This window comes from Sciurus vulgaris (genome assembly GCF_902686455.1).
Source record: "Sciurus vulgaris genome assembly, chromosome: 12".
NCBI lineage: Eukaryota > Metazoa > Chordata > Mammalia > Rodentia > Sciuridae > Sciurus > Sciurus vulgaris.
In genome coordinates, this window is record NC_136473.1 from 84,138,998 (window position 1) to 84,211,086 (window position 72,089).

Consider the following 72,089-nt stretch of genomic DNA (forward strand, 5'->3'; position numbering starts at 1 on the left):
TGATTGGCACAATCTCAAAGCACTACTGAGCCAGCTCACAAAAATGATAATAATAAATATTTGTGGCTTAAATTTGAAAAGCTAACAAATACAAACTCCTTATAAAACATACAGCTCAAACTTGTGATTTTGCTTTCCATCTGATGTTTTTAAAACTCATACTGGCACATTGTGGAAAGGTTTGATGAATTATATTGTTAAAAATATGAATTTTATATATTAATACTGATTAATAAAATGAAAATTTGTGAGTCAGAGTTACATCAATGATGTAGGACAAATGAAACTAGGAACTTTTTTAAAAAAATCAGTATTTGACTCTTTAGTGGCATTCTCCAAATAAATTTGGGAAATGATAGGCTGAAAAAAAAAAACCTTTATTACAGAATTTACTGGTGGTTTTACATGCTTATGTGCATTGATAATGTCTTTTACAGAAATGTATCATGAAATATTTCTAAATAAGCTGAACTCTATGTCTTGGTTGTCTATGGACATCCATAAACCAGTTTCAGGGATCACACTCTGATACCAGGGATACCTGGGATAACACTCTCTCATACTCTTTATTCATATTGTTGTGGTGATAGTCTTTCTATCAAAGGCCCCAGGATGGAGCATGAAATTCAGGCTTACTGCCTTATGACTTGGGAAATTTTCCTAGCCATAGCAATTGATTTGCAGATGGACACATGAATCAATCAGAAAAAATATACCATAAGTATATTTTATTGGAACTTATAGATTAAACTCTTACTTAGTTGTGGGGAGGGCTGAGAAGCTATGAAGTGCTGGCTACATCTTTTTTACTGCTTAGAGCCCAAAGAGCCAGGACAATTAAATCATAATGATATAAATTGAGTCAACATTTCTAAAGCTAAGTCACTCCTCTCTTCCCCCAACATTTTGATTTATTGAGTTAATAAATTTCATTTTTGTAAATAGGTTTGGATTAATATTTTCTTGTCATTTAAAATGGAAACACTCATCATCAAGAGATCAATAAGTCCCTTTTTTCTCCCCACAATAATTTTGGAAAACTAGTATTTCGTGAAACATCTTGGAAAAGTATACAGGATGTTAGTACAGTAGTCAAATGCACAGACTCAATTACCTGGATCCAAATTCAACTTGTGATTTCTGGTGTGACACTTAAACCTCTTTGTACTTTATATAGTTTATAAAATGAATACCGTATGGCATACCTGATAAGGATTTTTTACGAATCTATTTAGTACCTGTGAAATATTTAGAAATGTGTCTAACACATAATAAGTACTCAAAATTTTATGTAGAGTGCAAATTGAATAATAACTTTTATAATCATAGACTTTAGCTAACAATAATGTGTCAATATGGCTTCTCAATTGTAACAGATGTATCACACAGATATAAGATGTTAATAATAGGGGAAAGTAGGAAGGAGGGGTGAAGGAAGTGTATGGGGACTCTGCACTTTATGTAAACCTAAAACTTGTCTAAAAATAGGGTGTTTTTTTGGAAAAGTAATTCCAAACACCTGCATTAGTACTTAGGCAATAGAAATTAGCATAAAATAGCTGTGTTGCTGTCTTTTGTTAAGAATATTACATATAACCAGTATTTATCTCTGATACATTTTCTACAGCAAAGAAAATTTTAAGCAACAAGAAAAATTTTGTTGCTGTAATTATCAGAGTCCCATTGAAATAAATTAAACTTGAAGACATTAGAAAAATTAGGTAGAATAAATTGAACAATGCTTTTAGAATCATGGATTTCTATACTTTTTAATAAGTAAAAACTAATGATGATTTTCTAGCTGAAAAAATTGGGAAAGATGAAGACAAATGATTTGCTCAAGGTCAAGTTGCCAGTAAATGAATTAGGAAATAATTCTCATTATTATTATCCATAGTGGTTTTTTTTTCCCTGTAGAGGTTTCAAATAAGGAGTGATTATTGTTCAGAATCTTTAAGGACTGCACTTACTAGCATTTAGTTTTCAGCTTCCATCTGCATAAGAGCAACACTTTAGGAAAAAGAGCCCTTTCTACTTGGGAGTAGAATCCACAGGAATCAAGTAAAAAAGAACTCAGCTCACAATGTTTATAATCTTACAATGTGAGTATTTTAGCAACTTCTTTAGAGTTTATAAGGGGTTTGAGATGTCCCTAAATGAGTGCATTATGTTCTTCATTTTAATGTAAGTTTTCATAGTTTTTGGTTTTAGTGGTTTGTATTTTACCATAGTGTTTATTTTCTATGTATGAACATTATGGATTTTTTTTCTGACTGGTTAATGAATTTAAAATAATAGAACATATTTGTTTCAGTGCCTTTGAAAGATGTTCTCAAATTACTAACCAAACAACCACAGTGAAGAGTTTTCATCCATTAAAAAGTATTGATTTCTGAGAAGGCTGCCAATGAGTTAAAAAAGAGGGGTGAGCAGGTGTCTGTCTGTTGCATAGGCGAGAGCAAGGAACCCAAATCATTTTTTGGTGTCATAGCAAAAATTATCTTTCATACTCTTTTTGCTTTTCAAATAGAAGTTTGGATTAAAGATTTTCTACAGTCATACAGTCAGAAAATCCCTCCTGCCATTCAAGAATGCTTGCAAACTACTCACAAATAGTAAAGGCTCCCATGGCATTTGAGAGCCTGGTTTCTAAAGTGGTTGGCTTATTTCCAAATAGAGTATTACATTTGCTCTCTCAAAGCCACTTTGAACATAACACAGATAATAAATCTAATTGTGAGAAGTAAAGTAAAGGCAACTTAGAAAACACCAGAGTGTAACTTAAGAATAATTATATTACTTTAACAATTTTTAGAAGACATGAGCTTCAGATCATTAACATGTTGATGAGCAAAGTGATATTTTTTGAAACATCTTAAATATTATAAAAACTAATAAATATTAAAGAAAACTAATCAGAAACTCATGTTCTTTTTAGTCTGATATGTAATTGAGTTATTTAAAAAATGGAGCTGTTCTGAGCTAAGGGTAGGTTTTGCTTTCTAGTACTGCTCACATGTGTCTTAACACTTTCTTAGGGACATTTTTGAATTAGTAAATGGTCATGATTTATCTGATGAGTGACATTTTAAAACATGAAATCCATGTGTTAAAGTTTTTAAACTTTAAAAATGATAATTATTAATGTGAATTTCTCCATCAATGCCAATTTTCAGCTACCACTGTATGACTTTACTTATCTATGCTTAATACAAGAATCAAGATTTCTATTAATTGTTAAAAAGAAATCACTTAATAGATCAAAATCATAGGAGTTTGGACAATTGCATGGAATTTTGCAGAACAATAGGATCTTTCAATAACATTTTATCATAGTCATTGCTTTCTAACTACCCTTTACATTTGAACTATGGAGAGTCATTAAATTAATATTTGTACTGCATTAATATTTATCACAATGACTGCTTTTGTTCTGACCTATTGTTCAGTAGATCCAGGTCACAAACAAAAAGAAAAGAAAAAGGTTAGTGTTGGTATCCCACTAGGATGCCCTTAGCATTTATTAGCATCTGTACTGAGAGGCAGAGAAGGCAATTTAGAAAAGGAAAGAACATAGTTTCATTCCAGTATCTTAAGTTTGGAACCCATTTGCAAAATTTTAGCAGTATTACCACTGAAAACTCAGGTCCGTAGACTCTAGGTACCAATTAGCCAGTAAAGTCAAGCCTCCCCCTTTAATTTCCTTTACTTAACCCGTGATTTAATCCCTTTCCATGTCAGTATTAGCAACATATTGCCTTTGATCCTCTCCTGTAATAAAAATAGATGGTTTATTTAAACGAAGTAAAAGCCTATGTATTTTTTTACATACAAATAATACATGTAAAAATTCCTAGCTGCTATTTGTGCAGAAAAGCAATTTTTAGGTGGACTGAGAAGAACACACTTCTACTTTTTTGCCTGTGAACATTCTGAATATTTTGTGAATACTTTGGAAAGAATGATTTCTTTGAATGATAACTTAAATCAGGAGCATATAATAAAGATAAATTGTGTAATGGGAGGCATTTGGAACTCACATGAGGAACAGTATAAAGACCAACAAAGTAAGCTATAATGCTTCAATCATTGTTTTTCAAAAGAATAAAGAAATATGACATTTATTTTCTTTTTAGAATGTGTAAGTTACTTTCAAGTACCTCACTGAAGATGGAACTTAGTGAAAGGAGCATCGATTGTATAGTTAGACACACCAGATTAGAATTCTGCCTCTGTTCCTTAGCTGACTGGTGACCTCATCTCCTTTTTATGTCTATATATGAATTTGAATGTGTGACAGATGTAGTTAATGGGTTAATCAAATGAAACTTGATTGCAATCTTAAAGGAAAGGAAAATAATGAGTATTGTCATCAAATTGATAATTTAAAAATCATTAGTATTTGTTTATTATAACAACTAGATAATATGCGTTCTTCAGAGTAATAGGATGCGATGTTGATTTCCCATTGTGTCATCATATGTCTTGTGAAATAATCATCCTTATGAAATGGATGTGGGAAATTAAGAAAAATAATGGAGTTAACCTGGCCACCCCTCCACACCCAGAGAAGTATTGTTACTCACCTGGGCTTTGGAAATGATTGTCATTTGGCATAACTTGACTCATCTCTGGGTCTGGCATAGGCATCAGTTTCTAGTGCTACTAAAGCTACCAATATGTGGATAGCACCTTTTGGGAAATAATGAAGGTATTTCCCAAACCTTCGAACTGTCAAGCTACAGGTCTCTTTGATACCTGTGCCATCTGTAGCATCTAACACTAGAGACATAATTCTATCTCCTGCTGTGGGCTTATCACTATTTTTTCTTTTCTTTTTTAATTCATTCCAATTAGTTACACATGACAGCAGAATGCATTTAACTTATTGTACACAAATGGAGCACAACTTTTCATTTCTCTGGTTGTACATGATGTAGAGTCACACCATTCATGCAATCATACATGTACATAGAGTAATAATGTCAAATGCCCATCTCATTTCACCATCCTTCAAACCTCCATACCTCCTCCCCTCCTTTAACTCCCCTCTGCCCAATCCAAAGTTCCTCCATTCTTCCCTTTCCCCCCACCCAAAGTTCCTCCATTCTTCCCTCGCCCCCCCATCCCATTGTGGATCAGTATCTACATATTGGAGAAAATATTTTGCTTTGATCTTTTGGGATTAGCTTATTTTACTCAGCATAATATTCTCCAACTCCATCCATTATCAGCAAACACCATATTTTCATTCTTCTTTAAGGCTGAGTAATATTCCATTGTATATGTATACCACAGTTTATTTATCCATTCATCTATTGAGGGCATCTAGGTTGGTTCCACAATTTAGCTATTGTGAATTGAGCTGCTATAAACATTGATGTGGTTGCATCACTACAGTATGCTGATTTTAAGTCTTTTGGGTATAGACCGAGGAGTGGGATAGCAGGGTCAAATGGTGGTTCCATTCCAAGTTTTCTAAGGAACCTCCATATTGCTTTCAAAAGTGGTTGCACCAATTTGTAGTCCCACAAGCAATATATGATTGTACCCTTTCCCCCCACATCCTCACCAACACCTATTGTTGCTAGTATTCTTGATAATTGTCATTCTGACTAGAGTGAGATTAAATTTTAGAGTAGTTTTGATTTGCCTTTCTCTAATTGCTCGTGATGTTGAACAATGTTCATGTTTGTTGATTGATTGTGCGATGAATCATCAGTATTTTTGAATATTTTTGTTACATGTTGTTTAGTTGACTTCTTATTATTGCAGCAAAACCTTAGGTACAACCTGCGGGGATAACAAGAGTCTAACTGTATAGAAATAACTGTAGAACACCAAGATAAGATCAACTTTGGAACAATGGAGCCTTTTTTGTAGAGGAACACCACAACCTGGTGTTTGGTTTGATCTCCTTGGATGTTAGCTCTGGTATTTCTTCTAAAGGGTGGTTTTGTCACTGGCTTTGCAATAACAAAGAACAAAAAAGAAAGGGATCATGGGTGAAGCTCTTGTTACTAAGAACAAAAGCTTTCAAATGTTTATTTTGAAGTTTTTATTAATTTAAGAGAAGTGAACCATGGTTTAAAATTATACCCCCCAAAAAATTACACACATAAACACACAAAACTTTTACTAAACAGGTAAGTACATGTGTCTGTTTCATAAGGAAATAAATAAACACACTAAGAGGTTATGTACTTTACTCAAAGCTATTTACTCAAAAATTCTACAGGAAGAAAAGGTTCCAGGAACAGAAATGGAAACTCCTAACATTGAAAATCTTGCCTTGATTACTCAACAACACTTTCCTTATGGTAACACATTGCTATTGACACTAAAACAAAATAAAACCAACTGTTTTATGGTACCTGGAGGTTAAATTTATAATACAAATGACTTGCACAGTCCTTTGCACACAGAAGATACTTAAAGAATAACTTGTGAAGAAACTACACTGGTGGTTCTCAGCATATACAGATCATTTAGGGAGTTTTTAAAAAATGCCAAATGCTGTTGCTCATCCCAGATCAATTAAAATACAGTCTTTGGATGGGGGAGTAAATGATCCTGCTTAACACATCCAATCTATACCCTTGATCTCTTTCTCAGTTTCTTTTGCCTCACAGTTGTAAATGATGTCAATTCTTATTCAGGTAAAACAAAATGTTGTTCAGCATCCAACTTTAGTTATTGCTATCTCTCATATGTTTCAAACGAGTTTATTGTTAAAGCAGTCCCTATTTCTATCAGTATGTTTTCCCTATTCTAATGACGATTGCCTCTGTTGTTATAAAATGTATTTTTTCATTGGTGAGGCCCTGGGCTGAAGTACTCCTATCTGGAATGTGGGTGCTTGAACATTCCACTTTTCAAGTGGATATCCACTTGGATTATTGTGTATATTAGTTTTTGGTCATATGGTATTATAAAGAGACTGAACCACTGAGAGGCAATTTTGGGCCTAGAATTTAATATATTAATATATTTTAAGTCAAGGAGCTTATGGGTGCACAGCAAGCAAAGGTGATATTAGCATCTGTGATGCTGTTGTCATGTACCAACGTGAACCAGTAATGCCCCAGTTAGCACACAGCTGAGAGAAGCTTTATTTAAATGGGTATGAAGTTCAACTTTATTTGTGCCAGTCTTTTCCCCAAAGAGGTCCCATTCCATTAATTTCCCCTTAGGGGAAAGATGAGATTGACATGCATCCAACATTCTAATTTGATAGAATCCTGTCTGAGGGAATGGTTTCTATCTCACTTAACTCTTTATTAAGAATATTGGAAGAAATGACATAGTTTGGAGGTTTGGGGCATCTGTGATTAGCAGAAGGTGACTGGTAGCTTTGCAATGAGTGGTAAAGCTTTGCATGGTGGAGAAGGCACTCAGCTTGAGAATTTTCCTCTGGCAACGAGAGAGAGAGAGAGAGAGAGAGAAAAGAAGAAGAAGAAGGAGAAGGAGAAGAAGGAGGGAAGAGGAGGGGAGAGAGGGGAAGAGGAGGGGAGAGGAGAGGAGGGAGAGAGGGGAAGAGGAGGTAAAGAGTTTCACCTTCTCTGAGAATTCTCTATGGTATTGTTTTCTGTGTCACCTCACACCTCACTTGGAGTACAGTGGACACTGGCAGTTTGGAGGCCTGGGGGCAGTAGAGAACAATAGAAAGAAATGGAGAAATGGATAGCTTGCAGAAGCTAGCATGACTTTGCATGATTGGGAGAAAATATTCAACCTGAGACATTTCTCTTGGAATAAAAAGAGGCAAATCATGTCCCTCCCATGTCCTGGAATTTCTGAGAACAGTGTGATGGATTTTGTTTGTTTGTTTGTTTCAACTCACTTCTTAATCAAAATGAGAGAGAAGGAGAGGAGAACAGTGTGCATCCTGCAATCCAGCTTTTTGGAAGACTGCCCAAAGGACTGCTAGCTGTTCTAGAAATGACTAAGGGTATGGACAGGGAGTTGCATGTCAGTCACTGAGAACCAGAGAGCATGGGACAGCTTTCTTCTATAGAACCAGAGAATTGTCAGAGCCTCAGAAACCAGAGCAAGAGGGTTCCTAAAACCCAGGATATTCCTCTACTGATCCCTAAAATTCCTCTATGTATACAAGTACACAGAAAACATATTCATCAGGAAGGTCTAAGAGTTCCCCAGATCTCTGACTGGGCTAACTTATGAATATGTTTCTCTGTACAGAGCTAGTCTATAAACAATGGGAGAGGTAGCTGTTGTTTTCAAATGAGCAGATACCGACAAAATTTTCAAGGAACATGAAGAAACTGATAAACATGGTCAAACCAAAGGAACAAAAAAAGTCTCTAGAAACCAGCTTCAAAAAAAAGAAAGTATGTCATATGACTGGCAAGGAATTGAAAATAACTGAACAAACATGCTTGACAATTTCAGGAAACTAATTCATGAAAAAGAATCAGTCTTCTGACAAAGAGATAGATGCAGAAATTTTGGATCTGAAGAATACAATAACCAATCTGAAAAAAAAAAAAAAAATCAAAGAGGCTCACCAGCCAATTTGATCAAGGAGAAGAAAGAAATAGTGAGCTAGAAGCTAGATCATTAGAAATTATCCAGGTAGAGGAGGAAAAATAAGTGAAAGAATGAAGAAAGACTAAGGAAATTAAGAACTATTGATGAAACCAGTGGCCTGGGTGACCCAGAAGCAGAATAAAGGAGGAAATAGAACAGGAGCTTACTTTTAAAAATAATGACCCCAAACTTCTAAAGTCTGGGTAGTAAGATGAACATCCTTATTCAAAAAGCCTAACAGGTTCCAAATAGAATGAACTCATATAAGTCCACACTGAGACACATTAAAATTAAATCATCAAAAGTCAAAGACAAGAGATAATATTGAAGGCACCAAGGGAAAAACACATTGTCACATATCCTAGTGTCTCTGTAGGGCTATCAGCAGATTTCTTTGAAGAACCTTACAGAGTACAAAGAAGTTGAATAATATACTTTAAAAGCCAAAATAAATGACTTGCCAACTACAAATTAAATATCCAGAAAATGAAGGAGTGATAAAGCCTTCAGGTAAAAAAAAAAAAAATGTTGCAGGGAGTTCATTACTACTAAGCCTGTCAAATGGAATGGTAAAGGAAGTCTTCAACCTGCAATGAAGAATGGATTAACTTGAATACTTAGAAGTGTAAAGCTCGCCATTAGATGTAACTATGTAGGCACAGACAGAACACTGTGATAACAGTGGTGCATAGATCATCTCTAAGTTTTAGAAATTATGAGAGAAAAATGAAAAAACATAACTATAACGACAATAATTTGCTAAAGGACATACAATGTGAAAAGATATAATTTGTGACATCGGTAACATACAATGATGGGAGAGGTAAATTTTAGAGTTTTGTAATTGAGGTTTAATGAATTTATTATTGTAAAAGAGAGTCTTACAACCTTAAAATGTTTCATGTGAGCCTGATAATAACCATGAAAGAAATGACTACCAAACAACAACAACAACAAACAAACAAAAAACAGAACAAAAGCAAAATGGAATCAGATCATCACACTTTGTGCTAGCTTTCTGTTGCTGAGATAAAAAAACTTAAATGGAAGAAGGATTTATTTCAGCTCCCAGTTTCATAGGTTTCAGTCCATGATGACGCGGTTGCTCCCATCATGGTAGCTGGGAAGCAAAAGAGATTCAAAGGGTCCAGTGTCTCACTGTCTCCTACAAGGTTGTACTCGCAAGGATTTAATTTCCTTCCACTAGGTACCACTTCCTGAAGTGGTTTTTCCACCCCTTCTCAATAGTTTTACAGGCTGGTGACCAAACTTTAACAATGAGACTGGGGCACCCCAGATCCAAACTGTCACATTCCATTACAACCCACAAAGGCACACGTCCATCTCACCAAGAAAAATGTATTTAATCCAAGAGTCCCCAAAGTCTTAATGGCTCCAACATTGCTCAAAAGTACAAGTCCAAAGTCTTATCTGAGATTCAAGGCAAACTAATAGCTCTGAGCCTCTGAAACTAAAAACAAGTCACGTACTTCCGTAATACAAGGGTACAGGCTAAACAATCCTGTTTCAAAGAATGCATAGGGGAATAGAAAGGCTATGTACAGACCACTCCATTTCTAGCATCTTGGGCACATGCTGGCAGGAGGAATGTCCCCAGGGACTTGGGCAGTGACACCCCTATGGTTTTTCTGGCTGCAGTCCACATTGCTTCTCTCTTACGCTCACTGTCTGTGGTTTTTCTTGGCAGATGGTCCATGTTCATGACATCTCTAACTTCCTGAGGTGCCCATTCTGGCTTCAACTTTATTCTTCAACATCACCTTCTCATGGTCTCCTTGTTGGGACTCTGTCTGACCTCCAAAGTTTTCCTTTGAAATCTTGGTCGAAGCCTCTTACACCCATAGTGCTTGCCTTCTGCATGCCAGCATAAATCAGCATTGTGTGGATTATGCCAGTTTCTTCCACCTGCTTAAGCAGTAGCCAGGCCTGCTTAGGTCATGGCTATTGGTCTCTGAATTCTTAAATGACTGGATATGAGAAAATGAATCCCAGGTAAATAAAACCCTAGGTAGACCTACATGAATAGAGTGCCCCAGGGATCTCTTCTCTAATAAAATTTTGAAAAAAATTAATATTCTAATGTTCTTGACACTGTGATGGGTAGTTGGGGTATTGCCAATTCCTGAAATGCCCTCAAGGAATTTTTCCTGTTGTTGCAGTGCAAAATATATGGTTTCTTTTGAACGGAGCTGATCTCTTTAGCAACTGTGTCCTCTTTGACTGTGCCTTTAAATGCATTTCTTTCATGGCAAAATGGCAAGTTTTTTTTAAATCTTTCTGCTCTACTCTTTGCTCCTAGTTTTCACTGTACATCTGGCTAAAAGCATCCAGCAATCCCCATGTCAATGCCTGAATGCTGTGATGCCTTCAAATTTCCTCTACCAGATTAATTAATCTGTCACCTTTAAATTCAGCATCCTACAAAGTCTCAGGACATGGGTATATATAACATGAATCGCCTCTTGTCCAATTCCCAACAGTCCTTGTTGCCACCCAAAATCTCATCAGCACAACCTTTACTGTCTGGATTCCTATCAGCATTCTGGTCTTCTGAATTTCTGACATAATTGCTCATGAGCTCTGCTTATAGCATTCTAGGCTTTTTCTAACTTATTTATATAAATGTTTCCAAATTCCATCCTTAAACTAATTCCAAAGACTTCTGAACCACATGGCATCTACAATCACAGCAATGACCCCACTTCTTGGTAGCAAATTTCTGTGCTATCAACTTACCATTACTGTGACAAAATACTGAGATAAACAACTTAAAGGAGGAAAGATTTATTTTGGCTCATCGTTTCAGGAGTGTTCAGTTGGTCCTGTTGCTTTGGGGCTGGAGTAAGGCTGAAAATCATTGTGGGAAGCATGTGATGAAGCAAAGTAGCTCACATCACAGTGGCTGGGAAGTGAATGAAAGAATAGGAACCAGGATCCAAGTATCCCTTTCAAGGGCATACAGTCAATGATCTTATTTCCTTCCCTTGGGCCTTATTTCCTAAAGTTTCCTCCACCACCTATAGTGCCACAGACTGGTGACCAAGCCTTTAACATATGAGATTATGGTGATACCCCAGATGCAAACTATAACACACTACAAAGCATCAGTTACTCACAATGAAAGAGAGCAAAAGTGGAAATGAGTGACAGAAGAGTTAGGAGACAGACATAAAATATATAATAAAATGCTAATAGTAAGCCCTTCCTTATCAATAGTTACTTTAAAAGTGAACTGATTATATTCCCAAATCAAAAGACATAAAATGGCTGAACAACAAGATTTAACTCTAGAGAGACACTCATTTTAAACATAAAGACAGATACTAAAAGTGAACACATAGAATAAGATAGTCCATGAAAATGATACCCCAAAGAGAGCAAGGTGACCATATTTGTATCAGACACAAATAAATTTTAAGTGAAAACTCTAGTGAGAGACAAAGCATGGCATTTTATGATACAAGGGTCACTTGAGTATGCAATTACACCAATTACAAATACACACCCACATAATACCAAAACTCTGATATATGTGAAGTAAACATCCATAGACAATGGGAAAAAAATAGCAACATAATAACAGTAGGAGATGTCAATGCTTCACTTTCAATAATGGATAGAACATCCAAAAAGAAAACTAACAAAGAAATAGAGAGCTTGACTAGTACTATAGACCAAATTGTCCTACCACATATCTATAGGACATTGTACCCAAGAAAATACATTCTTCTGAAGCACATGTAAGACATTCTCCAGGGAGTATCACACTTTAGGTCACAAAATAAGTCTTGAATTTTAGATTAAAATCATACCAAGTATCATTTTCTGACCACCACGGAATAAAACTAGAAGTCAATAGAAGAAAGAAAACTTGAAAATTCACAAACATGTTGGAATTAACACAGTCTTGAACAGCAAATGGTTCATAGAAGAAATAAAAAACGACATCCTGAAATAGACAAAAAATGAAAATATATCAAAAAATACACCATATTAGTACTACAAGGGAAATTTACAGCAATAAACACCTCCATTTAAAAAGAAAGATTTCAAGTGAACAACCTAACTTTACAGTTCAAGAGACAAGAACAAACTAAGTCTTTAGCTACCAAAAGGAAGGAAATAATAAAGATTACAGCAGAGATAAGCAATAGAAAACTGAAACACGATAGAAAAACATCAATGAAGTTGACAGTCGGAGTTTTAAAGGATCAACAAATTGAAAAACCTTTAGATAGACTAAGAAAAAAGAAGAGATCCAAATTCAATTGTGTACAACAAAATGATGTTTCAGTCAATGATAAACTGTATTTGTAACAGTGATCCCAGAATATTATGATGCAGCTGCTAAATTTCATTTGTGTAGTGACATCATAGACAATGTAGCCACTGCTCATTGTAGCAAAATTCATTGTTCATTTTTATGGTGATTCTGGTGTACACAAACTTGTAGTGCTGTTAGTCATATAAAAGTGTAGCTCATACAGTTATTTATAGAACATAACAAGTGATAATGACAATAAATCACTATGGTACTGGTTTATGTAGTTATTATACTACATTTTTATTATTAATTAAGAACTTACTCTTGCTTGTAAAGAGGATAACTATAAAACAGCCTCAGGCAGTCCTTCAGGAGAGATTATAGGAGATAGAATTATTATCATAGGAGATGACAGCTACATGCATGTTATTGCCCCTAAAGACCTTCAAATGGTATAAGATTTAGAGGTAGAAAACAGTGATATTCATGATCCTGACTTTGTGGAGGCCTAACTATTTTAAGGGCCTTATGATTGGATAACCCCAAAAAGGTCCTTGTTAATGCAAGAATATTCAGAGGCTAAATAATTAGCTTATGAGAGCTGTAACCTAGTCAGTCCATTCTAGTTTGGACTAGGAAACTGTGTGTGGGGGTGTGTGGCTAGAGGAGGTGGGTCTCTGGGGCCTGCTCTGGAAGGGTGCATGTACCATGTCCCTCTCTTCCTGCTTCCTTGTCATGAAGTGAGCTGCTTTCCTGTATTGGACTTTCTCCCATGATGTAAGGGAGCAACGGAGTTGGCCCTCTATGGACAGAAACCTCTGAAACCACAAACCGTGTTTTAGTCAGGTTCTTTGGGTGCTGTGAGCAAAAGACCCAGCCAGAACAAATGTAGAGGAGGAAAAGTTTATTTAGGGGGTCATGGTTCCAGAGGTCTCAGTCCACAGAGGTCTGACTTTATTCCTCAAGGCTCAAGGTGAGACAGAATATCATGGTGGAAGAGTGTGGCAGAGGGAAGTGGCTCACATAATGATAAGAAAGCAGAGAGAGACTCCACTCTCCATATAAAATATATATTCCAAAACCATTCCCCAAGGCCCACCTCCTCCAGCCACACCCTACTCACCTTCAGTTACTACTCAGTTAATCCTATCAGGGGATTCATTCACTGTAAGTTAAGGCTTTCATAACCCAATCACTCACCTCTGGGCCTTCTTGCATTGTCTCACACATAAGTGTTTGGGGACCCCTCACATCCAAACCATAACATTCTCCCCTTGCCCCCAAAATCTTGTGGCAATCTCACAATGCAAAATACATTTACTCCATTTCCAAGAGTCCGCATAGTCTCATCAGTTCCAAGATTGCCTAAAAGTTCAAGTTCAAAGTCTTCTCTGAGGCTCAAGGCAATCTCACAGTATGAGCTCCTATAAAATTAAAAACAATTTATAAATATCTAATATGTAAAGGTACAGAGTAAACATTTCACATTCAGAAAAATAGGGGCATACAAAGTAGGGATAGGACCAAGCAAGACTGAAATCCAGCAAGGGAAACATATCCTGTATTTCCCATCCAGTGTCTAGGACGCATGGCATGGTGATGCTCTGTCCAAAGCACCTGAGTAGATCCATCCTGTGGCCTTGTTAGTCGCAGTGCAAATGGTCTTTCTGTTGGCTTGTCTCTGCTCAGTACTTACAGCTTTCCTCAGGGAACATTCCTTGGTACTGGCATTTCTTTATCTCAGGGGTTTCCAGTATAGCTTTGGCATCCTCCTTACATCTCCACACTTTGTCCCCTCAGGGGTGCCTGAAGGAACTCTAACCCTCCTTCACTTTGCCTGGCCTCCCAGGCCTTCCTTTGAAGTCTTGGTGGAAGCCTTCGTGAACTCCTAACTCCAGCATCCTCCATTGCTGCAGAACCAGCACCACATGGTTGATGCCAAGGTCTGCCACCATCTCAAGTAATAGTCAAGCCTCCAAGGACTCTGGCTGCAGTGGTCTCTGAGTGCCTGAGTGACTGAGCACAATGAAACAACTTCCTAGGTCCCCTTGTGCATGAAGGGTACCCCATTGGTCTCTTCTCAAGAGAATTTTTACTTTTACTCCCTAGAGCCTGAGATGGGTATAGTCTTGCCAATTCCTGAATGCCCTCAAGTCATCTTTCTTATAGTCTCTGGGCAAAGTCTTTAGCATTCCTTTCTTGGTGTCAATGTCTTTAACAATAGCAACTTCCTTTAACCCCAGTTTTACTCCCACCTTTCAAGTCCAAGTTTTTCAAATCTTTTTGCTCTGCTTTCTGCTCCTGATTATCACAATAAATTTAGCTAAAATTTGCCAGAAATATCCTTGCCACTACCTGAATACTATGATGTCTGGAAAATTCTTCCTGATTAAGAAGCTCTTTGCTTTTTAAATCAACCTCTTGGAAAGTTTCAGGACGTGGGCAAAGTGCAGACAATTTCTCAGCCAGACCATAACATGAATGGCCTCTAGTCCACCTACTAATAATGTCCTCCTTTTTCTCTAGAACTTCATTAGCCCTGTCTTCATTATCCACAGGCCTAGTGGCATTCTGGTCTTCTGAGCTTCCACAATAATCAGTATTTAAGATTTTTTTTTATAATAGTCTAAAGCATTTCCAGTTTGCACTGCTACATATCTCAAAATTCCTCCAACAAATTCCAAAAAAAAAAAAAAAAAAAATCCAGTCTTCTGAACCACATGATCAGGCTAGTTATGACCCCACTCCTGATACAATTTCTGTTTTAGTCAGTTTTGTTTTGTTTTGTTTTGTTTTGTTTGTTTGTTTGTTTGTTTTGCTTCTGTGACTAAGGACCCGACCATAACAACAGTAGAGGAAAACAAGTCTACTTAGGGGCTCATGGTTTCAGAGGTCTCAGTCCATACAAAGCTGGCTCCATTCTTCAGGGCTACCAGAGAGGCATAATATCATGGCAGAAGAGTGTGGCAGAGGGAAGTGGCTCACATGGCGATCAGGAAGCAGAGAGATTCCACTCTCCTGATACAAATTATATACCACAAAGCCGCACCCTACCACCTTCACAATTTACCAAACTTATCCCTCTTTTAAATTTAATTAACATGACTAAGAATGATATCAGAAAGGAAAGAAGAGTCATTACAGCTAATAACACAGGAATTAGATGGATTCTGAGACTATTGTGAAAATTTTACAGTAGCAAATTGGATCATACACAAGAAATGGAAAATTTCTGGAAACCTACAATCTACTAAGAGCCAATAACCCATTTACCACTCTGCTTATCTCATCAGTGGACTAATTAACTTAATAATTATAAGGCTCTCATAACCCAATCATTTCATCTCTGAGTCTTCTTTCATTGCCTCACACATGAGCATTTGGGGGATACCTCAGATCCAAACCATAACACACCCTAAATAAGTCTTTCCTCTTCTAAGTTGTTCTTGTCAGGATTTACACACACACAAAAAAAAAAAAAAAACTGACCAAAACAGTGCATTTGCTTCTTACAGTTTAACCAAAAAACAAAACAGAGTAAAAACAATTTTAAAAAAAATTAAAAATAGAAAAAAACTTGTAGAATAAGCATATAAAGAATGTATCTGTACAATGTGCATGTGATTTAAACCAAGTGTTACTAAAAAAGAGTCAGAAAGTTTTTTTTTTTAAGTTTGTAAATGAAAAAAATAATTACAATAAGCCAAGGTTAATGTTATGGAAGAAAAAACTTTATAAGTAAATTGTTGCCTGAATGGACCATTTAATAAAATCTACAGTAGTTTACCATCAAGTCCTCGGCTTTCAGATTCATTCACTCACACATTGACTCACCTAGAGCAACTCCTAATCACATTAGCGCCATTCATGGCAAATGATCAAGACAGTTTGTATTTTTAAAAAATCTTTTATACTCTGTTTTTTCTGTACTTTTTTTTCTATGTCTAGATATGTTTAGATACACAAATTCCAGTGTTTTATGATTTGCAAAAGTATTCAGTACAATAACGTGTAGGTTTGAAGTGTAAAAGCTATTCACAGCGGACACTATAGAGCCTAGGTGTGTAGTAGCATACACAATCTAGTTTTGTGTCCCTATAGTTTATGACAGAATTACTTAATGACACATTTCACCAAACATATCCCTATGCTTAAGTGTGGGTAATATCACAAAGGAAAGAAAAGATATTACAGCTAATGCCACAGAAATAAAATGGATTATAAGAAATTACTGTGAAAATTTTATAGCAATGAATTGGGTCTAACACAAGACATGGAAAATTCCTAGAAACCTACAACCTACCAAGATCAAGTCATGAAGAAATAGCAGAAATATGCTGTTTTACTTCTAGAAAGGAATTTGAAAAAATATTCAAGCCTCCCAACAAACAGATTCAGGACCAGATGACTTTACTGGTGAATTCTATCAAATATTTAAAGAAAAATTAATACCAATCATTTAAAAACTCTATCCAAATGTTCAAATGGATAGACTTTGTAAGGGAACACTTGCAAATTCATTTTATGGGGTCAGGTTACCTTAACTCCAAAGACAGAAAAAGAGATTACCTAAAAAAAAAATGTAGATCAATAACCGTGAGGAACTCGGATGCACAAGTACTCAATATAATACTAGCAATTCAATATCATATTAAAATGGTCACTCAAAATGACCAAGCAATATTTGTCCCTAGGATGCAAGAATTGCTGAATATATGAAAATCAATCACAGTGATACAACATGTTTATTTTTAAGAAAAGGATAATAGACATAGGATTGTCTCAATGGGTAAAGAAAAAGCATTTGACAAAATTTATTACTCTTCATGACTAAAAAGTTCAACAAAGTAGGAATAGGAGGTAATTACCTCAACATAAAAAAGGCCACATATGAAAAGTTCACAGTGATCTGCAAGCTATTTCTCCAAGATCAGAAACAAGGCAGAGATACCTACTCTTGCCACTTCTATTCAACATAGCACTTGAAGTTCCAATCAGAAAAAGTAGGCAAAAGAAAGAAAAGGTATCCAAATTGGGAGGGAGCAAAATTACCTCTGTGCACAGACATGTCTTATAAGTAGAAAATCTTAAAGATACCATCATTTTTTTTCAAACTAATAAACTTAGTAAAGTAGCAGAATATAAAACTCAGTTGAATTTCTATATACTAATAATGACCATTTCAAATAAATCATTTATAATATCTTCAAAGAGACCAAATATTTGAGAATAAACTTAACTAAGGAGGTGAAAATTTCAACATTAAAATTTACAAAATCTGATCAAAGAAATTTAAGAAGACAAAAGTGGAAAGACATTTGTGCTCATGGATTGGAAAAACATATTCTTAAAATGTCCATAGTACTCAAAACAATTTGCAGATTCAATCTTTCCCAAAGCTTCCATGTTATTTTTTACAGAAATGGGAAGAACAAGTCTAAAATTCAAGTAGAATTATGAAAGACTCCAAATAGCCAAAACAATCATAAAAAAAGCAAAACAATGTTGGAGGCCTCACCTCTTATTTCAAAACACATTACAAATGTAATCAAAAGAATGCACCATTAACATAACAACATACATACAGACCAATGGAACAGAGTAGGGAGCCCAGAAATAAACCCAGGCATTTGTATAGCCAACTGACCTTCAACAAAGGTCCATGAATGTACAATGGATAAAGGAAGGTCTCTACAACACATAGTATTGGAGAAGCTGGATAGCCATGTGAAAAAAAAAAATTCACCTTTATCTTACACTATACATATAAATCAATTCAAAATGAGTCAAAACTCAAAGATAAAATCAGCAACTATAAAACTTTTAGAATAACACCTAAGTGGAAAATTTCATGTCATTGGATTTAGCCAGATTTAAGCAACAAAAGAAAAAAAATAGAGAAAAAGATGACATCAAACTAAAAATCTGCCTACCAGAAGAAACAACCAACAGCATGAACAACTATGAAATTGGAAAATAAATTTTGCAAACCACATATTTGATAAGGTGTTAATATTCATAAAATGTAACTCCCACATCTCAATAGCATCAAAACAAATAACCTGATTCAAAAGCAGGCAAAAAAAATGAGTTTATATTTCTCCAAAGATGACATACTGATGGTATGAAAAGATGCTCAATGTCAGTATTCATCAGGGAAATGCAAATCCAAACTTCACTGAAGTGCACTGTGTTTCTTAGATACCTTTGTCAGCTAATTTATCTCTAATTTCTGCTCTAGAATCCAGGGAGGGATATTGGAAGAAAGAGGAAAGGAACAAGAGAGTCCCTTCCTGCCTTTAGTTTCTGACAGTGTCAACAGGGTCCTTATTAAAAGAGAACAGCCATCTGCAGCTCCAGTTTCTATATTCTTCCGGTCTCCTGCTGCCAGCCACAAAGAAGCCCCTCAGAGGTATTAGTAGCAGTTTTGACTTAGCAGCTGGAGTTACAGCCATCTCCTCAGAAATCTGAATGTCAAACACATGATGTCCCTTCCACAGAGCCTTTCTACATAGGTCAAGCACTGAGCTCCTAGGGTCTAGTGAGCCCACTGTCCCCTTTTTCCCAATTCTAAGAGTGGTAGTAGTTATTGATTTCTGGGTAATCTCAACATTCCCTACATACTTTTGGAGCTCTTCATTAAGAGTGTCAACAATTTCCTATATTAAATCATCCCCCCCATTTTTAAGTAGAGTAATTGCAGAGAAGGGAGTTAATATTGACTGGGCTCATGTCAGTGGAATTGTGTTTATTTAGAAAGGCAACTGGTAGTAACATCAAGCATGATTATGGCCCAGCTAGAATTCACATTTTATTGATGTATCAAAGTCTGTCCTTTTCTTTACCTTTTGTTGTGCTCATATTTTCCTTGTTACATTTTGGGAATTGGCAAATTCTGGAGAAAGAGATGGGGTTCCCAAGCTAAAAACTACATCATCATTTGAAAGGAAGAAAGGAAAGAAGAAAGGAAGAAAGGAAATATTCTAAATCATTTGGCAATTTTTCATGGTTATAGAAAAATTAATACTTATTAATACTCATATTAGAAGCTTAAAACTCAAAAAATAGAAGCTACTGGGACAAAATCAGCCAGCTAAGGCAGACAAGAGAATAAAATGTCTTCTGATAGCATACCTTTTAGCTTTATTCCACAAATTTATTGCAATATTACTGCATCATAAAAATGGATGAATCTGTGGCCTAGAATTGCTTTGGACTTTTCTTCATTTGCAGAAGAACCTCTATTGTGACAGAGCTGTCTCTTAAAGCTCTCATTCACTCCATATACAAATAGAAAAATACCCAGATATTTCTGTGTATTTTGTGTCTGCATGGAAAGTGTCCATGTCTTTCATACCTGGTCATATCTCTAAAAACTTCATAGCCTGTTGCTTCAGCCTTTAACTGTGTGAGAGCCCAGCTCTTCTCCAGCAAATTACACCCTGCCCAATAGGGTCCAGGGGCTTGAAAATTGCACCCAGGAAGGATCCTCTTCATTTCCGCTGATGCAATAAGAGGGCTATTTATCTAGAACTGATCACCTAATTCCCATCAATTTTCTGCAGCTGGAGCATCAGTTCTCTGACTTGTCTTTCAAGTAAATTGTAGGATCTGTACCAAAACCTCTATATGATCATACAACTATCTATACGAAGATGTAAAATGAATTCCCCTTTCTAGAATAAATGTGTTGTTTCTCCTTTCAAAGACCACATGAAAGTCGGTATTGTTTCTATTTGACAGTTACAAATTAAGTTCTTCCTCATCACAGTGTTTCACAAGTCCTAATCTTTTTCTTTTCTTTTTTTTTGGGGGTGCTGGGCATCGAACCCAGGGCCTTGTGCTTACAAGGCAAGCACTCTCCCGACTGAGCTATCTCCCCAGCCCCCTAATCTTTTTCTTATATGAATCTAATCAAGTTTATCTCCTAACTTGGTTAATTTCTTTACATTCTTCAAAGAAAAAAGTATATGTTCTTTGGAATTAGATGGATGTAGGGTTAAATCCCTGCTCAGTTCCAATCAACAGTTGCTTAACTTCTGTAAGGCCATTTCTTCCTTAAAGACTGGAGATCAACTGCCCACCTCTGGGGTTAAGTGAGGATTAAATGAGATAACATCCATAAAGCACTTAGCACTGCTTAACGATTAACTAAATGGCTTAAAAAAAACATGATAGCTCCTATCATTTTTCCTTTCTTATGTGACTTTAAGTATATTATTTAACTGATACTGTTGTGAGTTTTTAAACTTATTCTGCAGATCAAATGAGATACAATAATTTTTGGGATTCTGTTAGACTAAACACATGTGATCATAAATGAAACTTAATTCTCACCATTACTTCTTTCAATAAAACTTGTCAAAGTTTTCTTTCCTTCCAAGATGAAATCCTAGGCAAATTGCATAGGCATGCATAGACTTTCAGGTACAAAGTAAGAGTGGGGTCAAAGATCACATCTCTCAACCAGTTTATATTTTTCTTCTCTCCTACCTTGTGGCCATCTCATGCTAGTGAAGTGTGAAGAGGTGACAGGGATGGTGATCAGCATCTTCATCTTCTCTTATGGGAGACTTTTCCCCTGCTTCCTCCTCCACTTGTAGTCAGAGCTGAAGAGGGATTAGTGTGGTAGTCATCATCTGGCTTTTGTGATTTGTGTGTGTTGCACACCCAATTCTGTTGTCTTCACAACTCCCTTGCATGACTGTTTTTGAGGAACATGGGGAAAGCAAACAATGTTTATCTTGAGACTATCAGTTTTAAGCAACCAAGGTATTAAGAAGTAGATGTGTTCTCCAGTACCCTCATAATCTACAGAAGTTCCCGCCAGGCCACTCCCTTCCCCTTAAATTTATCAATCACGGGAAAATAGTGTGCTTGATATGAAACACACCCTCAGCATCATCTACAGGGTGGCTTAGAAGGCCACAAATTTATTTTCTTAAGTTTCTGGAATTCAGAAGTTCAAAATCACGTTCATTAGATGAAACTATGCTGGCAGCACAGAAATCCCTCTGGAGGTTCCATGGAGAAGACATGCCTGGCCTCTTGTTACCAATAGCTTCACATTACAGCCTCACTCCCATCTCTGCCTCTCTGGTCAGTCACATGGCTTCTCTCCTGTGTGCAATCTCCCTCTACTTCCTTCTTCTAAGGACATGTGCCATCACATTTAGGGTTCACCCAGATTATCCAGGTCATCTGAAGATCATTAACAATCATACCTGCAGAGACACTTCTTCCAGATAAGACAACACCTGCAGGTGCCAGACATTAGGACCTGCCATAAATCTCAAGATAAGGTGAACTCAGCTCGTAATGAATCTTATGACTTCTGCTTCTGTTTCAAACTATTCTTCAGAATAATCTATGCTTCAGAGCCCAATTCCGAATCAACAACTATGAAAATACTGTCAGTCATTAGGCAATGTTTTTAACCTCACTCAATTGTTTAAGGATGGAAAAAGAGAAAAAAAAAAAAAAATAGGGATCCAAGAATTAAATCTAGAATGTGAGAAGTGCTCAGTGCATTTTAATATTTTTTCTTCCATTGATCAAATAAGGCATCCCTTTGTATAGATTTATGAGACTGTCCTTTTTTTTTTCAGAGAGAGCTTTTCTTTTCTTAATTTTACAGTTTTAATATGTCCCTTTTTGTTTTCTCACCATGATAGCACATGCTGATACTAAAATATTATTGAGAACCAACTGATAAATATCAGACCATGACCTCCTCTGAAAAAGAGTAATTCATAGTTTGTAAATAATGGCATTTATGGAAAATACTACTTCAAGATTTTCTCTCCTGCTTTGTTTTTAGCAGGTTCTTGTTAAGAAAATATTTCAAGTTTTAATATTTCAAATTACCTAGGATATTACATCATTTAATCAAATTGCATCTTTGCAATCTCGATTCATTCATTTTGAAATATTACTTTTAAGATCATGAAAATATAATAATAATTCTCATTTCAGTTTCTTTGATATTTTATCAAAACCAATATCCGTCATCAGTCTATGACAATATTTGATTCTTTTATCGTGATTTAGTTTTTCCATTTTTAAGAACACATTTATTCTATCATTACATTGCAATGAGGGAAGCATCACAAGAAATGTTAAAAACTGCCTGACCAAGTACTTCTAATAGGGTATCATAATAGGGTATCAGTTACTCTGTAGCAAACCCTAAATTCTGGCGGCGGGGGCAGGGTACTGGGAATTGACTTAAGAGGCACTCAACCACTCAGTCATATCCCCAGCCCTATTTTGAGACTGAGACTCAGGGTCTCACTGAGTTGCTTAGCACCTCACTTTTGCTGAGGCTGGCTTTGAACTCAAGATCTTCCTTTCTCAGCCTCCTGCACCACTGGGATTACAGGCATGTACTACCACACTTGGCAAACTCTAAATTTTAACAAAAAGTAGAATTAGTAGCATTGTAAAGGTGATCTTTTATGGAAGTATGAGAAATTTATGGAAACTTGCCTACATCCTCAAGTTATCACTCAATGAATTTTCAGAAACTTAACATGTGTATCCATGACCTAAGCCAAGGAAGAGGTGTTAGTGGCACCTCAGAAATCCCTCCTTATGTCACCTCATTACTGCATCCCTCTCCAACCTGGACCCTCATTAACTTCTAAAATCATAGCTTGATTTTACCTATGAATTTTAGTAAAATTCCATTTACTTTGGGGTTGTCATGTGTGACTTCTTGCTTAATATCATGCTTGGAAAATTCATAACTATTTTTCACATACTTATAATTAGTTATTTCATATTGATACACAGGATTTCACTAGAAAATTATGAGCATGCTAGTACAGGAACTTCGGTAAATGCGTATGCATTTGTTTAGTATGTCCTTAGGGTTTGAATTGTGGGCCATCTCATACACAAATGTTCAGTTTCAGAGGACACTGCCAAGCAGGCAGCAATTCATCAAATTTTCGGCTGCGGCAGATCCTCACCAACACCCAGTACTATCTGACTTTTTATGTTAGCAATTCTGGTGAGGGATTACAGATAGCATATTTTGGTTTTAATTGACTTTTCACCAATGAAAACCAAATATAAGTATTTTTCCATATGTTTATTGATCAGTTACATATGATTTTATGTGAATTACCTATTTAAGTGCTTTGTCCATTCTTTTGGTCAAGCTTTATATCTCTTATTGACTTTTAGGTAATCTACATTATCTAGCTATGATATCCTGTGGGGCAAATATTTTGTAAATAGTTTCCTTTTTATTCCATTAATTTGGTTTTACTCTGTTAATTTGATGAATAGTAGTTATTAATTTGAATCTGTTTGTGTGGATTCAATCCCCAGCTCTGCGGGAAAACAAACAAACAAAAATCTATTTTGTTTTGTTTAGGAAAACTTGTATTACTCTAAAGGCATGAAGATGGTCATCTCTATGGTCAGCTTAAGCCATTATTGTACTATTGTTTTACTGTTCACACTTTGACCACAGACCATTTTGATTGATTTTTGTAACTTGGGTGAGTACAGATTAAGATACTATTTTTTCCCAAATGGATAATCAATTGATGCAGTGTTACTTACTGAAAAACCATAAGTTACCCATTGCACTGTTACTTTTGTGACAAATTAGTTTGATATATGATATACATATATCATATATATCGATGTGTATATATATATATATTATATATATATATATATAGTCACACATATTGGAAAATGTGATTTTTTTAAAAAAACTACTATGTTAGCAAATATATCAAATGCAGGAGAAATTAAAGAGAATAGTACTATAAACCCACAGTATCCAGCACCTTGCTTCAAAAATTATCAACTCACAGACAGCCACTTTTCACATATCAGCATATATTTCTTTCCATGATCCAATATCACATATCCTTTTGTCTATTTGGTATATCTTTCTAATGCATACATAAGTTTTCCTTTTATAAAATATTCTAATATTATATGATTATCACACCTAAGATTAATATTTTAGCATGTCCATTTAGGGTTCAATTTCTGACTATCTCATGACTATTGTATTAAATTGGTTGCTATATTTCTTTGGTCTCCTCCAATCGATAAGTTTTTCCTCCTCTTTTGCAATGGATATTTTCCTTGTAAGGCACTTGTTGAAGAAACTAATTCGTTTGTTTATAAAACTATTTCATTTGTCCCATATGGAATTTCACATTTTGGATTTTGGTATTTTAAACAATGGGTTATTACTTATTGAAACAAGATGCTTTAAAAAATTATTAATTTCTAGATAGTGAAACACAGCAAAAGTTACCTTGATATCATCAAAGTGAACGTATCAGTTGAAATGTGTGCTTATAATACATAAAGCATATATAAAAAAGATCTCTATTTTTATTAAGAGTTTGTCTAAATAAATAGCCTTAATAGAGTTCCATATGCCAGATTTTTTTCAGCCACAGCCCTATTGACATTTTGTGCTGAGCACTTTTTTGTTGTGGGGGGATATCCTATGCTTTGTAGGATCTTCAACAGTGTCTCAGGGCCCTCCACTCTACGTACAAGGCCCCACCCTGGTCGTGAACATATAAAACCCTTCTCATTCACCTACTGATATTGCTTGCTATTATATTTTTATTCCTATTCTTTGTATTTTCTCACTTTGATTTGCTATCAGTTCCTTTAGAACTGGGGCAATGTCTTCATTTACTAATTCAGGTAAATACATATTCTGCCTTTCTCAAATGGTCATTATAAAGACCAAATGAAATAATCCACAAAAACCTTCTTTTCTCACTTCATGGAATTCCAGTAAAATTGTTGGACATTTTTGGTTCTCATATTTTTTTGATTTGGCCTCACCGTTTTCAGTGGTGTCTTACACTTAGTCCATGGCTATTGACTCCTTCATTTCAAACTCCTTCATTTCTGTGTAGATGTCAATGTTTTCCCATTAATGTTTTCCCCTTCCTTCATGCTGATCAGTCAATTTTCCTCTTGACTTAATTCCCACAGTTTCAAGTTACAGCTTTCCCATTATTATCTCTCAGTTTCTCACACAGTACTCTTTTTGTATCTCCCACATCCAACCTCCCTATTTCTGCTTTATTTATCTACACTCCCACTCGCCTGGCCTTAAACACACTCCTAGTTTATAGCTCCTAATTTATATTTTCCTCTTCCCTTCTATATTAATAAATCTTTCCTGATAGTTCCTAAAATTCTCTTGATATTTCCCCTTTGCATCTCCTAATCTTCTATAATTGCTTGTTCACCATATTATTTTTGAGAAAAAATACTGAGGGTCTAAGCGAAATAAATATTTTTTTAAAAAGGATAAATAAGACTTAGGTCTTGTCCCAGAGGGGTCCAGAAAGGAAACAATGGATAAAATTTCTGGGCTAAGAGGTCTTGTTATAAGGATGCTTCTATTTTGTGTTGTGAGGCTCACAAATGAAACAAAAAATGTCTACTTTAGGGGAAGAAAATGACATTCAAGAAATAGAGGTTCTACTTGGTCTTAATGAGCATTACCTGAGGAAGAAGTAGGGAAAAGAATTTTAGGCCCCCAAATTCTTCTGTATTCCTTAAGATGGAGGTACAGTCTCGGAGTTGAGGGTGTGGAATTTTGTCCTTCTATATATGTTACTTCATGTGTATGTTCTTAGTCATGCATTTTTATAGTTTTCTATTTGGATCGAAATCTCTAAGAAGTTGTACTGTATTTGGCATCCAATACTAGATGAATCCACTCTGTGCTGTTCTAAGCATAACACTGTTGACATGCCACAAATCAGACAAGGTGGCACATTCAACTTTCCCACTGATTCTGGAAAGAACAAAGCATAGCCCCCCTAGGTGCCTCAAAATAATCATCAAGTGATTAAATTCATTTTTAAATAATCACTAAATGGAATTCTCTTTCATACTGAGTCATTTTTTAGTTGACAGCTCTCAATTCAATGAAGATACTAGATAGTTAAATTTTTCTTTTTCTCCCTAGTTGTGTTTAGCAAAAGAGAGTAAATGTCTCAACTGCTTTTGTTGTTCCATTTTTCCTGTTCTCTTCTCACTTCCATTCATCTTCCTGGCCGTTCTTCTTTCTTACTTTTTTTCCCCTCCCTCCCTCCCTCCCTCCCTCCCTTCCTTCCTTCCTTCCTTCCTCCCTCCCTCCCTCCCTCCCTTCCTTCCTTCCTTCCTTCCTTCCTCCCTTCCATCCTTCCTTCCCTCCATTCTTCTTTCCTTCTTTCCTCTTTTTTGTCCTTTTAAATCAGAGATCTTGTCTGGGTGACGACTGAGATCCCCCTGGGCAGATTATTTTAGTGCAAACTACCATAGTGTAGGAGAAAGTGCTGAGAAAACATCCTGGAGCCTGTTAGAAGAGTATGCCCTAATGTCTTCTAAAATTTTCCAGTGATTTTATAATAAACATCAGGCAGCCTTTATGTGTAAGTTTATTCACAGTGGAGTGACTTCAAAGGGGGTAACTTTTTTTTCATCCATTTGGCCTCTCTGAATAGCAATAATGCTAAGGTGCTATTACTAGGTTGGGATACTTGCTCTAAAGATCCTGAGTGGCTTGACTGACTGCCAGAAGTTTCAGTGGTGCTCCCATTCTTAACATGAGCAAGTTAATATTGTTAATTAATCTGAAAAACATGCATCATGTTAAAGGGCAAAATAAAGCTCTCTTATCAAGTTACAAAAGAAGCAAATTCTTATTGTACTGTTCCTTAGGGAAGCAATGCAAGGCAAATTTATTCTTTCTTTCCACCAGTTGTGATGAGTGACTACATGCACTGAAATGTCACCAGGAACATTCTTCCACATTGTAAGCAAATTTTTTTTTTTTTTTTTTTTTTTTTTTGTGGTGCTGGGGATTGAACCCAGGGCCTTGTGCTTATGAGGCAAGGGCTCTACCAATTGAGCTATATCTCCAGCTCCCATTGTATGCATTTTTTATTTTCCTATTTCTGTAAGTTCTTTCTTGTTCCCACTTCTCTCCTTTACCTTGGCATTAAGGTTTTCTAACCAATATCTCTCTGACTTACTGATAAGGTTAATTGCTGACTGAGAGTCTAAGTCCCTAAAGGAAGAAATCTTCAATCTTACTGAATATTTTTCTGTGGATAATAAATCCTTTTCTTAAGTCAAAATACAGTATTCTGTCCATGAAAAACTCTGACCAAATTGAAATACCAAATTCACTTTGTGTGTAATTTGACCTTCCTTGTTAATGTCATAACAAGCATCTATTACATTAAATTGATAGCTTGAAAAGTTCTGGATCAACATCAGGCAAACAAGGGCAGGAAGAGACTTTTATAAGAATTTGAAGGAGAGACCATCACTGTCTAGCCTTCCTCTTCTCTCCTCAGCAGTTCTAATTACATAGTCTAAATTCATGACCACAGCTCTAAATACATGACCTAGTAGGAGCATCTCCGGGTAGAGTCTGTGGTCACAGGGACAGATGACAAAGCTTCCAGTTGCATCAGCTTCTTCCTGCCTCCCAAGAAATGTCTCACTTGAACCAGGGTGCGATCCCTCTACTGGGGCAAAGACTGAAGGACAGCTGGAAATCACTTTCTTTCATTGTCACAGTATGGGCATGAGTACACTTTTCACCCTTCGGTGCCTATAATAAGCACCCCACAAGAACCAGAGTTTGAAAGCTTGGCAAGCCCAAACATTCCTTTGAAGGAATTAAAATGAAAAATGAAGTTGTACTTTGATTTTACTTTGTTTCCACCTGAAGGGAAGAAAAGTAGTTGGAAATAAAATATTACATTTTAAATGTTATAAGTAAGTTTAGTAAATTAGTATAATATACCCACATAAATATCATTTTCTTTAAGTGGAATGAGTGTTAGGTAAAATATATACTGCATCATTTTTTAAATATTTGCACTTGTGTTTTTTCACATAGCTACTGAACCAAAGAATTCAATATGAATTTACTTAGTCAAAACTAAGAGCAGATGGGTTAAAAGACAACACTTGAAATAATGTCAAGGTAAGAAGACATACTCCAGATGCATGCTACCCCTTTATAAAGTCAAGGTCAAAATTATCTCGAAAATTACAAATTTGGTGGGTATTTTTAGTGTCCTTCAAGAGGAAAACCCAGGGTTTGTACCATAACAGCAGTGCTCAGTTTTGAGTCTGGAATGTGGTCATCAAACCAGCTGAAAATAGGCAACAACATCAGTGTTTGATAGAACAGAGACTGCATTGCAATTGGTGTGTGTAGACAAAGGACTGATTCTTAGTATTGTTGGAAAAAGGGACTGCCACATCACAGACTGCTACTGTTCAAATGTCTCAGAATCTGCATGAGAAATAGAATAAATAGAACAACCATCCAGCAAAAACTTTACACAATACCACTTCAATTTCAGTGATAACCCATCCTTTGACTAGAATAAATAGGTTTCATGTTTTGTAAATGTCCATATTTTTAGGTTCAATTTATGAAATTAAGTATTCTTTAACTAATGGGATAAGATGGTGTCCCTTTAGAGTAAAACGAACAAACAAACAAAACGAAAACCCACTGAGTGTTTATTCTTACCTGAAAGAGCTTTGGGAACCATGGAACTGTACACATGAACACAGGACTGTTTCTTTCTGTGATAGGAAAATTCAGCACCATTTTGTGAACACAGCATGCCTGATTTACTCTTATGGAACCAAGACATGATCATGTTTTCTCCCCAAAAAACTGGATTCAGTGACTTTGTAGCTAGGGAACTATTATTAAGGCAGGAGATCATCCTGAGGGAGTGAGTTGGCAATAATCAAAATTACATAGGACTCAAATGTCAAGTGTGAACAGTGGAAACCAAAAATGTCTTAGACCATGACATCAACTATCCAATGAAAATGGCCTCCCATTTTCCCTTTCCCTGGAAAGTGGGAAGGTCAGCAATGTCCAGCTCTACCAAAGGTCTTTTGAAGCACATGGTCCCAACTGTTACCACTGAATGACCCCTGGTATGATCAAGCCTATTTTGCCCCTTGGTTTAATCAAACCTATTTTAAATCCCCTGGTTTTTCTTAATTCCTACTTATTGGTGGTAAAAATAATAATGCAGCAAGACAATATCAATAAATATAAGAAATATTAAACAGGAATGATTTTAATCTGTTTTGCATCGATGAAAAATATAAATCTAAATTAAGTATAGCAAAAGAGAATATCCCAAGTAAGGAAAGATACGATTAAATAAGAAAAGAAGAAATAGAGCTTGGTATGTAAGCAAGGCTCCCAGGTTTATGCTTGAAACCTTTTAATACATTATCTTATTTACCCCATAATCTCCATCATATCTTGCAATGTAGTTACCATTAAGGTATTTTTTTAGTAAAAATCCCCCCCCAAAATCACAGAACAGTTAAATATTTTGGCCAAAGTCCAGATATATAGATAAATATGAGACAAATAAAACAGGAGCTATGAGTATATGAAGTCAAGGGTGAGGGTCTAGCTCAGTGGAAGAGCACCTGTCTACCATGTGAATGACCCAGAGTTCTATCTGCACCACTCCAAAAAACAAGCAGATGTACAAACAAAAAAATGAAAGGTGAAAGGTGGGTTCAATTATAGGAAAAGCAGAGATATTAAATTTGTTATGAAGATTGTCAAAGGTGCCCCCAAAGCATAAAGGAGTGATGGTATAAGATTTTAACAAAGAGAGTTTGAATTTACAATTGGAAAAGAATTGGCAGAATGTTGAGCAAAAATGAAAATTCAAGGTGTAATGTCCTTGCGCACATAAACCAGGACTCTCCAGAAAACTTAACTGCTTGTGAAGCCTCCGGAAAGCTCCGCTCCTTACGTTCCCCCACAGACATAGATGCCTCACGTGATATCCCTTAAAACACAAGACTGCAAGAGGAGCGATCTTGTGGATAAGTTCTCCGGTGCCATCATTGGCGAATTTACCTGAAATTTTATTCATTTAGCAAAATCATTATTATTATCTGTTAATACTTGTTTGTAAATGGAAATTAGGAAAGATAGTCTTCAGTTTTGTCAAAAAAAATGTGATAAAACGAGGAACCTAATTACTGGTAAACGTTTTAAAAATAGTTTGGGAATGGATTTGAAATTGTTAGGTAGGTCTTGCTGACTCCTTTCTGGTTATTCCTCCTACTAATTTGGTACCGCTAATTGGCATGGGCTTCTATTACAGAAATGTGGCTGGAGAAAAGGGTATGAGCTATGCCTGCATTTTCTCCTTGCAAGTGAAGGCATAGTAAACCTCAGTGGAGTGTAAAGGACAGTTTCCATCAGCGGTCACACATTTGTCATAACAGATATTTCTCATGACTTATTTACAAAATATGGGTGGATTATTTTTTAAAGAACAACCTCAAGTCCTAAAGCAATTTACATTTGCAAAGATTCTAGTAAGATTGGCAAAATGTCAAATGTGGTAAGGAACTGGCAGCTGAAATCCTTCTCTGGTCTGTGTATGCATTTTAATACTATCAAATTCTTCCTTGCTTCCTGGCTCTTTTGTTTTACTTGCATATGCCTTATTTGCTTACCAGTCTGATATTATTTAAACTTCTCTGTAGACTGTGTAGTACTTTCTACAGAAGTATGTTATCAAATACTTGCTACTAAAAGAGCCTTCACCAATAATGGAAGAGTAAAAATTTAAAAGGGAATGTTATGATCTATTTCCATGTGGTATACAAAATAATAGCTGGAATTGGAACTTGTTTCAAAAGTCAGATTGTAAAACATAAAGACTATGAAAGAACATGCTAAATGCATAAAGTTTTAAAATTCACAGCAAGTTTACAGTTTCATTTTCAAAAGTGCTATCAATTGTGAATCTATATGTGCCCCAAATGGTGATAAAAAGAATATTCCAGGAGATATCCTAGGACATTAAAAAAATAAATATATATATATGTACATATTTGTTGAGAACAAGCTCCAAGTAACTGTATGAATTAAGAAGAAAACGAAATGCAATGTAGTAACTGAAGAAAACAGAAAGCTCCCATACTCTTCATGCTTTGGTTCATTTCCTTCTAACATGTTTGCATTATCATCAATCTGAGAGGAAGAAGGAAGAGAAAGCATGCAAAGACTAGAACTGGTGTCTAAAAGACACATTCTAGGTGACTTCAGAGACCATAGCATACAGAGATGGGAGCAGAAGAGGGGTAGGAATTAAAAATTGGGCTGTAATCACAATGAACCAGACTCAGAGGCTTTACGGGGCATCTGAGATTTCAGGCATCTCTAATTCTGAGGAGCAAGATGCTATGAGATTAGTTGTGCTGGTAAATTCAGAATCCTGTAACATTCCCTATCCTCACATCTGTATTTTCTGTGGAAGAATTCAAAGCTAAAAATTCTAAAGGACAGAAAAGGTTGAATATTTATTATGGAGAACGCAGAAAGTATGTTTTCTGACACTCTGCAAAGAATGACCTCATCCATGGCAGACATCATCTATTCAAGTAATCCTCTCTTCCCAGTATTATAGATTCTGGTTTGGCTTAATTGTCATGATATAGTAACTGAGATTATTGCTAGAAGATTGCAAATGCTGAACTCCTCTCTTGCTGGAAAGTGATGTGGGAGCTGGTTACTAGAGAATTTTTAAAATGTTGATAAAAATGACTTTGCAAGAGATGTTGACATTCATAAACTGAATATTCAAAGTAAGGAGGCAGTTGATCTGAAAACTCAGCAACATGCAGTGATTACTTATTTCCAGAGTTCTAGCATGTAATGCATAAAATGTGTGACTGCTGCTAAAGTCAGAATAATGAGGCCTTTGAATGTACAAAAGATTGAGACAAGTCCAAAGAATCTTTTTCGACATCACTAATCTTCATGGAAATACAAATGAAAACCACAATGAGATATCACCTCACTCAAATGAGGACAATTACTATGAAAAAAGGCTAAAGATGACCCATGCTGTTGAGAATGTGGAGGAAGGGGAAACCCAGCATACCCTGGGAGGAGAAAGTACACTAAAGCTGTTAATAGGTGTTTCTCAAAAAACAGAAGTACCATGACATTCAGCAATCCTACTACTAAATAGGTAGCCAAAGTAAAGGAAGGCAGTATATCAAAGAGACAATTTCACTTCCATTTACAATAACAGAAATGGAAACAATCTAAAAGCTCTGTCAGTTGATGAGTGAATAAAGAAAATATGGCACAGATATACAATGAAGTACCAGGCAATTGTAAAAAAAAAAGAATGAAATCCTTCCCTGAGAAAATATGGATGGAACTGGAGAGCATTATAAAAAGTAAAATAAACAAGAAACATTCACATGTGGAAAATGAAAAATTTGAGGTTATAGAAGTTGGGATAGAATGGTGGTTACCAGACATTTGGCAGAGTACTGGGGAGAGAGTTGGAGAGAGGTAGAGCAATGTATACTACTACAGGTAGGAGAAAGAGGTTCTGGGGAGCACAGTAGGGTGACTATAGATAATCATGGTGTAGTACACACTTCAAGAAGCTATAAGAAAAGATTTTGAATATTTTCACCATAGAGAAATGATAAGTATTTGAGGAACTAGAGATGTTTAACCTGATTTAAAGGTTATACAATGTATGCATGCATTGAAACATCACAAAGTAGTTCATAAATATGTATGATTTTTATCTGTTGGTTAAAATATAATCAATTTAAATTAAAAGAGTTTTGCATGGGAAAAGTTGATGGAAAGTTGACAGGTAATCATTAACAAAAAATTTGTGTACATGAAAACAATGCATTTGCTGCTGCTGGTGTGGATGTGAGGAAGGCTGAATGGGGAGACCTTTTATTCCTAAGCTAATCCAGTTAATGATAATTTTGAAAATCATGATGATCAACATTATATATAACGTAGCATCAACCCAATCCCACCACCTAAAAAGTAAAACAAAGTTAGAATTCAACTTTTACACTTAAAATGAAAGAGTATGAGTGGAGAGTGGGATGAGAATGAATAAGAGGTAATTTTAAAGTACTATAAAATCATGAATTGGAGACTACTGCAAATAGGGGATGACTTAAGCTGAAATGTAAGTGAAGGTGTGAGCCTCAGTTTTTGGTACTGGGGATTGAACCCAGGGGTGTTTAACCACTGAGTCACATGTTCAGCTTTTTTTATTTTTATTTTTAAGTTTTAAGACAGGGTCTCTAAGTTACTTAGAGCCTTCCTAAGTTGCTTGGGGCCTACCTAAATTGCTGATGCTAGCTTTGAACTTGCCAAAAAAAAAACCCTGCTTCAGCCTCCAGAGCTGTTGGGACTACAGATGTGCACCACCATGCTGGGCTGGACTGAGTTCTCATCTTGAAGATCAAGGAAGAAAACAATCATTTTCCAAGCCCATTCTTGTTCTTGGCTGAATTCAGTTACTTTTAGGCAATGTCCCCATTTCTTTGCTGTCTGTTAATAAGGGTTGGTCCAACCCCCAAGAGACCACTACATCCCTGGCCATGTGTACCCTACATCTTTGAGCAAGCAGTCATGCTTTGAATTTTCTGACTTTCTCTTGAGCAACCATCTGGAAGAACCTCTCCATTCTTCAGGGAGTCATGTGATTAGGACAGGCTCACATGGATAATCTCATCTTAAGGTCAACTGATTAAAACCTCAGATCTTAATTACATCAGGAAAATCCCTTCTCAGATGTACCTAGAGTAGTGTTTGATTGAAAAACTGGGAGATGTGTTTTCACCAGGGACCAGGGATTTACAGAGATGATGTATGAGAATTTTGCCTATGACACAGTTCAAAAGGACCTGACCTAGTTAAAATGGAGAAGGAGAAGTCAGGAATATTTTACTGCGTAGAAAATGATAAACATTATAGATATTTTCATTAAAAAAGGGAAAGTTGAGAAAACAAAGCCTCATGAAAGAACTATCAAATGAGTATGAGAAAAACAGGAGTAAAGCTGATATTTTGAGTTGTATAGAATAGAATAATCAATATAACAGTAGAAGAATCCATGCTTCTGTTTTGAAACCTGGAAAGAATATGAAATCTGTCTCAAAATTAAAAAAAATAAAATAAAAAGGGTTAGGGAAGTGTTAAGCACCCAGTACCAAATAAAAAAGAAAAAAAAAATAGAAATAACAATGAAGAAAATCAAGTACATAAGGAATCCTTGGCCTTTGGAGAAGTGTTGGCAATTGACCGAATATGTGGTTCAGGGTGGTGAGCAGATAGGGAGAAGGAGGAAAAGCTTTGGGGACAGGACTAGGAGTGTGTTAAGGATAGAAAAACATTGTGAAACACAATGAGAATAACATGGTAAATTCAGATATTGGAAGATCATACAAAACAAAAAAAACTGAAGGCTAATCTTGAATTTATACTGACGACCAAAACAAAAATGCATTTCTTCCTATCTGATGACCCAGATTGAAGATTGATTGTGATAATGAAGTGTGATTATATGATGATACATGTGGCCAAAGGAGAGATGAAGATCATTACAAATACACATGATTAGGAAATCCTGGACCAGGATAATAACTCTGATTTTTCTAATATTTTTCATTCAGTTTTGTTTTAATCTTTATCCAACTTATATATGTACACACAGGCTAGGAGATAGAAGTAGTTCTTTTAGGTTTGTAATAGACAAAATTTATTGTGCTCTTTTTTCCAATTTTCCTGTATACAGAGCAACTACTTTCAACATTTTAGCTGATTCTTTTGGTATTTACTTCTGTACTTTAAATAGCAGAACTTAAATTGCTGTGACTTGACTCTTTGTTCTAGTTCAGGTCTTATTTGTCTCTTGAGAACATGAGTTTTGTCACTCACTACCATATCTTCACGTCTTTCCACATTCACACACACACACACACACACACACACACACACACACACACACTTTTCTCCCTTCTCATTACAGTTGTCATAATTTTGGTTAGATAAGTGTTTACATAATTATGAATATATGAATGCTATTATGAGCCTGTTGTGTACTAAAAGTATTTTTCACCCTCTGGACTAAAAAATCCTATTTTTGCATGCTTATATTTTTTACCTATTTAACACTAATTCAAATCCATACTCCTCATCAGTTGTCTAAATCTCCTCTTAGTACAGAACTTCTGATGAATAAAATGTGTCTTTTGAAGACATCTGTTCTGAACACTCTGGCCTGCCTCCATTCTGGTTGATTTTCCTTTATGCCTGTCCTTCAGCTACAGTGATCTTCCTGGACTTTCCATTTCATCGCAATCCCAAAGATGCTCTTTGCTTTCCCCCTGAATTTCATACCATATTTCTAGCAAAGTCAGTACATAAGCCCTCACCCCCTTATTTTTTTTTAAAGAAACTCTTCTTAGAATAGCTGCCTGTGAAAGGTATACAATGGATTTTTTTGGAGACATTGCGTGTCTCTACTATTACCCTTGATTTATGGTTTGGCTGGATATCAAGCCCTAGATCTGAAATGATATTTGCTGAGAATCTTGTAGATAGTACTCCATTGTGTCCAGTTCCCAGTATTGTTCTTAAGCAGCCTAAAGTCTTTCCAAGTACAGATTCTTTTCATGAGACCCATTATTTTCCCCTCTCTGGAAACAAATAAAATCTGATCTTTGCCTCTGGTGTTCTAAAATTTCATGCTAATGCACCTTGATATGGGTCAATTTTTAAATTTATATTTTTTGGAACCATGTTCAATTGTGGGAAATATTCATGAATTATGTAATTGATTATTTTCTCACTTCTGTTTTTGTTATTCTCTTTCTGGCATTTCTGTTACTTGGATATTGTTATCTTTTTGTTCCTCTTATTTTCTTGCAGTTGTCTTCTAATTTTCTACCTCTTATATTTTTTCTCCTTTCATACTTCTCCACATTGGGATAGATTTCTTTCACTTTATCTTTGAAAATTTCAGTAGAGTTTTCAGTTCTGCTAAATTCTTATGTAGCACTTTCCTTTTTCCTGAAAAATCTCATTTTTTAATATCAACAAAACATTTGTATTTTTTCCCTGCATAGTCTTTATTTCCAGAAATTTCTTTCTTTTCTATGTTTATTTTGATGTTTTAATTGGAAGATTTTTCACAGGTGATGATCCTTAGGTATCTGTTAATATTTAAAAGTCAGACATTTAAAGTTGACTTGGAACATTAATTTCCTAGGTTGGGCCTTGTTACTGTGATCATCATTATAAGTATGCCATTTTCTTAGGAAAAACAAACATATTTGTTTTCTCTCTCAGCTGAGCAGATTCCCCATATATAATCTTTTAATAGCCTGCATAAAGATTATAGTCCTGGCTGCTGTCATTCTAGAAGATAAATTGGAGAGAAAGCTAGGGAATCTGTACTCAATATTTTAAGTGCTTATTTAACCCTGTGTTCAAAAGCATGTTCCACAGTCAAATATCTATCAGTCCAGAAACCTATCTTGCCTATTATTGGTCTTTTGCTGGTATAAAATAAAATGACTCCTTTGAAAACAGGCTTTGATTGAGAAAATCCAAGGTTCTACTTGTTTCTTTGTTGTTTTGTAAACTGCTTTTTCATTCATCGGTTTTATTGAGAAATAAGAGATATACCATAAATCACATTTATTTAAAGGACATGATCTAGTAAATTTTGACAATTGTAGTCACCTATGACCAAACCTCCATAGTTAAGAATATATCTGCCACTCACCAAGATTCCTGAGGTTCCTTTCAGTCAATTCTTCCTTCAGTCCTTACCCCAGACTGTGAGCATAGGTAATTTTGCAATGAATATAAATGGGACACAGTTTGTAATCTTTTGTGCTTTGCTTCTGTCAGCATGAAGATTTTGAGATTCATCCAAGTTCTTGCATTACTGTGATTCTTTACTTATATTCCTGAGTAGTATTCCATTATATAAAGGTACCATCTTTGTTGTATCAATTTTATGAACTGATAGACCCTAAAGCTGTTTCCATTTTTGGCCATTGTCAATGAAATTGTCATGAACATTCATGTATAAATCTTTGTATGGACATGAACATTCATTTCTCTTGCCTATGTATGTGCTTGCACTCCTAAAAAAAAAAAACACCATTTTATGTATATAATCTATATCCTTGTCAGCACATATTGTTATTTATATTTTATTTTATCCTGACTAAGGAGTGTGCAGTTTTAACTGTCGCTTAAATTTTTCAACTGATTATCTTCTTTTTAGTCCACCAGGTCCTTACTTCCCAACAGAAAACTGACATTGACAATTTTTAATTTTAAAGGATATTCTTCAGTGTTAATGAGGTTGTTTCCTGCCCTTCTGTCACAGATTGGGGATTCAATTTTCCTAGATTGTTAAATGAGATACCATCTATCTGTACATTTTCCATCCCCTAAATTAGGCTTGTGCTTGTCTCTACTCTGGTTATCTTTGTCAGTATGTTTCCACATTAAAAAATATCCCTTTATTTTTATCTTAGTGAGTTTTTTGAGGAAATATAAATACATTATATTTAATTCAATATCTTTATTCCTCAGTTATGTATTTAATCTGTATTTTTAACATATAAAGTCAATGTCCAAACATAGATGAGATACAAGGTTAAACAATTAATGAGTGTTAAGGTACTCTGGAAATTATAAGAGAAATGATAGTACAAGATATAGAGATGTAGATTCAGAAAGGCATACACATAAGAAAGGGAGTTCCTTTTGAAAACTATTAGGATGTTGGAATGATAGTTTGAAGAGGGACCCTGAAGAGCAACATGGAATTGACACATTCTGTTTTTCAGAATTCTGAGGGAAGTAATGGGATAAATTTATTGGGGAGGGATATAAAAAATACAAAGCTACTATCTCAGTAAAGTGAAGGACTACTATATAAGGAGACATTTTGCTTTTATTTCAAATGAGTGTGTTGTTGCAATAACAGCTTCTCAAGGAGTCCCATTTGATAGGAAATGTGCATTGATATTTTAACTTTTGAATGATCATGTTCACTACTTCATACTCCCTTTGACTATGTAACATGGAAGGAAGAGCTATCCCATAGGTAGAAGAAAGTGACAGCATATTAATCTACAACATGATCTGTTCTAAAGGGCATTGAAATTTCAAACTGTCACATGTCTAGAGAAATATGATCAAAATAATGATATCCTAGAAAAAATATAACAGAGGAAGGTTTGAAAAAAATCAGTGTTCAACATTAGGCAAATATTTTAAATGGGCGTAATTACCACTATTGGTTATTCCAAAGTTATTATGTGAGAATTGAGATAGATGAGAATGTACACTTAATAGTGTACATAAAAACAGAATAAATCATCTTTGTTTTGCAGGATGGTGTATTGTGAATTAGGAGACAGACATTTCAAAATTTCTTGCTAACTTTCTAAGGACCTATTAGTTAATCTCATAACATTATAGTTACATTTAGAACAAATTATCATGTCTGAGAGCTTAGTAATACAGCCCTATGATGACCTTTGTAAGGTTTAAGCTACCCACATGTGAGGTTGTCCTTCTGAAGTAATCTATCAATAAATCAAGAAAAAGGAACCATACAAAATAGGTTGCAATTCTCTAATAGTATTTCTAATTATAAATATTTTCATCCTTCATCCTTCAGATATTTTTAAATATCCATGATTAGAAATTGAACTAGAAAAGCCTAAATTATTCATTACATTTCACATTTGATACAAAGGAAAACCAGTTACAATTTTCAAGTGAAACTACACATAGCAAGGATTACACTTGAAATCTACTTTTGTACAAAGATTAATTCGGATTGGATACTACTGATGTGAAGATAGGATAATGTGAACAAAGTTCACAGTTAAACCATATCACAAACTAGAAAGATTAAAGTACACCGGGTAGCCACTTCTGGTAATGTTCCCCAAAGGAAATACAGGCTAGATAAACAATGTCAAGATTAGAAAACAAGCACTTGATAAACAGCCTAGCTATCACTTTTATCTGCTTTATCAAAATTGCTGTTAAAAAGAAGGACAGTTTTCTTCTTTTACTAAAGAACAGGTTTCTTCTTTTAATAAATGCCCAAATACAATAAAAGAAAATAACAAGGAAGTTTTAAGTTTTATTATTTTTTATATTTTAAAAAAGAATAGGGTGGCAAGATGTAGTCTATATGTCCAATTTATGATTGTTAACTATCATTAAATTACGCAGTTTTTGCTTGGGGGTTTACTGGTTTTAAATGCATTTTCTACTCTAAGGAACATACTATTATAAAAACGATAACGATATTTATGTTTCAGATATGTATAACCAATATAATCAAGAGCAAATCAAGTTACTATGCAGAGGTTTAACGGGGAAGAGTTGTATGTGACAAAGCAATGTCTTTGAGTAAAATGGGGAAAGGGGCAGTTAAGAGGTGTGGTCTTACATGGACAAAGGTCAAGTGAAATGACTGTAATTTTTCCTGTTTGTAAAATATGACATGCATCAGCACTAGGACAACATTAGAGTTTCTTTCAAATAGTGAACTGTTAAAAACACTCTGTGACACAGCTAGCTACTACTGTACTCATTCTTTAGTGAACTTCATACATTAAAATTTCCCACTCATGAATAAAACTGAAGCTCCAGCATTTTATTTCAAAAAGTGATTCAGGGGTTGATACATTTATTTCACTGCTGCTTCTGCCCTTAGTCTGTGTAGCTATCAGATTTATGTTGCTTCTGTAATGGAGACCACTCTACATCCCAGAGATCATTTGCTTAATAAATTTCACATTGCTACTTACCAAATACTAAAACTAGATAAGCACAAACCGATCCATCAAGCAATCAGATGAATTAAATTTATGTTGCACAGCTACAAGAGATTAACTCATAGCTTTGTTAGAAGTCTATGGCATTCTACCTTGGAGAGCATTTCTGAAATGCTTACAAAGACTTGAAATATTTATATACTAAAGCATATATTTCAACTATAGAACAAATGATTTACATGTTACGTGAAGGTAAAGAGGTAGCAATGAGAATTTATGATACAGGAACTACTTGGAAATTTATTCTTTTGTAGGTTAAATTAAATACTGAGCACCCATGCAGGAATTCCTCTTTTGATTCACAGTAAGATAAAGAATATATTTGATTTAATTCAAAGTTACTTCTCCATAGCCAGCAGCAAATCCATTAAAGTGCTATTCTGAGTTTCATCTAGACCCATCATCGGTGTCCTAGGACATGGCCACTCAGTAAAAACACATCTTCCAAAGGTTGTACAAGCAGACAAAGATCATCTATATGATCATATGTGGAGCAGGAATAGTTATGCAATAATTCAAGTGTAGAAGTAGCCACAGGCATATTTAAGGGCATAACTAACCATTCCTGTGAAATTTTAGAAGAAAAAAATGTTGGTATTATTTCATTGAAATGAAAATTTCAAGCTTATATATTTGAAGTAATGATAATTTTACTTTTTAAATAGTTCATGCAGCTGCAATGAAATTATTTTGCTATTGTTTAAAATATGTTTACTTAACAAATTTTGGGGAATTTTTTTCAAGTGATCCAACATACACTGTTTTGGAAATTAATTTTGAGAAATATTCTTTGTCTTAACCAGTTTTAACTTCTTGAAGAAATCATTTGACCTGTCAGAACCTCAGTTTTCCCATCTATTAAATGAAGAGATTGGACAGGCAACTTCTAAGTCATTTCAAGTATTAGACCTGGATTCACAAAATACATGGAGTGTTTTGCAAAATGGTAGAGGTCATTAAGAAAAACTACATACTAAGTGGTGATTAAGCATCAGCTTAATAAAACCTATTTAAGGAGGGAGAAATATTGAAAAGAGTAGATTGGAGGAAATTTTATAAAGAAAAAAATTCATCACTATGTTTTTCAAAAATGGGAAACTGAACCAAAAAGTAACCGCTGTGGATTAAATTTGAAAATCTAAATAAGCATAAGCTGAAAACAGCAGCATGTGAACTAAGATAAAATGTTTTCATCCCAGAACAATTGATTACTTACAAAAAGAATCAATGCCCTCTCTAGAACAGGCTTATAAATAATTTGCCATTCTAAATAGAATGGATTATATTCTCCTGTGTTGGTAAACACAACTATCACTCATTAGAAGCTTGAACAGAAGAAAATTGAACTTTGAAATTTGCTAATGAAGGGAACTAATTTGTTTTGAATTATGTGTGATCTTGAAATTAAGAACTTTTCAAGATATAGTGCATCATATTGTACATCATAGTACCCTTTAAAGAAATAGTAAAATATCCTAAGCTCACTATAGTATCCATAATAGATTATAGGAGTAATGGAGATTGGAGGAAAAGAAGAGAAAGAGAAGTTGGGGGTGAGGGAAGGGGAACGAGAGAAACTTCTTGAAATAAATGTCTAATAATGGGTGATAAGTCCATGCATGATCCCTATATGGGAAAAGAGACATTTGAAATTCTAGTGTTAGAAAAGAAATGTTTTCAAGTATGGCAAATTTAGCAAAGAAAAAAATAAAATCATTATTTTATATTATCTGCAAATAGTAGGATGAGAATTACTATCATTATATTAAAACTTAATTCTTTATCATTAGTTTTTTCAAATTAGTCATTGAGGAATATTTTTCCTTATGTTTGAGTTTATTAATCCTTTCCACAAAAATAATTGTACCTGTAACATTTGCATTGGGCTAGGACAAAAAACATCTAAGTCAATTTCTCCTGGAAGTAATTTGATTGTTTTCATGTGGAGAATTCCAGGGAGTATATAGAAATAGTAAACAGAGTCCATAATTTTGATTGAAGGACATTTAGGGCAATGCATATTCAAGATCACATGAGGAGAAAACATCCATAATTCCTTGGCAATCCAGAATCCCCTTCAATTCTCACCCTCCAGGCTGTCTTCCACCACCAACCTATATCCAGGGGTGAAGGGTGTGTGCCATGCTAGGTGACACAATTTGGAATGAGAAACAAGTGTTTCATTGTGACCTAACTAAAGGCTTTTTATTGACAAATTGTTCTGTAATAGGGAAGAGTTACTTGTGAATTACTGGTCAGCAGCAGGCCTTCAATTCCCTTAGATTTAGCTACTTAACTACTTACTGAGCCCACTACTATGTTAGCTGTTGAATTATTGTTTTCAAAATATGACAAAAACATTTGCAGAAGCCCACTCCACCAATCAATTTTCAGCCTACTATTCATTTTCCAAGCTTACCTGAATTTATGTATTCAAACAACTTCAAGCACATGCTTTATAAAGTCTTTTGCCCTAAGGCTGCTCTATGATGATTAATAGAAACTGCTTTGCCAGCAAATACAATTTTATCATTGTATTTTGAGGTGTTCTGCCTAAAGAAAAAATAACACTGGGAAAAAATTCCACTGCAGTGGTATATGTTACATTGTTATGACAAGATCTTAAAATGTTCTGCATAAAATGCTAGTATAGTGCTTCAAAACAAAAGAAATGTCATTGAATATTTTTTTCACTTTCCTTTTTAAGTAGACTAATGATTTTCAATGTAATGTTTAACATTTGAGCTTCGATGGTTACATAGATTACTAATCAAATATCCATCAAATATCTACTTGTTCTTTGAAGGTAAAAACCAAGAAGGACTTAATGTTCTTTATTTTAAGAAGCAAAGTTAAATATAATCCTGGCAGAAAGTCTGGAAATGTCTAATATAGTCTAGGGATTTTTTTTTACATGCTTTTCTATAGAATAGTAAATAGATCAATCTTTTACAAATAATCTACTTGTTCATTCAAAAATTAATCTGAGTGCCTTCTACAGGCCAGAATTTTTTTTTCTTATTTAAATTTCAAGCTTATAATTAACTATTTGTGGCTAATTAAAATTTATGTTATTTTACCAGAATTAAGAATTTTATATCTTATAAAATGTTTTCTGTAACAGCAATACTGTCCTTTATAAGACAATGTGGGATTGAAAGAATCAAAAGATGTTGCTGCTAAAATGTAAACATTTGTTTTTTTGTCACCATGTTCTAATATTTCTCTTGAAAGTTCCTTCCACTGTTCTGAAATTCTCACTATGTACAAAGCTTTATCTTCATTAAAGAGAAAATAAAACTTAACTTCTACTTTCATTTAAGCCCTGAAATTACTGCAGTCTTTCCCCCATACTTTTTCCATTGGTACTGTTGTGGTTGTCAACAGTCACTGTCTTGCCAAGGGCTGAGGACATCGCTCTCTCTTCATCTTTGACTTCTTAGCAGTCTTGAACAAAGAAAATCCTACATCCTTTGAAACCTTCTTTCCATGGGCTTCCAAGACATCAATAACTCCCATTTTTTCCTTACCTCTTTGGCTGCTGCTCACCATCTCGTTTGGTGGTACAATGCAATCTATGTGTTATATGCCCAAGGATTGTGTCCTGGGCACTGGCCCTTTTTCTGGCCATAATCTTTTATGCAGTTTCCTGGATGATCTTATCTAATAATGTAACTGCAAAAGCATTTATATGAATAGATCTCATTAGACTTAATGCTGACTAGACATTGTATGTCTATAAGATACACAAAAATATTATATAAAATATTTTATAACATTATCTTCTTTACTATTTCCAAACCAAATTTACTGATATAATTAGAAAAAAATCAAAATAGTAACCTAACTCAAAGGTAGAGAAAAGTAAAAGGAAATTAATTTATAATAAAATGTTATGATTTCACATTTAAATGTTTAGACATGTTTTTATTAAAAAGCATAATGGAGGTAATGCTTGTGCCTCCTTATAATGAATATGTTGACTTTAGGAGAGGTGATAAAGTCAGAAACCTTTGTATATAAGAAGTAAATGAAAATAAATGTATTGAAAAGCAGAAATGGGTTTGGGGATAAAAAGATAGTTTTGAGTGTTATAATACATATAACTCATTTGTATATGATGAGGAAAAATACCCCCAAGGGAAGTAAGACAATTTGCCAAGATAAATTTCAGAATTGTTGAAGTGGAAACAATAAGCAAGTTTGATAGTCTATAATGTGTGGCTTTTTTCTAAATATAGTATCACAATAATTCCTATGCTATTGCATCACAGGTAATAATAAAATTTCTCAAGGTCATAAATGTATTTCCTATCTTAAAATTCAACCACAAATGAAGACATATGTTTAGTCTCTAGTACTTAGACTCTCTACTCGACTTCAATAAGCATCAAAGACTAGAGTATAGGTTGGAAAAAGAAGGAGTTATTTAAGAAATTATGCAGAATCTGTATGTTAGACGTCTATGGACAGAACAAGAGCAACAGTGAGAAACAATAGGCATCCCACAAAAATATAATATCCATATAAGTTTTTGGTGAACATCTTATCTTTGCAGTGATGTGAAATATCTTTTTAAAGGTTTTATCAATGAACTTCCTTAATCCAACTGCAGTTATTCTGAGTCTGTTGCAAGGAACTCTGTCAAATGGATTCAACTGAACCTCATGAATTTTAAGTAGCTATACTTTGGGAACCTCAGGAGCTGGATGGCAGTTCTCTGAGTTTGAGTGTCCTCTGCAGGGCCCAAGAAAGCTAAGCTTTGTTCCCATGAGCCCCATGGTCAGACCTGCTCCTGTCTCAGGAGTTCTCTAAGACCAATGACTCTAGGAAGCTGTGGAGCACAGAACATTCAGTTGTCACCAAACTGTCATTCTGGCTGTGTCTGTCCACCGGACTAGTGAGTGGGTTGTCAGTTTTTGCCTCTGGGTCTATTTCCAACTGCTGATTTGATTTCTGGCTCTGTGTGATGACTACTTCCTGGCCTTAGCCCCTCACTCTCCACAGTCACTGGGGCCTTGAATAACTTGTTACCCACCATGTTCAAGGAGACTCATTGCAGAAAGTCGCTAAAGCAGTTCTTTGGGCACTCAAGCCTTTAACCTTTGTTGGGCTTTGTTATTTCAACTTTGACGATGTGATCATCAGCAAAGCTCTGGCCACACTGTGGGAACTCTGACCTTTCAGACTTAATACCTTAAGTATTGATTGTATGCCTCTTCGTCCCTGCTGTAGTATGTCATTTAGCTGACAATAAAGAAGAAATAACAGGTCCAATGGTGGACAAACCTCTTTTCTTGAATGATATGGCATTTTCAGAATTTACTTGTTGACAAAATGATTTGAGAGGGATTACATTCAGGAAATTGTGAGACTTAGTTCCATTTCTGGTGAGTTAATGGATCTGTCTTCCAAACTTATATGACTCATAGCATGACTAAACATATATGTGCTTTTGTCTTTGAAATGATCAATATCTTAAAGAGAATTCAGTTTTATCACTATCAATATAATATCTATATTTGTCAAACGAAAAGATTATTAATACATGAGTAAAGATTTTGCAGAAAATTACAATGTATTTAATTTTGAAAACTTCTCAATTCATTAGATATCAGTTATTGGTGGTTACATATCTATGGAAACATTAAAATTAGGAAATTCTGATATATCACATACACTTTTCTATATTCTAGTGAGAAGAACTTTGTGACTTCTGAATTTAGAGATGTTCAATTTAGGGAAGAGAGCTCCTTTGCGATGTATCAAAACAGAGACTTAATCCTGAAATATGTTTTACTTGTCCTAAAATAATCTCCTCAGAGGTAAAACAATAAGTTACAATTTTCTATTTTCCCATTGTGAGAATCTCTACTGAAAAAAAAAATAAAAGAATCCGACAAGAGATCTGTATGTTGTGCCCAAACCAGATGCATATTCATTTGCTTACTTAACGAATATCTGGGTGTTATCTTCACTATTTCCCTTTCCCTTCCCACTATATGTAATTTGAAAGAAGTTCTTTTCAGTAATTTCAGCAAATGTGTTAAATATTTTCAATTTTCTCTTTTTCCACCATCACTTCTCTAGATAAAGTGATGGTTAGTTGTGTCTTCCACTAGTGCAGTTGCTCATTAATTGTTCCTTAGTATTTTATATTGTCATCATTTTTTTTCTTTTTTCTATTTTTTTTTAACTTTTTTAATTTGTTCCTTTTAGTTACACATGATAGTAGAATGTATTTTGACATAGCATACATACATGGAGTATAACTTCTCACTCTTGTGCTTGTAAATGACGTGGTGTTACACTGGTCATGTATTCATATATGAATATAGAAAAGTTAGGTCCAATTCATTCTACTTTCTTGCCCATTTCTATCCCTGCTCTCTTTCCCTATTCCCTCTTGTCCAATCGGGTGAACCCCCACTCCTCCCTCCACCCTGCATATTGTGAGTGAGCATCCACATATCAGAAAGAACATTCGGTCTTTGGCTTTTTGTTATTGGCTTATTTCATTCAGCATGATAGTCTCCAGTTCTGTCCATTTATTGGCTAATGCAACAATTTCATTCTCCTTTAAGACTGAGTAATAATCCCATTATGTATATGCACCACATTTTATTTATCCATTCATCTGTTGAAGGGCCCTTAGGTTGGTTCTGCTACTTAACTATTATGAATTGAGCTGCTGTGAACATCGATGTGGCTGCATCACTATAGTATGCTGATTTTAAGTCCTTTGGGTAAATGTCAAGGAGTGGGATAACTGGGTGAAATGGTGGTTCAATTCCAAGGTTTCTGAGGAATCTTCATACTGCTTTCCAGAGTGGTTGCACCAATTTGTATTCCCACCAGCAATGTATGAGTGTAATATTTTCCCCACATCCTCACTAACCTTGTTACGTATTCTTGATAATTGCCATTCTGTCTGAAGTGAGATGAAATCTCAGTGTACTTTTAATTTGCATTTATTTGCTAGTGATGTTGAACATTTTTTCATATATTTATTGACCATTCATATTTCTTCTGTGAAGTGTTTGGTCAGTTTTCTTGCCCATTTATTGATTGGACTAAATTTTTTGGTGGTTTTTGAATTATTTAATATCTTGGAGATTAATGCAAAGATTTTCTCCCATTCTGTGGGCTCTCGGTTTACGTTGTTTACTTTGCTGTGAAGATGCTTTTCAGTTTGATACAATCCCATTTATTGATTCTTGATTTTACTTCTTGTGCTTTAGGATTCTTGCAAAGGAATTTGTTTCCTAAGCTGACATGATGGAGATTTGGGCCTACTTTTTCTCCTAATAGGTGCAGGGTCTCTGGTCTAATTTTGAGGTCCTTGATCTACTTTGGGTTGAGTTTTATGCAGGGTGAGAGACAGGGATTTAATTTACTTTTACTGCATGTGGATTTCCAGTTTGCCAGCACCATTTGTTGAAGAGGGTATTTTTTTCTCCAATGTATGTGTATGGTGCTTTTGTCTAATATGAAATAAATGTATGTGAATTTCTCTCCGTATCTTCTATTCTGTAACATTGGTCTTCATGTCAGTTTTGTGCCCATGCAAGGATGTTTTGTTAATATAACTCTGTAGTATATTCTGAGGTTTGATATTGCGATACTTCCTGCTTCACTTTTCCTGCTGAGGATTACTTTGGCTATTCTGGGCCTCTTATTTTTCCAAAAGCATTTAACGATTGCTTTTTCTATTTCTATGAAGGATGTATTGGAATCTTAATAGGAATTACATTAAATCTGTACAGTGTTTTTGGTAGTATGGACATTTTGACAATATTAATCCTGCCTATCAAAGAACATGGGAGATCTTTCCACCTTTTAAGGTCTTCTTCAATTTCTTTCTTTAGTGTTCTCTAGTTTTCATTGTAGAGTTCTTTCATCTCTTTTGTTAGATTGATTCTCAAATTTATTTTTTGAGGTTATAGTGAATGGGGGACAGTTTTCCTAATTTCTCTTTCAGTGGATTCATCACCGATGTTTAGGAATGTAATTGATTTATGGGTGTTAATTCTGTCACTTTGCTGAATTCATTTATGAGTTCTAGAAGTTTTCTGATGAAGTTGTTTTTTGTCTTCTAAATGTAGAATCATGTCATCAGTAAATAGGGGAAGTTTGAGTTCTTATTTTCCTGTTTGTATCTTTTTAATTTCTTTCTCCTGTCTAATTGCTCTAGCTAGAGTTTCCAGGACTATGTTAAATAGAAGTGGTGAAAGAAAGAAGGCATCCTTGTTCCAGTTTATAGAGGGAATGTTTCCAATTTTTCCCCATTTAGAGTGATGATGACCTTGAGTTTAGCATACATAACTTTAACAATGTTAAGGTATATTCCTACTCTTCTTAGTTTTTCTAGTTTTTCAAACATGAATGAATGCTGCATTTTATCAAATTTTTTTCTGAATCTATTGATATAATTATGTGATTCATGTCTTTAAGTCTATTGATATGATGAATTACATTTATGGGATGAACCCCACTTGATCATGGTGCACTATCTTTTTAATATGTTTTTACATGTGATTTTCCAGTATTTTATTAAGAATTTTTGCATGTATGTTCATCAGGGATATTGATCTGAATTTTTTTTTTCCTTGATGTGTTTTTGTCTGCTTTTCATATCAGTATGATACTAGCTTCATAGAAGGGGTGTGGAAGGGTTCCCTCATTTTCTATTTCATGGAATAATTTGAGAGCATTGGTGTTAGCTCTTCTTTGGAGGTCCAATAGAACTCTGGTGAGAATCCAACTGGTCCCGGGCTTTTCTTGATTGGTAGGCTTTTGATGGTGTCTTCTATTTCATTGCTTGAAATTGATCTGTTTAAATTTTCTAGGTCCTCCTGATTCAATTTAGTTAAGTCATATGTCTTTAGAAATTTGTCAATGTCTTTAAGATTTTCTATTTTATTAGAGTATAAATTTTCAAAATAGGTTCTGATTATTTTCTGTATTTCAGTATCATCTGTTGTGATATTTTCTGATTCATTATGAATTTTGTAATTTGAGTTTTTACTCTTTCTTTTTGTTAGTTTGGCTAAGGGTTTACCAATATTATTGATTTTTTTCAAAGAATCAACTTTTTGGTTTGCCAATTTTTGAATTTTTCTTTTATTTCAATTTCTGTGATTTCAGCTCTGATTTTAATTACTTCCTGTTTTCTACTGCTTTTGGTGTTGATTTGTTCTTCTTCTAGGACTTTGAGATATAAAGTTAGGTTGCTTATTTATTGACTTTCTCTTTTTTAATGAATGAATTCAATGCAATGTACTTTAATAGCAGTGCCTTCATAGTGTCTCAGAGATTTTGACATGTTGTATCACTATTCTCATTCACCTCTAAGTATTCTGTAATTTCATCCCTGATTTATTCTGCTATTCATTTATCATTCAATAGCATATTATTTAGTCTATGGGTGTTAGAGTAGCTTCTATTTTTAATTTTATCGTTGATTTCTATTTTAATTCCATTATCATCTGATAGGAAGAAAAGTATTATCTCTCTCTCTCTTTTTTTTTTTTTGTATTTGTGAAGTTGCTTTGTTGTCTACAATATGGCTAATTTAGGGAAGGATCCATGAGCTACTGAGGAGAAAGTGTATTCAGTCATCGATGAATGAAATATTCTATTTATATCTATTAAGTTTAAATTATTGTATTTTTTAATTCTGTAGCTTCTTCATTTAGTTTTTGTTTGGATGATCTATCAAGTCACGAGAAGAGTGTTAAAGTCACCCAGTATTATTGTGTTGTGTATTTGCTTCTTGAAATTGAGAAGGGTTTGTTTGATGTATGTAGGTGCTCCATCGTTTGGGGCATAAATATTTATGATTGCCATGTCTTGCTGAAGTATAATTCCCTTAAGTAATATGAATCCTCTGTCCCTTCTGATTAACTTTGGGTTGAATTCCACTTTATCTTATATGACGATAGAAACCCTTGCCTGTTTATGAGATTCAGGTGAACATATGTTTCTTTCACATCATTTTACCTTCAATCTGTGGATGTCTTTGCCTATGAGACGAATATCTTGGAGACAGCATATTGTTGGTTTTTTATAATCCAATTTGTCAGTATATATCTTTTGATCAATGAGTTTAAGCCATTTACATTGAATGTTATTATTGATATATGATTTTTATTTGGTGTCATTTTTATTTATTTTGGTTTTCAGTTTGAATTTGTTTCTCCTTTGATTTTTCACACTGTTTTTTTTAGTGTAGTTCCTCTCTCTACTGGTTTTCACTTTTATTTTTCATTTCTTTTTCATGAAATATTGAGTATATTTTGTCTTTCAGGCTTTCTAGTTCTGCATTCTTTTAACTTTTATTTATCATAGAAAGTTTTTATTTCATCATCAATTCTGAAGCTTATATTTGCTAGGTATAGTATTCTCGACTGGCATCTATTTTCTCTCCAAGCCTGGTATATATTATTCCAAGATCTCCTAGCTTAGAGGGTCTGGGTTCAGAGATCAGCTGAAATATGAATTGATTTCTCTCTAAATATTACCTTTCAGTTTTCTCTGGCAGCCTTTAAAATTCTATCCTTATTCTATATGTTAAGTTTTTTCATAATAATGTGAATTGGTGTGGGTCCATTGTAATTTGGAATATAAGGGGTTCTATAAGACTCCCGTATTTGATTTTCCATTTTATTCTTTATGTTTGAGAAATTTTCTGATATTATTTCAATGAAAAGATTTTGCATTCCCTTCATTTGTATCTCTGAGCCTTCATCTATTCCCCAAAGTCTTAAGTTTGGTCTTTTCAGATTATCCTATATTTCTTGGAAGTTCTGTTCATGATCTCTTGGCATCTTTTCTCCATGGTCAACTTTGTCTTCAAGATTATATATTTTGTCTTCATTGCCAAAAACTCTATCTTCCAAGTGATCTTAATCTGTTGGTGATGCTTCCAATTGAAATTTTAATTTGGTTTATTTATTCCTTCATTTTGAGGATTTCTGCTTTTGGTTTTTTCACAATCTCTACCTCTTTATTGAAATGAATGTTCACTTCCTGTATTTTCTGATTTCACTCCTTATACAATCCTTTACTTTGGAGATCAATTTAACTATGTATATTCTAAACTCTTCAGACATTTCTTCCACATTGGTGTCAATGAATTCTGTATCTTGGTTTGTTGGGGATGATTTGTTCCCTTGATTTTTCATGTTGTTTTGTGCATCTACCTATCTAACAGTATGGATCTGAGGCAGTAGTTTCTATCCTGTGGACTTATAATGTACACAAAGGTTTTTAGTACCTCACTGCCTTACTGTTTAGCAGGAGCCAAATAATAACAAAAATAAAAGCAAACAATATACAGCATTAAATCAAATAATTCCTACTATGACATCTACAATGTTAATTATCAAAATAAATAGAAACATATGATCAGTTATTGCCTACAATAAATCAGCAAGTTTGCAAAAGGATTTATAATTTCAAATGGTGGACAGGAAGAAAGCAGAAGTGATACAGGATGTGATGATTATGAGGAAGGAGGAGAGAAAATAGAAGTAAAAATTAAAGGAAAAGTGAAAGAGAGAGCAATAGAGATTGACTGTTAGCAGACAAAAAGAGAAAGAGAATCTAGGGGAACAGGTAAGAGAAAGAATATATGTAAAGTAAAAATTTAAACATTAAAAAAATAATAATACAAAAAACTAAAATATACTAATCAAACATCTTAGTCCTCAAAAAAAGTGATCCATGAAAAATAACTGTCTTCAAAATTGCTATAAATGAGAAAAAAATATTTGAGTATGTATAATGTCCATGTACCATTATGGTCACAATTAAACAGAGAAAAGAAAGGAAAAAAAAAAAAAAGAAAAAAGAGAGGCAAAAAATATCAATGAAACGTTGAAGAAAACTTTCCATTTGAGTTCGAAAGATTCTCAGCTTCTCTTCTCAGTAATTTTGAGTAGGATCACCTGGAGCATGATGCACGGCCCTCCGGATTGCTGAAATGAGAGAGATAATTCCATAGGCAGAATTCCTGGAGGTGGGGCTTAGGTTTAGGTGGAATACAGGCTCTTCATTGAATGCAAATTAATTTGAAGATTGTTTAATCATTCCACCTCCAGGGCCCAATACTTGCTGATCTATGCCAGAAGACTATACCCCAGGGATCTCCCCCTGTGTGGTGAGGGAGCCAATTCTTAATTCCCTATGTCACCTGTAGCCCCTACATTTCCTGGTATTGAGTTCAGTCTCCAAACCCAATCACTCTCATTCCTGTCCTTTTCCAACCAGATGTGTGTCTCCCAGCTGGATTGAAGGGGATGGGGTACAGCTAGGTGGGTTTCCATGATCAGTTGTCCCCTGTGTAAACTTCACTCCATGTTTGATATTCTCCTGGTCACTTAAACACACTCTATGTTGTGCAGTGTGTGTTTACTGGGCCTGTATTTTGGGCCAAACTTTGGTTTGTCAGGACTCATCTCCCCCAGCTGCCAGCCCCTGAGCTGTGACTGGCAAAATGATTCCTTCCTTTGTCCTCCATAGGTCTGAAGACATGGCAGTTTATTTCCGGCACAATGTTATTGTGCATGGCCTCTGTCTTTCAGATTAGTTGAGCAGTGTCCTTGATCTCTAAATGCTCCATACACAGACACACCTCAGGCCTCCTAAAAATTCAGGTTCCTTTAATTCCTTTGTGCTCAGAGGGATCACTCTGGCTGTTGCTTTCAACCTGGTCAGGGCAATAGCTATACCCCTGGGGATTTCTTTTTTATTTTATTATATCCAACCTCGTGAATCCCAGATCTGATTTGAATGTCCAGTTTTAAATTCTAGTAAAGTTACCCCCTCTTTTTTTAGTTCACCCACCTTGCTGAGAAGCTGCTTGGTTTCATGCCACTAAGCAGCCAGGGAAGCAACCTCCTCTATTCCACCATCTTTTTCTCATAATTTTATACACCACCACCAGCCTCAACTTTTAAAGACAAAAAGAGATCATAACACTCCTCTACTAAAAACCCACAATGAATTCCTAAGAGTCTAGGTTAAATTTCAAGTTTTTCCTTGTTTTGCAAGGTGTTTGGTGATCTGACTTCATCCTATTTGCCCACCCCATCATATGAATTCTTCCCTTGCTCCCTTACTTTCTGGCCTCATGTTTGTTTATTTTTTTGTGCAAACCTTTCCTGCACAAGGACGTCATTACTTTCTTTTCCAAGAATTTTCCTTGCCATAGCTATCTGCCTGTTATGTTCATTTTTACTCTGTAGTTCTCAAGTTAAATCTCACCCCCTCTGTCAGGTCTTCCCTAGTCATGCCCTGCACTATTTTAAATCTATTTTAAAAGTGCTTATACTATCATTATTTTGTGTAATTTGGTATTTTTAATGCTTATCATATTTTTTCCTACTAGAATGCATGTTCCACAAAAGCATGCAACTTATCTTTCTCATTACTTTATTCCCAGCTTTTAACCTGTGGTAGAGGTGTAATCAAAATCTGTTGCATTAATAAAATCTTTTAAAACTATTTCTAATAGTTACATGTTGAAAAATATACTAAATTATCCAAAGTATATTGTCTTTTAAATGTATGCAATTAAAACGGTAGAAGACTAAAATCATTTCTCATAGTTCCTAGTTAAGAAGGTGATTGAAAGCCATTGTGTGTGTGTGTGTGTGTGTGTGTGTGTGTGTGTGTGTGTGTGTGTGTGAGATCTATATTGATGATATGAAAACTAAAGATTTTTTTTTCAGGCTTACATTATCATATTTTAGAGACATACAAATAAGGCAGTAAGTATGCTCAGATCCAATTCAATGGCCATATGCTTACATTCTCTTATGTTAACACATCTCTTCCTTTTTTCTTAGCAAGGATTATAGTTGTACCAAAGACTGTCTTATTATCAATCAGTCTTTGGTATAATCAGATTTTCAAATGAGATCTTGAAGTGAGGAAATAAGAAAGAAAATAACTACTTTCCAGTGAAATCCAGTACCTTCCACTATTTGAACTTATCACACAACTCTAAATATACCTCAAGCATCATGAAGTGAAAGCCAGAAGAGGTATGTAAGAAATGGAAAGGAAGAAAGGAGAAACTGGAAAGGCAAAGCAGAGGTACATTGAGTAGATTCAGTGGAGAAAAGATTTAGAATACACCAGCATTTCAAAACACCTGTAGTAAGCCACTTCTATCAATTATCCAAACATTTAAAATTTTTAAATTTCCATTTAAAATTTTAAATAGACATTATTTTTTACATACATTTTAGATTTCCAGCCTTTTGAGGTGGAGAGGTAATACACACCCTCTACCTCTAAACACACAGCCTCTGTCATTTTCAGCATCTTTCACCAGAGTGCTCCATAAGTTGCAATCCATGAGACTGCATCAACACGCCATTATCATCCGGAGTCCAGAGTTTACATTAGGGTTCGCTCTTAGTGTTGTAAGTTCTATGGTTTTGAATGATGTGTAACCATGTTTTCTTTACCTAAAAGTCCTCCATATAACACCTGTTTATATCTCCATCTCTCCTAAACTCTGACAAACACTGATTTCTTTTCTTTTTTTTTTTTTACTGTATCCATAGTTTTTCTTTTTCAGAATGCCCCATAGATGGAATTATATAATATGTAACCTTTTTGGATCAGTTTCTTTGATTTTGTACTATGCAATTTAAGTTCTTCTATGTCTTTCCAAGGCTTGGCAGCTCATTTCTTTTTATTACGGAATAATATTCCGTTGCCTGGATGTACCACAGCTTATCTATTTACCTACTGAAGAACATCTTGGTTGCTTCAAATTTTGTCAATTACAAATACACTTGCAGTAAACATCTCTGTGAAGAATTTTATGTGGAAATATTTTCAAGTCATCTCAGCAAATTCCAAGGAGCATTATTGCTGTTTCATATGGAGCATGTTTAGTAAGAAACTACCAAACTGTTTTCAAAGTTACTGTGCCATTTTACATTCCCACCAGGAATGAATGAATAATTTATGTTGCTTCACAAGCTCACCAATAGTTGTTTTCAGTAACTTGAATTTTCACAGTTCTATTTCTAATAATCATTATAGTATCTCGTTGTTTTAATTTGCAATTCCCTGATGATATATGATGTTGAACGTATATTCATATGCTTATTTTCTATCTCTCTTATCTGGTGAGGTTCTGTTCAGATGTTTTGCCAGTTTTTAAAATCTGGTTGTTAATTTTTCTAGAGTTTTGAGAGTTCTTTGTATTTACTGAATAATAGTCTTTTATTAGAGGAAAAAAGTCAATATTCTGACTCATCTTTTCATTCTCTTCACAATATCTTCTACAGAGCTGAAATATTTAATTTTAGGGATATCCAGCTGATCACTTATTTCTTTCATGGATGTGGCTTTGATGTTGTATCCAGAAAGTCATCATTATATTCAGAATCATGCAGATTTTTCTCCTACATTGTCCCCTAACATTTCTATAGTTTTGAATTGTACATTTATGTCTATGATCCATTTTGATTTAATTTTTTGAAGGTCTGTGTATCAAATTTATTTTTTTTGCTTGTGAATGCCCAATTGTTCCAGTGTCATGGTTGAAAAGGCTACTTTTCTTCATTGTGTTGCTTTTGTTCCTTTGCTGAATGCCAGTAGAGTATATTTATGTGGGGCTACTCCTGGGTTCTCTGTTATGTCCCATTGATCTTCCTATTCTTTACCAATACATCTCTGTTATGATTACAATGGATTTGTAATATATATATCATAATCTTGGACTAAGTTCTCTAATCCGGTCCTTTAATTTTTAATTTTTTATTATACCCTTGGATCTCATGACACTGGAGATATATATATATATATATATTATATATAATACATATAATATATATAATATATGTATTTTATTTTATGTGTTTATATATATATGTATTTTATTTTATGTATTTTATAGCTATACTCAAAAAATCACTATTGAAAACTTTTTATTAAATGGTATATATTTTAAACATCAAGATGCATGACTTCAGAGAGGAAGTTCTCAATAAATATTAACCATCATCACAATCATTACCAATAGTAACAACCTTCTCCACAGAGGTAGAAACAATGTTTAAATGACTGACCCAATATCAGAGCTGGTCAACGTAGGAGGACACAGATCTGAGTCATCTGATTTCAAGGTAGGTGTCTAGCCACTACTTCATGCTATGGATGTTGAAGATGTAAACACTCTGAAATCATTTTTCCTGTCATTTATTCTCTTGGTGAAACTTTTATGATTCTGTGTAGGATATAGTAGAAAACAGACTTTGAAATTAACTGAAACTCAGCTTCTGAAGGTGATATTATTTCTCAAGTGTTTATAACCTATTGTGTACACAAATGAGAGTAAGTCTAAATAATATTATCCAAATAAGAGATTATTACATGAAGTGTTCTAAAAACTTTGGGGGTACTCAATGGAGAAATTCACTTGATTGTTCTCTGAATCACATAAGGCACTGCATGAAAATTTCTAAACACTACAAAGTACAAGTATGCTACATTGTAATAATAAACATGTCATTTCCTAAATGATAATTGTTTAATACTTGGACCATAATAACCTATCAATAAATATTTGATGAACAAATGAATGTGATATGTTCATAACAGCTTTTACTACTTGTTATGTTTAATATTATATAAATATTTAAACAATAAGAACACAAGGTGATAAAATGGTTTTTATAAGGAATTTAATATCTAACCTATAATTGCTCTATATTAAATGAACTATAAATTCATTTTTCATTAGAGTATATAATAGAGGCTATTTTCATTTCATTGAATATATTTATAAGGTGTTATTATTTTAAGTATTTACACTATGCTTAATGTGTACATATTGCATTAATATTTATAGTAATATAATTTCAGATCAACAGAATAATAAACAATGTAAGAGTCATAATCTGAGAGAGATATTTGGATTTTTACTGTAATTTCCAGTGCTAATAGCCTTTCTTGACTTCAACTATAGGAAAACACTCGCACAAACGAATACTTATTATAATCTTTTTCTTCCACATTGCCATAGGTTAGAATTAAAAATAGAAATTTGTTAGGGCTGAAAGAAAAAAAAGCAAATACATTGTAAACTACACGGGGCCACTTAAGTCATTTTTCATATTAAAATATTTCATCATTTTTATAGGTAAAATAAGTATAATCTCTAGACATCTATTGGGAAAATAATGAATATTAAAAAAAAAGGACAAGATAAAAAATTCTGAAAATACCATGTTAGAATAAAATCATGCAATTTATAAGGTAACATTTATAAAGGAGATATGTATTAGGGAAATGTTGAATGGATTTATTTGCAGATAACATTCTCTCCAATTCTTTCCTGGCCTTCCAGAGGTGGAGGAAACTTTCAATACAGCCTGCACTTTCTAAACCCCTACTGTCACATGACCTGAGCCAAGCAAGGATGACATCACTGAACCATAAGCGACAAAACATCACTATTGACTTTGCTTGCCTTTGAGATCTCCAGGGCCCACAGAAGGCAATGGTGAGAAATTCCGGCTATTACTCCCACTCTGTGAGAATGCCTCCAGGGGACACATTTTCCTTCCAAAAAAAAAGAAAAGGAAAAGGAAAAAAAATTCAAAGAGCAATGTTAGACTTTGGGGGAGGGTTTGGCCAGAGTGGAAGGGAATAAAGAGTGGGAGTTCAGGCTCACTCCAACCCCTGATTCTGATCAGGAAAATACTGTTCCACCTTTATTTCTTAAGAAAGACAAGCGTATATCTCTTGGGAAGATGCATATATTCACAGACACTCATATATAATTGTAAATACTTATATATTTAAAAGTTACTCTGGGTCATCTTACCACAGCTGTAAAACTGTGGAGAACTTCCTTCCAAATGCCAAGTATCATTTCCATCTTTTTCCTAAAGATTTATTTCACTGGGAAAGTAAAAGATCAGCTATCATTTGCAAACAGACAGTTTTTACATTTTTTCTCTTCTTTCCTCTCCCTCTTCTTTCTAAGCTGGGTAGTGGTGCATAAGCATTAATGAAATAGAGTTCTACACACAGTGAAGATTGGTAGTTATCCTAAACCCACATTTCTACCTGGGAGTCTCTCCAGTTGTAACTGACAATGCCAGTGCTCACTGGCAGCATGAGTCTCTTCATCCTGGGCAATCTACAAGACTCAACTCTCAGAGACTCTCTGCAGAGTCCTCTGGGATGGTCAGTGGAGTACATTAGAATCCACACACATATCTCTGGATCTGACCTCTAAATACTCATCATGTTCTATGTTTATTTATTTATTTTTTTAATTTGTACTTTATACAACAAGGTACAGAAGATTCCACTGAGAAATTCAAGACTTTAGGAGAAAAATATGGAAGGGCCTTGGGTCCTCTGAAATTCAGATAGAACCAGTCTCTAGAGTTTGGGTTTCTTCTCCACCTGAGGGAAAAGCAGATAAATGAAAGGTTGAGACTTGCAAACGAATTGCAACCTTTCTCCCATGTTATCCTGATATGAACTGTGAGAGATCTATGCAGTTCTCCACAAGTTCTCTTCAAGTCGAAAGTCATTTATTGCCAGCAGTGCAGCAAAGATTATTTTCCAAATCTCAAAATCAGGACACATAATTAGATAAGAATTCTAACTTCCTGTGTTATCGCTTATTACTTATAATTATTTTCAGTAAATATCTTTTGAATCCTGCTATATGCTAGGCCCTATAGTAAGTTGCAGAAGGTACCATGAAGTCTAGACTCTAGCACCTAGTACAGTATTGTACAAATAGTAGGTACTCAAATAATTTGGTGATATGAAACAAACTTCCAGAAAATTAAATCAGTATGACATGGGACACCTGGGTGGTGCTTTCCATTGTCCTTGACATCAAAAGGACCTCTGGAATGAGAAATGCAAGAAAAGCTTCCTATAGCCAGTACTCTGGGCATATTTAATCAGCTCTGATCCACTCTGCCGTGAGTGCTTTCCTATGATGTGAGACATTTCCTGTGACTGAGTGACACCGGAGATAAGCAATCAGTAATACACAGCTAGCCTTGCCTTTCCCTCTCTGATTAACCATTGGATATTTATAGACATATATATGCACACCCATATACTAACATATGTGATTAACAGTCAAGTAATTGATTTAAGCTCTCCAAAGTATTTTACAACCCCATATTAACACAGTCAACTTATATATCTTACTCATAAAAAAGGTCTAAAATTTATGAACTTATTAAGTTCTAAACTTCAGTTTTATTATTACAAAAAATCTTATTACAAATCATATAAGATTAAAAGTTTCTGGCAGTGTTTTTATATGTAGATGAGGAGACATCTAAACAATATTTTACTGCCTTCAGATGACAAGAAGACAATTGTCAAATTCTTGAGAGTAACAGAATGCATTCTAAGCAAACCTCACCAAAAAAGAAGGTGCTACTGTATTCTTTCATAGGATGATTTTAAATCCTAATTTCCACCCTTTAAAAAAGGAATCAATTCTTTGTATAAATACTTTATACAATGTGATTCCGAGTATTTATGAAGTCTGTAGAGGAAACTAGCAAAGACAACTACATGTTTGGATATTTTTCCTTCAACAAGGTATATATATATATATATATATATATATATATATATATATACACACACACACACACATATATGTATATATATTTGTATATATTGATAAAATATCATTTAAAGTATTAATTTTAAATGTAGAAAAATAAGGTTTATAATTTAATTTATTTTTATGTATTTCTTCTGTACCCCTAAATTAATTTGAAACATTTCCTACTTAACACCAAATTTAAGTACTTTATAATAACTTTTTTATTTATGGATTAGAATAATTGCAATAAATATTAACTTAGACATATAGATGCAAACACCACCACAACCTTTTCACATCATCTCATCCCTCTAGAAACACACAATTGCTCAGCAGTGTTTATAGTTACTGCCACGATGCATTTTTGTACCTTCAAGAGTGCCTTCAGGTCCCTATCTGTAGGAAGTCTTTGATTGCCAAAAGCAGTTTCATCAACAATGGAAATTAAAAGCAACCTTCAAGAGGCTTTTAGACATGAGTAGGCTTTCTGGGGCAACTCTGTAGGAAAACTGACTGAAAAAAGATGAACAGTTCACCAGACACAGAACTGAATAATTTACATGTGGTGAGTTCAATCACCTTCTAAACTACTTTTCTCATTGAACATTGATTAAAATGTCATTAAACACAATGAATGCCTAAATATATGAGAGTTACCAAAATTATTTCAATGCTATTATCTTAAAAGATCAAATGGTTTTCATAATAGGTGCCCTGGTACAGGACCTGCTTTCTTTTCTTGCCTATTCTGACATGTTCATGTGTGCTAACTCAAAGCGGACCCATCTGAGGCCATGTGAACTGGCTGTTGAGAAAATTGGAGAATCAGCATCTGACCACATGATGAACTAGGGTATAGTCTATAATTCATGCATTTTTCTAGTGAGTCTTCATCTAATCCCAGGAATGATGTAAACTCTTCTATTATTATCAAATGTTGAATTGACCTTTCAGGAAATGCCCCATGTGCTATAATTTGGTATTCCATGAATTAGTTTTCAATCTCTGTGTGATTCATCTTTAAATACTTTGTCAACAAAGTGTTGTTTTGAATTCTTTTCTTTCTCTCTCATCAGAAAATCATCCATCAGACAATTCAGACAAGGAATGCTGGCATATTTGGGTTCCGATACGGCATTTCTGGGCTGCTCTCGAGTCAGAGATCTTTCCATTAGTGTTCACTTAGGCCATGAAGATGATCCATTAGCTTTATTTTCTAATGAGGTGCATGCAATGGCACTCTCTCTTAAGTAAATGTCTAGGTGCAGGATTCTTTCCAGTTCAGTACTCCCATCCTGTGACCAAAAATTTAAATTCAAAATACTTTAAGAAATGGAAATTGATTCCAGAATGGCCATATCTTTTAAGAAAACTTATCACATATTTCTTCTTGCCCTTCTGGTTCAAGAACCTGGAATATTTAAGGTAGTATCATCATCACCACCAATAACAGCATAACCACAATCCACACAAAAATGCCTAAATAGAATCAGTGATGTCTTTTACTGGACATCAAGTCAGACCATTTCCGTTGATGTCTGGGTAAAAATCTATATGAATGTATTCAACTACATATTCTGGGATGAAATAGACTCAAAATCAGTTACTATAATCTTAGACTTCCTGGTGTATTTCCTCTTGAAAACATTCATATTTCTTACATCTACCAAGAAATGAAAAAATTCACTATATCTCAGTGAAAACTTAGTTTATTTATTATGAATATAATAAATGAAAACAAACAGATGTAGTCTATGTTTTGAAATAGAAAATACCTTCTTTACGATGACATTTTTATTAAAAGTAGCTTTTTTCAAATATTATGAATTTTGTAAAATTGATATTTCAAAATCTTAGGAGCACTTGGTACCAAAGTATAATCTGATCCTTGGAGCAGCATGAAAAACCTAGCCAAATGTAAAAGGAAGACAGATTTAATACTTCAAGGGCATAGCATTTAAAAATAGAAAGTTTTAGTAAATTTTAGTAACATCAAGACAAGTAATCTTAAAACAAATGTATAGGTTTTTACTTATGTGTGTGTGTGTGTGTGTAGTGTATATATATATATATATATATATATACTGATATATATATATATATATATCAGTAATTATTGATCTTTCAGAATTGCCAGATTACTTGCCTGTATAATTTTATTTAATTGGCCAAAATATTTTAAAGTTGGTATTATAATTTCCATTTCAAAACTAAAAAAAAAAATTACATGTTCTGTGATGCTCATAGACTAAATTCTGAGATAATAATTGGCTGCATTTGGACACAAAGTATAGTCTTCGGGTGGGCCCAGAAAGCTGTGCTCTTTCTACCAGCCTTGATTTACTATGTAACTTAAAATCAACCAATTGAAATACTAAAATTTTAACATAAAGGTTTTCAGTTTCTTTTTTTGAAACTCAGCTTTCATATCAAATACTTATAAAGTGAGCATGGGGTAGACTGGAGCACAGATCAAGATTTTCTTTGAATGCGAGCAAGGGTTATTGAGCTATTTATTGACAGGTGGGACAGTCTACAGTTATCCTGTAAGTTATTTTTAGAAATGAGGTCATAATAAATAAAAATCAAAAATTAAAATCTAGTCATAATAAATCTCAGTTTTTATACCATTGGGGTGAGTTTCAAGACTAAATCAGGTCCAGATTTTGGAAGTGGAGTGATTGTTTTCAAAAATTCCCTTCTCGTCATTATCACTGTCAATCAGATCATGAGAAGGGAGCCAGTTTGGCAAAGAGAAGGAACATAAGAATTAATTTAAGCTATTAAACACATTTCATGTATTAAGCACTTAAAATACTTTCTTATTCACTGAGAATATGGTGTTTGAAGGGTCAAAATATAGAATATTTAAAAACAATTAGATGTGTCACTTTTAATAAGTATTCTGGGCAGATTTAAACATGATGTTTGTTGAATCCTAACAGTCATTACATAGTAATTGAAATTCCTGCACCTTAAAAGATGTCTAAAATGGCATCAAGACTGAAGTAATGACCAACACTGGACAAGCTGACCAAATGGTAATACAGGTAATTATTTTGAAAAAGGGAGAGTGAAGAAAAGATGTCAAATTCATTATTAATTCATTATTAATGTAAGAATATAAGACTCAGTTCATAGGAAATTGTTTTAGTGATACATATTTAATATGAAAAAAGGTAAGAAAAACAGCAATGATAATTATTTCACATGTCTTAACACAGTAAAATTTCAGTCTTGTGATTTGTCTTTCCTTTTTTTTTCCCTTACAGACATGGTTATCTACATAAAGATAGATGTTTTAATTGTGTGCTGCCAAAATAGTCAATCTGCTTAACTTACTTTTTTCCCAATATTCTTGTTTTGCCTAACAGACTTACACTTCTTTAAATTCACATTTCCTTCATATTCTTTTTTAGTCCTTCCCCAATTCATTCTTCTTCTATTTCCAACATACTCAAGTTCTCTCTTACCTTCTAAAATCCTATCTTAAAAAATTTTTCTTTGCCCTCTGCTATTCTGCCTCATTCTGTTTACTCTAATGTCCCTAGTCTCAACCATGATGTCTATAAAATCGGTGAATAATAGAATATTCAGTAGACTTTTCAGAATGTACATAGTCTCCAAGAATATGCCTTAAAATATATAGTACAGGGCTGGGGGCATAGATCAGTGAGAGAGAGCACCTGCTTAGCCTGTATAAGGCCTTGAGTTTCAAACCCTTCACCACACACACACACACACACACACACACACACACACACACACACTCACACACATATAAATCTACAGTGTGAAAATTATTCTTTGTATAGATAAATATAAAGAGTATGGAATGTAACTGTTAATCACAATTTGTGTTTTATATGTGGATGTGTTATAAAAATTTTACAAAGAATCAATTAATATTGGTGGAGGAAGCAAGTTACTTATTCAGAGTTTATCAAGATAGAGATAAATAAAATCTGTATATGAACTAGGAATGCAGAGAAAGCATGACAGTGTAAATGGCAAAGATGAACTTCCTTCCGTAACAGCCCAGAACATCCTGCTTGTAAGTTCTGAGTTTATCATGTTTTTAATGAAGAGAAAAAACTGGAAGACATGGGAAAGTTTAAAGATCCTTAAAGAAATTGAAATATAGGCTCTTTGCCAGTTCTTCTCCAGCCTATTCTAGACCGGACAAAGAACTGCATTTAAAGTATAGTATGAAAAGTGTTTCTGATGAAAGGAATTGTTACCCGCTTTACAGAAGTCAAGTCCCAGGTTCTCAAAGTCATTAATCACAGAATCTATCTTGACTTATTCAGAGCTGTGCATGCTCAGTCTTCCCTGTAACTTTAGTTTATTCCAATATTGTGGTTTCATGTGATTCACTCCCAAAGAAACTGTCTTAAGTATCCAATTGCACCGAAAGAATATGTTCACTTCCAAATACTATTAAAGACATGTACCTTCAAAATCTAAAGGTATGTGAATCAGTGGTCATGAGCACAACCAAATACTTTATCTATGTACTAATCAAATTCACTGATGTCATCATATTTTTCTGCAAAAAAGAATATTTTGATATGTTAAAAACACCTTAAACCCTTTAGCCATTTATTTTTAATCTGTTTTGCACACCCTAGTCCCTTTATTGACTAAAACCAAGTGATAGTAATTATACTAAATTGAGTACACGACATTGAATTCAGAAAAGGACTAGGTCTTTAACCTGACCTTCAATGCCCTTGTAAGACTGTCTCATTCCCCTCTGCTATAAAACTAGAAGTTTGGATGAGATTTCTGCAAATGGTCCCTCCCAGTTTAAATGTTTTAATCCTGCAAATCGACAACATTTCAAAATCTAAAATTGTAATGAATTGAGAACTGTGTGAATATGAACCTTCTAGAGAGTTTTAGACAAGTCTTGAATGTTTGCCATGATAGCCCTTCTCTAACTTAAAAGTTTGTCTGAGGGTGATTGCTAAGTCATTCTTTGGCCTCCCATGCAACAATGGAAAGCAAGGACCTCAGACACTACTCAGAACATACTTTGCAATTGTTTTCATGTCTGTTTACTAATAAATGCATACATAGCAAATTCATCCTTAGGCTGTTGGTTCATTATCACATCATAACAGGTAATGAAGTCACAGGCCAAGAGGCACATTTCTGATTGTCATAGGCTACCAGCATTTACCAAAGAGTCTCACAACCATGAAAGGTAATATTGACTCAAGGTTTTCAACATAAGATTATTTTTAAGGAGATAAATGTTAAAGTAGATAATACCTTTTTCATTTTTTTTGTTTGTTTGTTTGTTTGCTTTGTTTGTTTGCTTTTGCTTTCTGTTTTTGTCTTTTTCTAGTTTTGCTTTGGCCAAATAAAAATGTGGTTCAAATACTACAATTTCCTTGTACTTCGTTCTACCTTAATTTATTTGTTATTTATTAATGGATGAATTTCATCTTCTTGGACTAGTAGAATAGAAACTACAACTAATCCAAAATGTTCATAAAACCAGAGAGAATAGGAACTGTTTTATTCGGTTCAGGCTATAACAGAATATCATAAAATCAGTAGATTATAAACAACCAGAATTTCTTTCTCACATGAATTTACTTCTTCCCTGGAGGCTGGCAATTTTCTAAGTACTTAAAATACAGAGAGAAAGATTGACTTTTCCTATAGTCACTCTCTAGTTGAGAGAGTGACAAGAATTGGAAGAGGAAGATGTGACATGAGCTAGACTTGTGGATGTGAAAGAAGAAATGATGGATAAAGCAGGTTTACAGGTCAAATACCACCTTCCTGACATACTCAGACCAGACAACACAAAGAAGAAGAAAGGAATCAGTGTGCAGAATCTTTGCTTTGACTTTAGATGCAAGAAGGAATGCCACCTGAACTTTGTTACTAAAAGGGAGAACCTAGAAAAAAGAGTCCCCAAGAAACAGGCCAAGAAATGGAAACAAGACACATGCCAACTATGTATACTTCCTCTTAAATTAGGGAGGAAGATATTAAGAGTGTTTGACTTCGAGGTTCCCCCCAATAATAGTACTGGGATTGCTTAAGTAAATTCTCAAAATTAACATCCCATAAATGTACTGGATGAATAGAGTATTTTGAAAGAAACGTGTGAATGAGTTTACTTCAACAGTTTATTCATTTTCTACATGATATTTCTGCAAATGGTCCCTCCCAGTTTAAATGTTTTAATCCTGCGAATCTACAACATTTCAAAATCTAAAATTGTAATGAATTGAGAACTATGTGAATATGAACCTTGTAGAGAGTTTTAGACAAGTCTTAAATGTTTGCCATGATAGCCCTTCTCTAACTTAAAAGTTCGTCTGAGGGTGATTTCTAAGTCATTATTTGGCTTCTTTTTTGGTGCATATTTCATAGCAAAACCCCCCACACAACTATTTATACAGGGGCAAGAATTTGAATTACAGCCCCAATATTATTGCTGATGCTTATTCAGTTTCAACATGTTTAAAATGAAATGACTGATGGAATGACAAAATACTGAGAAAGAATAGTACTAATAACAGGTAAAGACAAAATAATGACCAAAGTCTGAAGTCACAAGAAGGCATTTCTAAGAAAGCATTTCCAAATTCTTGGGATAAAATACATTAAGGATATATGTGAATTACTGGGGGGGAAAAGAAGAGAGAATTAAACAAAACAATGTCAATTTAAAATTATGATTCAAAATACTGTGGTGGAAGTAGCATAGAAATGTTTAACAGGCACAACTCGGCACACCTGGTTCAAAACTTGAATTCTGTGATCTTGGTCAAGAACTTCAACCTTTCAGTGTTGCAATTTTCTCATCTATATCATGTGCATGGTGGTTCTGAGCTCGTAGAATTTCAGAAGAACTAAACATTATTATGAAAGTACATTAGTTCCTTGTCAAGAAGACAAAGTTTCTACTATCATTTTTAGAATTTATTACACACATTTGTATTTATTTTCACAGTCAATATCTATAATCAGCAAATGTAAATATTTCGATTTTAATTGTTACATTAAAATATAAAAAGCTACTTTGAGTTTCTTTTGGTTTAACATTTTTTGTGTTTCTACCTTCAATAAGATTCATCAAGTTTTCACTATGATGAAATGTGGTCTCTATTTTAAGCATCTTTTCTGGGAAGATATGTAAATATGCCATTTGCAAAGTGCACAGCTAATAGGTCTTATAACTTTAAACCATCTTCTTTCCACTCCCCCATGGCTGCCCTTCACTTCTCTCCCTTTCTTGGTCACCAATTGAGTACAAACTATCTGGCTTTGAAGTGTTATCTATGTAAATTCTTCTGCCACAGCTGGACAAGATGCTTTCAAGAGTTTTTCTGTTTCCTGTGTGGTAAAGCAGCTTTCCCCTAACGACTATTTCCCATCAGTGCCCACAAAGACCTACCTTCTTAACCACAGTTTCAACGGTTTCTTACCACTTCCACCTTTCTATAGAACATTGCATTTGGAAGGAGGTTCACAAATATTTGTTCACTGGGCTGTTCAGACTGATAACATCTCTTGGGACCTGAGTTTTGATGTACAATTCTCATCGGGACCAAAAAAATGCAACTGTCAAACATTGGCATATTATACCAAAAAGTGAAAACAAACTTCTGTCTCAAAGTCACAGTAAGATAGTTATTTGTTTTACTGTTTTGGAACCTGGAAGTCTTTACATTTTTATAAAAATCAAAGCAAAAGTATTTTATCACATCTACTTGGTCAAGTTTTGTAAAATTTTAACACCAGTGTCTAAATCATGTGCTTTATTGACAAATATGTTATTTGTAGTTGCAGTTGTAGATCTAAAAATAGAAAATCAATTACATGTATAAACATACATAAATTTTTATAAGAAATGAAAGAATTCTGGTACCTTTATTCTTGTAAAATAAAATAAGAAATGTCAAGGCATTATTTGAGTGTTAAAATTTTTCATCTAAAAATAGAAGTGTCTGATATTAATTATTTGCGGCCAAAACAAACTATGGGTATTATGTCTACATTACTGATAAAGAGTATTTTAATTCAGTCTTTAGAAATTATTTTACCTACTCATTTTTTAAAACATCAAATGTATCTGCATTGTCATGAATCAACTGACTGTAAAAGTTCAACATAAATTTTCATATCATCTCCTACCATTGGTATTTAGTTCACATTTTATTGTCTTTGCTTTTCTGGTATTCATTTTCAAGGTATTTTCAAGTGGAGCTTCACCTGAATAGAAAATTATCTAGTTCAAAATATATGATGGTTCAAAATATTTGATGATTCAAAAATCCGGTAAGGTTGAAATCTTTCCCTAGTATGCACACCAAATAGCAATGGTATGTGTAGAAAAAAAGTGTTAAGCAAGAATGTCCCTGTCTCAACCCAAGGCAGAGTTCATGGTCATTACTATTGTAAGCATCAGAAAGTGTGTATTACTGAATGCTTGTTTTTCAACATTAATAGCTGTTCAACACACAACTACAAACATGTAAGTTTCTACTAGTTAGTAAATTTGAGAATTTCTTGCTAAAACACAGTTAAGTAGATTTCTTTACCACAGTTCTCCTCACATACTTTGATTTCTTAATACTGTGAACCTCCTAGAGCAAGATATCATGTAAATGCCTTGAAGCATATCTTAGAACTACGTAAAATCCTTTGAATCTATTAATATATAAAGCAAGTAATAGCAAATTATTAATTAGAGGTCTGCTTATGCTTATATATGTACCATATATGTTATCACCAACTGTGTTTTTCTTTCACAATATGTCTTCTCCTTTCCTTTCTCAAAGTCACCACCCACATGCAGACATTGGTTTCGCTCTGCCACTTGAATTATTTGTCATGAATCACATGATTTTAAAAGTTCAACACAAATTTATACATAATCTCTTACCGATGGTATTTATTTTCTTGTTTTAGGATCTTTCCCCTATGGTGTTCATTTCTAAGATATTTTCAGATGGTGTTTCAATAAAGTAGTGCTGGAACAGAAATTTTTCTATTTTGAAATATTCGATGACATAAAAATCTGTTTGTCCTAGTTTCTCTTCCTTGTTCTATCCTGTAAATTTCATGATATTAATCTTTCCAGTGCACTAATAATAAAGTCACAAAGTTCTCTGAATATTTGGCATGGCTTCCTCAACTAACAGTAAGAATTTTTACAATGTTAACTAATATGCAGGGGCATCTATAATGCAATCTCAACATTTTTTTCAGATTCTATCATTTCATGATCCATCTGTTTGAGGAATTGAGCTGATCACCAACCATGCTAGAGATTTCTTTTTTCTGATATTTGATCACATTATTTCCTCTGTTGGGAATATGCTACACCAGCCTTTCCTTCTGAAATCTAGTATATTCCTTGGTTCTAATCAAATTGACAGTCCCAGAATGAAACACTCAGATCCTTTCAGCAGGATACAATCATCTCTTCATTTAAAACTCTATAAATATTTCTTATACACTCTTTGAAGTATATATTACATTTGTGACTAGTTGCCTTAGCTTCTGACCAAATTATAAAATATTTTAGGGTGAAAGAGATAATATTGAGAGAGGGACAGTTTTCTACTAAAAATTTCATCGATTGGCTTTACTGCATCTAAAATGAGTGTGGGGACATTCATCTGCTGATAAAAATCTCAGTCATCACAACTCTAAAAATCTAAGAATCACTGCTTAATGGAAGAACCTTAACATTTTTGCATATTACCATCAGCAGAATAGTTTTTATTATTTTTTCCTAATACTTCATTGAATATACCAAATTTCAGTTTATATTTTAAAATATTTTATGTATCTTCTTATTTGTTCTCTGTATGGAAAATAGAAAAAAAAAAAAACTCTGAAAAAATTCACATCCCATTCTTCCTTTTTCCTAGTGCCCTAATGCTCCTTCCAGATCCTAAACCATTAGCCTCAGATAGGTGCCTTAACCCTAAAGACAATTCCTAGGACAGCACCCGAATGTATCTTATCTAAAATCTCTATTTGTGACCATGATGCCTATCATGACTTAAAATTCTCCCTAAGACAGTGGTTACTTGAGGCATCCAACCACACTGTCGGCCATTCCAGAACTGGGAGACCATCTTTACTCTAGGATCATTCCTTCATTAGAGGTGGAGGAAGGGAACCCACAAATACAAATCAATATTTCTAACACAGCATACTTTATGCCGCAAGCTAAATTTGTGAAACAGAGTATATTCTATTAAAAAGAGGAGTAAAGACAAACATTCATAGGAATATCCCCCAAATTACTTTTGAAGAACCTCAGGGACGATTACAGTAATTTTCTGACTAAAATTCTCTCTTGCAATGAGTAATGCAAAGCAAAGACCTCACCTTTGAACCTTTCTCTCAGATTTTACCTTAGGTTCACAAAAGATGTAATTTTAATGGAATTAATGTGTCCCTGTCAAAGGTTTTTCTCCTACCTTTAATTCAAAGCCATTTTTATAAAAGTGAAGATGAGTTAGCTCTATGGATTTGGACTCATGTGAGACACTTGACTGCAGAGTCACATCTAGTAAAACTTCATTACTCCTGATCCTCTCTCCTATCCTGATACAATCAACAGGGGGTAGGTTTAATGTCTATACAGCATACATATAGATTTGATATAGCTCCTGATAATGTGCATGCAAATTATTAAGACATCTGGAATCAATTTAGCAACCCTGTGAACTTTACATAAATAGCCATTATTTGACTTAATGATTTTAGTAGTTTTGGATGGCAGGATTGTCAATGGTCCTGGCATAGGTATTGGGATTGAGGAGATTACTTCCCTTTGGGCTCTTTCACTAGGGAGAGCAGTTTGAATCGAAGAGAAAAATACCTGAAGTCATTATCAAAACTGGATAATGGCCATAGCCTAATGGGAAATCTAAGAATAACTTAATTTGTTTCTCTAGTGAAAGGGCTAGCATTATTGTTTAAAATTCGTCCTAATTAGTCCTTTCTCTGTTCTTGAGGCAAATATTTTATGATGATTATAAACATTTGTTTTTAAATTTACATTGTTACTGTTATTGTCCTGAATGTTTTGGACTTTATAATCTATTAGAAAGTAAACCCAAGGAATGATATTGCTAAGGTGGGCTTCTAACTAAATAAAAATCATACTTTGAGGTCAAATTTCTTTTTATATCATTCTAACCAAGAAATCCATGGGGAAACATTTCCTCTATCTATTATAGTCCTGACAGATTTTAGAAACGTGGCAAGCTGGTTTGACTATCCCATTTTTAGACAATTAAATGTCATTCAATCTCTGTGCTTTATAAAGATAGGAAGAAAAATAATAGTGTTAAAATAAGTGAATTAAAAATGCAGATAAAAATTTGATTTTAAATAATGAATAAGTACTAATTTTAAAATTTAGTGAGTCCAAATAATAGTGAACCTCAAAGAGTGGTGTTCCATTCAGCCTTCACAGGCAACTATAGATCCAAACTTTTAAAATACCACTAGGCTTCCAGAAGAACAATTATGAGAGAATCAATCTGTTGACAACTAAATAGTTTATTCTCCTTGGTCTTGTGAAAAATCGCCTACATTCTAAAATTTGTTAGTTTTGAGATCCAATTATACTACCTTATTCTAAAGCGACTAATCATTTGCCTAAATATAAATGTGACACTGAGAAAAGACCTTTAGCTGTCAAAATCATTTAGATATTACCATTGAATAACCTTCTCTCTTCATGCCAGTTTCCTTAATTAAATCTTTAGATAATATTCTCTCAGAATGAACTCAATATTGTTTATTTCATCTTCCAAAGTGAAATCCCAAATTATAGCTTTTTTGCTGTCCTTCACTTTCTATCTTCCAGCTTTCAAAACACATCCCTTGAAA